The 63,808-nt window shown below is 44.8% G+C and overlaps 2 protein-coding genes across 6 annotated transcripts; one reads left to right on the plus strand and one right to left on the minus strand.

Moving 5' to 3' along the window:
* Positions 1–482: 482 nt before the first annotated feature.
* On the minus strand, positions 483–31,217 carry NCOA5 (nuclear receptor coactivator 5). Of its 2 annotated transcripts, none has more exons than XM_028121941.2 (8): positions 31,077–31,217; positions 18,862–18,928; positions 9,703–10,029; positions 8,161–8,297; positions 6,833–6,959; positions 4,586–4,785; positions 2,933–3,253; positions 483–2,447 (listed from the first exon to the last, which is right to left on the minus strand). In XM_028121941.2, the coding sequence occupies exons 2-8, from the start codon at positions 18,897–18,899 to the stop codon at positions 1,858–1,860; spliced, it is 1,740 nt and encodes a 579-aa protein (XP_027977742.1). In that variant the 5' UTR covers positions 18,900–18,928; positions 31,077–31,217; the 3' UTR covers positions 483–1,857. The 2 variants fall into 2 exon arrangements, with proteins under 2 accessions (XP_027977742.1, XP_027977745.1); XM_028121944.2 differs by having other exon boundaries at positions 2,318–2,447; positions 2,910–3,253.
* Positions 31,218–51,790: 20,573 nt separating this feature from the next.
* Positions 51,791–62,321, plus strand: CD40 (CD40 molecule). Of its 4 annotated transcripts, none has more exons than XM_028122037.2 (9): positions 51,791–51,930; positions 55,002–55,077; positions 55,411–55,536; positions 55,827–55,973; positions 56,304–56,397; positions 58,967–59,028; positions 60,929–61,027; positions 61,161–61,189; positions 61,756–62,321. In XM_028122037.2, the coding sequence occupies exons 1-9, from the start codon at positions 51,880–51,882 to the stop codon at positions 61,891–61,893; spliced, it is 822 nt and encodes a 273-aa protein (XP_027977838.1). In that variant the 5' UTR covers positions 51,791–51,879; the 3' UTR covers positions 61,894–62,321. The 4 variants fall into 4 exon arrangements, with proteins under 4 accessions (XP_027977838.1, XP_027977836.1, XP_027977839.1 ...); XM_028122035.2 differs by having other exon boundaries at positions 51,793–51,930; positions 61,744–62,321; XM_028122038.2 differs by having other exon boundaries at positions 51,800–51,930; positions 60,929–61,015.
* Positions 62,322–63,808: the final 1,487 nt, after the last annotated feature.

The raw sequence follows: 63,808 nt of genomic DNA on the forward strand, positions 1-63,808 counted from the left end.
TTTCCTGGTGGGGCTGGCTATTAAATGCTCTTCCAGGCTCCCACAGCTTCTGTGACTTTATGGTTCTGCCAACTCCTCACATAATGGGCAGAATAGAGGGTGGCAACTGAGACGAAATCAAACAGGAGAGTGCCCCACTCCACTGGCCAGCAATGGCCTCTTCAGGGTAGTTTTCCTTTCCTAGAGTTAAGAGGACCAGACTGCTGCCACACTGAAAGTCCACCACAAACAAGGATGTTTAACACAGCATCGTCATTAGCCAGGAGGCTTTAGCTCTGGACTGTTACTAAAGCTGCTAAGTAGGTGGGGTGCATGAGGAGAGCCGAGGGTCAGGTCTTCAGGCCTGACCACAGGAGGACAACAAGAGGGGGCAGACCTCACGGCAGACCGAAAGCAGTCAGGGCTCCATCAGGGACCCTCACCTTCTGACCTTGGGAGGGAATGCCCCTGCAGACAGAATGCCCCAAAAAGACAACAACAGGTTTTACTTTTTCATTTTAATTAAAAAGTAATCATCTCATCTTATTAACACAGAATTCCAAAGAGAAAAAAACACTCTATAACACAAACAGGTCAGAACACAAAATGCTGCCACCTGGGGACCTTGAATTTTTGAAATCATCGCTTGCTCAGCCACTGGCAGGGACTCAGCTGACACCCCTGCTCTCCCTCATCCCTGCCAGGGGCCCCCTGTGACTGTGCTCCACAGGGCTCTAATGAGCGCATCCCTGGGGAGAGGGCAGCTTCCTCGGACTCCATTTAGAGTGGCAGCCAGAAGTCTGCCCTCTCATTTCACTCTGGCTCAAAAGTTATGAACAGCCACCGGTATCAAGGACATGTCCAGCTACCCAAAGTCTGACATCAAAATGGTCCCTACCTCCTGCTGCTCAGAAAACAGAACAAGAATCCAGATGAAAAATAAGAACCTGATTTCTGAGCCAAAAGCTCAAAACAATCACTGAAAAAATGGGTGTTCCCTGCCGGAGTCTAGAGCTGCCTTCTCAGAGCCCCCGCAAAACTAGCACTGGAGAGGGACAGGCTGATAGAAATGTTAACGGGGGGGTGGAGAGTGGTCAGGGTCCAATTTCACAGTTCTTGTTGAACTGCTGGTGACTGGAACTGGTCAGCCCATTGGAGATTCTCCAATGAAATGAAGAAAAACAAAAAAGGAAAAAAGAAAACCCTAAACCAACAACCCTGGATGATGCAGAAGAATGCCTGCTTCTGTGGCTGCCATGGACACTTCCCAACTCCAGAGCAGCTGATCTACAAATCCTCAAGCAGACCCCATGCACATGCGATGGGGGGGGGGGGCGCGACGATGGCACCGTGCTGGCCAAGCCCAGGCTGGTCCTCTGCAACCCTATAGGCAGGAGCTGCAGACAGGAACTTGAGCTCTGGTCGGCCTGGGTGAAGCTGGAAAACCTTGGTAGATTCAAAATGAACAAAGGCGGTGGCGACTGACATGAAAGTGCCGTTCCAAACTCAGCCAATCGGGCTTGGCTTCCTCCTGCCCACCCTCCACCCCAAATCCAGCAGACAGAGACCAGAGAAACCCATGACATATAAACTGAGCCCAGACACCTATACTGCCCAAGTGACCCCAGATATATTTATTTTCTACAAAACAAAAAACAAAAACAACAAAAAAAGATACACCCCCAAATGCAGTATAAACTCTGACTCTGGAAGGAGTAAGCAACACAGCCTCGGGCAGAAGAGAGAGCAGGTGGTAGAAACATTCGATGTAGACCTGGAGAGGCGCAGAGAACATCCTCCAAATAACTCTATTTGAACGCAGTAGGTGGGAGGCCAGGGGATGAGGGGATGGGGGGGGGGGAGTTGAGAGACTGAGCCTCAGTAATGCCTCTGGTAAGATCCCATTGGGGCCTGGGGCCGCCCCACCTGTGCTGCGGTTTGGCTAACCAGGTGGGAGAGAGCAGGGCCACTCTGGATCAGGGTGTCCAGAGCCTTCTGTACACTTGGATTGTCAAAGTTGATACCCGTGGAAGACACGGGCCTCTGGCTAGCCATGTTGCTGGCAGGTGCCAGGCGACTGGAAGGTTGGCCAAAGAGCCCTTGGGAAGGAGCCCCAGGCCTGGGGCCCATGTTCCGAGCAGATCCCGCCTGTCCCAAAATGTTTGGAGGCTGATTGCCAGAGGCCTGTGATCTTTGCTGAGGCTGGCTGTTCGCTGCTGTGGAAAAATTCTGGTTCTGGGTGTTTCCGGCAACGACGGAGGGGGATGCAGAGCTGCTATTGGCCACAACCGTGCCACTATTGAAGAGGCTGAGGATTTTGGCCTGAAGCTCTTGCTGGGAGGTGGGGGGTGCAGCTGGACTGGGTGTAGCAGAGGGGAGCACTTGGCCGCTCTGGAGCGGTTGGGAGCTTGGCTGTGTCTTCAGCGAGGCACCCGAGGTCGCCCCGAGTGGTTGGCGGGAAATCGGGCCTAAAAGACAGAAGGAGGAGGTATCCAGTTGAAAGTACCCTCTGTGGGCAGGCGGCTTAGCAGCCAGGGAAGAACAACAATCACTGATCACATCAATCACATAATACACAGACTATAACATCAATTTCCCCAAGAGGCTACTTCATGGTATGTGCTGTCTCCAGGAAACAGCTTAGGTGCCCCAGTGGACTTAAGGACAAAAGGGCATCCATCTCGGTTACCAGGTGGCCAGCAATCCTAGCCCACCCACTGCCATGTTTGCTACAGGGACTGGAATTCAGTACCCAAATCTTAAGTTATCATTACATCAGCAAGGATGGCCCGTGGGAGAACCCAGGGCATGGGCTCATTCCCCTTACCCACCCCAAAGAGCCTGGGCCTGCTACCCTCCCAACAGAGCCTGGGCCTGCTACCCTCCCAACAGAGCCTGGGGGTTAGAGAAATGCAGAGTCAGAACTTCACCTCGGCCCTGCCACGTAGCTCACCAGGCAGAGAGTCGGTGCTGCTCCTCATAAGGCGCTCCTTCCTCTCTCGCAGGTAGTTGATAATCTTGTCAGTCTCCTCGGCAGTGAGGTACCTATTATCTGCCAGTAGGTTGAGGAGGCTTTGGATGGCCGGGGGGTGTCCCCCGCGCACTCCTTCTTCGGGGCCTCCACGCTCCCTTTCTTGCAGGATGGCTTCATCGGCCATCTTGGCTGCCTGTCTGGCAATCTCCTCACGTTCCTTCTCCCGACACTCATTCTTGTAACGCTCATAATTTCTGGCCACCAGCACCATGGCGTCTGCCTGGGGCATGTTGCGATGCTCTGTAGGACAGAATGACAGGAGTCATTTTCTCCCCTCACACACTTGAGTGCCCACCTGCTGGGCTCTACCAGACCTTTCCTAACCTCAAACCAGCAAGAAAACCATTTTGGTGACAAAAAGCCTTGGGATGGGGAGCAGGGAGGAGGGAAATGAAGGCTGGAAAGATAAGGGAATAGATTTCTTTGGTGGGGAACACATACCTTTCACAGAGCTGGTTCTTTGGGGGAATTCCTAGATCACAGACTTGTAGCAAAAATCAAAAGAAACACGACAGTCTCCCACAGATTCAAAAAGACCACATAAGGAATTACCATGGGAGGCAGGCCACAGGGGGCCAAAAAAGGCCTTCTGTAAAGCCTGGCTCTCCACTGCAATGCTCAGGATAGAGGTGGCCTACTGTTTTTGAATTCATCAGTTCAAAGGTCATGGATTAAGATCAGATGTAACCCTAAATAACCTCCTCTCCTCACCCGCGGGCAACACGACTTATAGGGCGGTGAGAAGTCTTAGAACTTTACATAAATGTCCTCACACATCTTGAGAACTATTCCTCAGAGAGACAAATGACCAAATGACTTAGTGGAAAGCCTTAATGTATTTTATAGTTATGGGTATAACCTGTCAGGCAAAGAGATTCCGTGTGTGGTGGGAAAAGGGAAAAGTCCGCACTGGAGGAGCAATGACCAGGGCATCAGGGCATTCTGAGTGTGAAGTACTGAAAGCAACTTCAGGGAAGGGCTTCAAGGACTTCCAGGGCCTCCTCCCTGCTCTCCTGCCCCTTCTACTTCTCCAGCACACTCGCAGATAGTATCCTCATCGCTTGTTGTGTTCTCTGTCCCTTATTACGAAGTCTGGTGAAAGCAAGGATTCTACTGCACTCAGTGCAGTGTGCGCCAGAGATGCGCCGGCACCTGCTCTCATGAGCGAGAGCCGACGGTGCGCCTCTCTTCTGAAGTGACTTCATGTTGGTGGCTTGAAACAGGACACAGTGGGAGCATTTACACCATGGAGATCAGCAAATGCTGTAAACCACACTGCCTCCTGCCCCCTCCCCAGAACTAGTTGTTAAACATTTGCCAGCATCCCACTGTCTCTACCTACGGGCTAAATAAATGTTTTCTAGATAGCAGGCCCAGAACTGTATCCACTGAGAGTATCAGATGAGAATGTGACCATGCAAATCTCCTCCAGTGTGTTTATAAAAGGGCCCTGCCACATTTGAGCTGACCTACAAGTCATTTGCTCAAAACCTGCTTCTTCTGAGTAAGACATGAAAGAATTAATGGACTAGTGACTACCTCTAGAAATCTGACCCACTTGGGTCTGCATACCTTGTGGGGTTCCAAACATGATGTTGACTGTGCAGGAGCGGTGAATCTGGTGTTGCTGGGTGATGACGATAGCAAAAGGAGACCCACCCCTGCTAACATCCTCCAAGGCTTGTGACAGTGACACCTCTGTGTTGAGGAAGATCAAGTCCACTACCATGCCTAGGTCTCGTACCTTCCGCCCCACAGATTCAGCATAATCTCTGTAGAAACAAACAGGATCCAGGTGAGTACTCCCTGACCAACTCCCAATCTGTACCTTGCGGCACTTCAGCCAGCAGTGTGGGCTCCTAAGGGGAGTTCAAATCTTTAGCATATCCGGTGTCTCCCTAGTGCCCTCTTCAGGCTCCAAGAATCTCGACCACTTCCTTCTCTTGTACTAGTCTAGTTCAGAATGGTCATGACTAGCTCAGAATGGTCACACGCAAGTGGCCAACAGCGCAGTACTTAGCACCCAGGTCCTTCTCTTGGTCCTGTAGTCCAGTGGTCCTTCCTTAAACACCATCCTGCTGCCTAAGACTTGTGGCATGTGTCTGTCTTTGGGGTGGCTGCATAACATAATGGAAAAAAAACATGGGCTTCAATGCTACAGAGGTAAGCTTGGATCCCAGCCTTACCATTTACTTACGAAGTTGTGAAGATTTAGGCAAATTCCTTAACCTCTTACAGACCTGTTTCTTTACCAATAAAACAGGAACAATATGGCTCGGTTCATGTTATTCCCTTGACCTTCTCTCCAATCTAAATGAGATCCTTGATGTATTTCTTCTCCTAGGGCTCATCACCAATACATCCATTTTTGTCATCTGCCTGACTAGGATGTGAGCTCCACAACAGGAAGGGGCCCTGTGTGTGTGCTCACCATTATAGCTCCACCATACATATAACAGATGAACTGAATGAATATCCATGTAACATGATGAGTGTGAAGATTAAAAATAATTTAAGTAAAGCGCCTAGCAAGGGGTGGTAGAGTAGGCGCTCAGAAAATGACAGCTATTATCATGTGTCAAGAAAAAAAAGCTATCTACAGTCAAAGCAGCATCTATCTCTAAACAAGGCAGCCCAGAGCCTGGGAACTCTGCCTGCTGCTTCGTGTCTCAACACCTATTTCCCTAGTCTGTGCCTTGAAATTAGCTCTTTAACCCCAAACTGCTGGAAAACACATGAAGTTATTTACTAACCACCTGGGGAAAGGGAACATAGCTAGTGCCAAAGCCTGCAAGCTGCTATGCTCCCTTCTGCCTCTCCGCTCAGTCTCTTCAGGAAAGAATGTGAAAAAGAGGCGTGCGAAAAGGTACTGTGAACTTTGGATTGGCCAGAATGGTCTCTTAACAGTTCTGCAAGATCACGGACCTTCACAAAGGTCCTTCACAAAGAAGGCTTGGCCGACAAATGCAGAGACATGCACCTCTCAAAGGATTGGGGATTCGGGGTTTTTCCATGAAGGGAGCATCTACCGCTTTGCATGACCAAAATATATTCCCTCTTCAATTTTCCTTTGGGAAAGCACACTTCTACTCAGTCCACATGATTCCACAGGCCCAATTCCACCTTTAGCTCTAGGAATGGGTATATAACCTAGCCCTAATCGATCAAGGCATCCCAGCACTGCTGGTTCAAGGATGGGAGAGTGAGCTAGGTCAGTACAGTGAGAAACAGTTCCAGGCCTTTAGGTAGAAGCACTGGGAAAGAAGTTTCTGCTAAGAAGATAAATGTCTAGGGACGCCTGGGTGGTTCAGTAGTTAAGTGCCTGCCTTTGGCTCAGGTCATGATCCCAGGGTCCTGGGATTGAGCCCCGCATCGGGCTCCCTGCTCTGTGGGAAGCCTGCTTCTCCCTCTCCCACTCCCTCTGCTTGTGTTCCCTCTCTCACTGTGTCTCTGTCAAATAAATTAAAAAAAAAAAAAAGAAGAAGAAGAAGATAAATGTCTAGGGTCAGTGCCCTTCTGCCTTTTCAAGCATGTCTGAGCATGAAGGTGACACAGAGACCAAGTCTTGATGACATGGTTTGACCGGATGTGGCCATACCCGAAGTTTCCAGCTAAGCAAACTAAAAATTTCCCTTTGGGGCCTAAGCCAGTTTGCAATGGCTTTTCTGTAAGCTACAACTGACAGAACTCTGGCTAAACACAGGAGAGCAATGCTAGAATACACAGCCCAAATTCAGTGGGCACAGCTGCCAAAAGAAGTCTTAATTTCTTTTCTGACCTTTCTCCTTACTCAGGACAAATAGCCCAAAGGATTCTTACTTAGTCTGCTTGTTGACCACAATCACAGAACAATCAACAGGCCTCTCGGCATCAAAACGTCTCTGGATTTCCTCAAAATATTGACGATAAAGTTCTTCTCTACGCCGTTCCTCACGTTTCAAACGCTCTGTAAGACACCAACAAGGAAAACCGAAATATGGACTGTGACTTTCTGTAAAAATAAGTCACAGGCCTTATTGTGAATCCCAAACTACTTGTAAGCCAAGGTCATAACATACACATTCTCTCTGAATTACTCTTGTGGACTACCTCCTAAAAATAGCCAGTACAATTGCTTACTATTATACATTCACTGAAACAGAATGTTGGATTAGAGGGCACGGTCACTTTAATGTGTCATCTGATACATACTACATCAAGGCTGCTACTCTAAAGAGGCTGTTACTAACTTATCCCTTCACAGGGGTGGATCACCTAGTGCTATTTCTCCACATTGTAGTCAATACTGGGTATTGTCATTTTTGAAAATTCCTGCCAACACGGTAAAAGATGGTATTCTGGGGCGCCTGGGTGGCTCAGCTGGTTGGGAGACTGCCTTTGGCTCAGGTCATGATCCCAGGGTCCTGGGACTGAGCCCCACATTGGGCTCCCTGCTCCTCAGGGAGCCTGCTTCTCTCTCTCCCTCTGCCTGCCACTCCCCCTGCTTGTGCTCTCTCCCTTTCTGTCAAATAAATAAATAAAAATCTTAACAACAAAAAAAAAAAGATGGTATTCTGTTATTATTCTAATTTGCATTTTGGGGACAACTATTTAAGACCCTTATTGACAGGTATTTGTAATTTGTTCTGGAAAAAAAAATCATGCAGTAAAGTTTTATTACAGATTAAAAATAAGGTTAATTCAACTATGAAATAATTAAAAAATCTTTAAAGATGTATTGAGAAAAATGAGGCTTTGAAAAAACATATTTGTCTTTACCTAAAAAAGAGATGCTATTAGATAAGAATTATATATAAAACAAAAAAAACCCACATGATGCACAGACAGTGCAAACAGTTGTAGTTATTTTGTTAATTGGCAAAAAGCAAGCACTTAACCCTCTTTAGCTCCAACTTTTTGTTCATTTCTTACTGCTGGAATCTCACATTCATTTCTTCTTGTTACATTACTAAACTGGATGATGGTACTAATTTGCATTTTATGAATTATTTTCAAGCTGAATGTTCCCCACATATTAGCAGGATATTTGTATTTCTTCTTTTTGTGGATTGCTTCACCAAGACATTAGTCCCTTTCTAGCTGGTTATTCGTTTCCTGTTTCATTGGTCGAGTGCTTCACCAGTACCAGAAATAAACTGCTGCTTTACCTTTTGCACGAGACTGACTTTCTGGGCCTGGAGGGCCTCGTCCGTCAAAGCTGTCTCTATAGCGGTCAAAGTAAGCGTCGTCCTTTCTCCTGCAATAGTCATCCATTCGCAGGTATCGGTCATAAGAGCTTTCTCTCCTGAAAAGTGGAAGAAATTTGCACAAAGTTAAAACTCACCTATGCTGCAAAACTCAGATATAGAGAATTCTTCAACACCCACTCCTCTGTGAGGAAGCAGCACAGTAAGGCAGGACTTTGGGATTAGACAAACGAGGTTTGTGTCTGAGATTCACCGCTTATCACTCTGTGGCCATGACTATGTTAACCTACTTTGCAAAATGACTGGGAGGATGTATAGAAAGCTCTCAGAATAGTCCCTGGCTTAAAGTAAATGCAAAATAATTGATAGTAACTACTGATATTAATTTTGATGCTTCCCCATTCTCCTTGCCTGTGTTTTCTAAAAACTATGGTTTAAAATCCATCCATCCATCCATATATATATTTCATATAAATACGCAGATACATTTCTCATCACCTTGAGGAGAACACCCAGAACAGAAACTCTGTATCCATTAAGCAGGAACTCTTCACTTCCCAACCCTGTAACCGTTAATCTATTTTCTGTCTCATAAGAATTTGCCTTCTCTAGATTATTCATGTCAGCGGAATCATACAGTATTTGTTCTTTTGTGTCGTCTGGATTATTTCATTTAGCATTATGTTTTCAAAGTCCATCCTTGTTGTGGCAGGTGTCAGAATTACTTTCCATTTTATGGCTGAATAATAGTTCACTGTATGGATATATCATTTTTTATTCATTCATCTTTTGATGGACATTTGGGTTTTGTCCACCTTTCAGCTACTGTGGAGAGTGCTGCTAGGCACATTTACATACAAGTATCTGTTTGAGTCCTTTTCAGTTCTCTTGGGTATGTACCCAGGAGTGGAATTGATGGGTCCGAGTAATTCTGCTGTATTTAATGTTTTGAGGAACTTCTGGCCAACCATTCTCCACAGCAGCCACCCTATTTTATATGCCCACCAACAATGCATGAGGGTTCTCTCTCTCCACACCCTGCCAATATTGTTACCTTCTTTTGTTGTTTTCCTTAATAAATGATATAGCCAACCTAGTAGGTATGAAGGGGTAGCCCATTGTGGCTTTGATTTGCATTTCCCTTTTGACTAATGATGCCGATTGTTTTTCCCCCAGACCTACTAGCCACGTGTACATTTTCCCTGTGTTTCTGCACTGCCAAAACAATTTGAGCTCCATCTTTTTTTTTTCCATTTGCACAATGCTGCCTTTCACAGGTCACATGGAGAGATCCAGATTCATTCGCTAAGCATAATTCATCAAACATTCACACATTCAGCAAGTATTTATTGAGTAGCACATCTGCCACTTGCTAGACATTGGAAATATAAGGCTGATAAAGTCACTGCCCTCACAGAGCTTTCAATTAGTTCGGCAGAATACCCATAAAAGACTTATAAAAAACAACAACAACAAAATCCAAGCAAATGGCTGTATATGTACCTGTACATGGGCTCTCGGGAGTCCCTCATATCTCTATATCTGTCGTACATGGGGTCCCGGTGATCTCGAAAATCCCTAGAGTCTCTTAGATCACGAAAGTCTCTAAGGTCTCTCATGTCCCGAGCATCACGCATACTTCTGCTGTCTCTGTGATCCCGAATGTCTCTGCTATCTCTGTGGTCCCGCAAGTCTCGGGGGTCTCGCATGGCTCTGCTATCACGAGCATCCCGGCCATTTCTGCCATCCCTGGGCTCTCTCCTTGGACTTCCTCGGATTGGGGATCTATCACGTCTTGTATCTCGACCGTCTCCAAAGCCATATGGATCTCTGTGGGAGGTAGCAAGGAGGAGCTAAGACAAAGAAATTGAAGGTAGCCAACCCTTCAGCTCTTTATTGGAGGAAGTCCCCACCCTCTCCAAGCATTTTTCTCTAAAACATGGCAGCCAAACAGTGAGAACATGACTAAAATTTTAAAGAGAGTCACCCATCTGGTCAGCAAATAAAGACTAGTAGGCTTCAGGATCCCAAAAGATTAGGACATCAAAAGAAGAATGTATGACCCAAAGCCAAAGATTTTGACTGGGGTCACAGTATTTGTCAGGGAGTAATTCGGTATTCTTTACACATGCCACGCTATCATTTTAATCTCCACAGGTTTTCAAAGTGGAAGCATCTTTCCCCTAGAACCTGTTTTCCCACCAGACATGTTTGAAAGAGATTTTAAAAGGGGGGAAAGTTGGAGGGACATAGTAAGGGGCAAGACTCATGAAGAAAAAAAGGAGCAATGCACAATCTCATACAAAGTAACTGTAATCAAAGTAGTTGTTCCTGAAGTACAGAAAACCTCACTTAAAATATCTAGCAGGATAATCAAATTAAGGGAAAAAGAGAAAAAGTACAATATGACACATACAGTAAAGTATAAGAACACTCAGCTTCTCTGTCTTCTCAACATAGTTATTGAGCAGTGGTCTCTCTCAATCTGAGTTCAAGGCAGAACCAGGTTCTTTATTTTTTTGAACAGTGTTTGAAGTCACAGATAAGTTTGGGCTGCTCTCATACAATATTTTTCATGAGACATTCCACCCCACTGTTTAAACTTGTTATTCAACCCACTTCTTAGTCCCATTCCCGAATTTTTCACTTCTGCCGAAAATCATCTTCCTAGTTGCCAAGGTTTAAGTTCTTGAAAGTTAACGATTCTTCCTTTCCTTTCCCCATTAAGTCACTTGAATCCTGTTCACTTTTCTTTTTCATTCCTACTGGATTCAAAGTTTAATCCAAACCCTTCTGCTTGATATCAACAAATTTCCAAAACAAAACAAACCAAACCAAAAACCAATCTTCCAGATTTCAATTCATTCAACACATAAACATCAGATTAACCATTCACATTTATACCTGTTACCAACCACAGCTTGACAATCACACTTCTAGGTACCCCTCCCAACTATTATTGCTCCCCCATTTCCTGATTCAACCTCATCCGTTCTGCTCTTATGACTTAACTCACACGATCCTATCTGCTTCAGGATTTCTGTTCACATGGTTTTTCAACCTGGAATATTTTTCCTGCACTAACGCAAGTATCACCCAATCCTCACAGGAAAGTTCATGTCCCAAATCTTCCAAGAGATCTTCTCTGATCTCCCTAATAACTGTTGATCTTTCCTGCTGCTCAACACTTAGAGCACCTACTATTTCTATTACTCATCTCTATCTGATATTTACCTTTTCACAACAGTTTCTTGTTTGACCTACTTTAAGGATTACCACCTCCATAAAATCTGCCCTGAACTCTTGAACTTCCCCAACAAATATGCTCCTCCTCCAGTCCTTTCCATCTCAATAATGGCACACCTACCTACTCAGTTACTCAAGCCAGGAAACTGAACGTCATCTTTTCCAAAGCCCCATCCGCTCTTCCAAACACATTTCCAAATTCTCTTCCTTCTCTGAAATTAGTATCAATTCTGTCCATGTTTATTTCCGTTAGTATTGCTGAAGGCCAACCCACAGTGACCTTTCCCTAAAACCAGAGCAAGAGACTTCTACCGTGGGGAAAGACTTTCCCATTTCTGCTCTTGCCTCTTTTCTAATCTTTCTCCATATTATTCTAGAGTGATTTTTCAAATATGTAAACACCTTTCACTGGCTTCCCACAGTATTCGGAATTCAATCCGAAATCTCCAGTAAGGTTAGCCAGGTGCTACGTGGCCTTGGCTATCTTCTCCAACCTTACCCACCCCCTCTGGAGGTCACCACTATCTTGCCACATGGGCCTTTCAGCTGTAACTAGCCAAGGTTTTTCCTGATGCCTCTCCTTGAGCAGCAAGAACAGATCCATACTCATTCTCTATGTCTCAGCATAATATGTGTCTCTTACCCCTGATTCTCATAGTCTAAAAGTTTATTTTCTGCCCTTAAGTCCTGGCCACATTTTCTCATAGCACTATTTTTACTTGTCATTTATCACAATTTGACATATCTATTTACTTATGTAACGTCTGTCTGCTCTACTAGACTGTGAGTCCATGAGAACAAGGATTGTCAGTTTGACTCTCCACTATAAACCCACTGTGTAGGTTTATAATGTCTGGCATGCAGCAGATGCTCAATGACTTATGTTGTATGTATTTCTATCACTGCACTTATCACACGGTTCTGTAATTATCTGTTTACATGGCTTTTCTACTGAAGAGTAAGCTCTCCTGAAGTCTTTGGATCCCTAGGACAACAGCATGGAGTTCAGTAAATGTTTAATGAATCTAATTATTTAACTCAACTGTAAGCCTCTTATGAGCAGGCGTCATGTTTTGTTTAAACTTTTGTCATCTACCATGATTAAACATATTAGGCAGCCATCACGATGCCATCAAGCCTGGTAAAAAGCCTCAATTTTACTTCATTCACATGGGCACAGCAAAAATAACTTAAATGTCACTTCTGTATCTATAAAAAGTCCTTGTCATATATTTTAAGGCTCACAAGTACTCTTGATTTATGGGAGCAAACATGGGAGACCAGGGAGTTTAAATGAGGAGGCGCTAAACATTTTTCCTATTAAAGTGCAGACTAACCAAGATTCTTACTTTGTTTTTTCTTATTATGTCATATAATCTTCCTCACACGTGTAACATCTGATAGAGTATATAACGTGGGAAAACACTCAGGATCCTATGGGAAGAGACAACTGTTAAGTATTTTTGGATTAATGATTAGCAGATAATCCTGCCTTGGGGGGGCAGTCAGAAGTAGTCATTAGAGGTAGAATCTGATTTCAAGTGTTCTTGGCAATTAGGGATGAGAGATACCTTTACCTGATAAACCACAGACCACACACAAAGCCTTCGGGTTGTGGAAATGAGGGGCGGGGATACGGCTAGGAACACCGAATCACAGCACATTATTCACAGCCTTAGGATAATTAAAAACGCCATATTGTTCTCATTCTTTTGAATCCACTGAAATATCTTACTTACCTGTCAGAGTCCATCCCTGGAGGCTGATCATAACCCTAGAATCCCAAAGTCTCGGTTCTTGCTTCCAGTGTGAGAAGGCAAGCACTCCCTTTCCCTCAATAAATCTAGAGTCCATATGCAACAAAACTACTAATTCCCTCAATTGCCTTCTGGGTAAAATGTAGAAAAGATGATATTCACAAGGGGGAAAGAACCAAACAGTGGAAGTAGGAACAGAGAAGATAATACTATGAAAGGGCAAAGCTTTTCTCCTTTCTCCAAAAGATGAGCAGTATGGCAGAAGCTGTTCTTCTGGAGACAAAAACAAAAAACCTTTGAGGGTTGCTTTAGGACCCTAACAAAGATCTCCCCAGAACAAAAGGGCTCCTGCTGCTGGCCCCAACATCTTTCTCAAAACAAGAACCAGCTAACAAAAGGGAGGTACAGGGTGCAGGAATTCAGAGTGCGCAAGGAGGAAGCCTCTGAATGAGATGCTTGACCTTAGATAACAAGTGGGTTAAAAGCAAGTTTCTGGAGCATAACAGGGTTCACAATCTCATCCCAAGGCACCAGAGGTGTTTTACTGGAGACCAAATGCAGCGTACCCTCAGGTACCACGTCACTAGAGGCTAAAAAGAAACTGAACCTTTTAAACTGAACCAGTTAAATAAATTTCAGCACTGGAGTCCACAAACTGAAGGCAGATGACAAACACTACTAAAATTGTTATAAATTTCTCATCTATTCAGCTGGGGAGAAAAGCCAAATGCTTTTTGCCTTGAGAGAAATATAGTCACATCATTAGAAACATTTGAGAGGTAAAAGAAGGGTGGGTGAAGGAAAAAGCCACAGCTCAGATGATAAGTGATGTGCTTCTGGTAGAAGAGCTTCTCTTCCAGGGACTAAAGAGGTGTGCAGAGCACTAGGCATTTGAGAGCCTACAGAGTAAGAACTGACAGATGATCATCTTGGAAGTCTGTGATGGACTTTGAGCTTCTCTTCCTCCAGAGAATGGAACCTCAAGCCCAGGATGGTGTTCTTTGGCCTTGCCACTACAGAATGTCAGGGAGGAAGGCCTCTGTCCTTTTTTGTCAGCATCTCCTTTCTGTTCACTGGAATTATTTTCCTTGGGAGGGCCAGCTTTTCTTTTTTCCCCCTGCTCCTGAAAAAAAAATCTTCAATAGTTGTTGGTACTTCTGTTCTGTCACAGGTACTGTCCACAAATATTATCTAAAACGGCTGGCTGCTGTGTGATGTTGATTCCCCACCATGATGGCTCCATGTTACCGTGAGAAACAGAGACAACAGACTTGTGCAGAATTTTGCCATTAGGTGCTGGTAGGATATGGGGTGCAATGAGGTATCACACCTCACAAATCCAAATTTTGTAAGTGTCCATGCTTCTCCCTAGGAAGCACGATGATTTTCTCAAGCACAGATATGACTTTTCTGTTGGTAGAGGTGGCACTTCCTGGGAACCGATGGCTGTTCTTCAAGTGTTAGTGCAGAGGTAATCACAGCCTGGAATCTTAACTTGCGAGGCCCACCAAGAGCTAGCACTGTCTCATACCCAAGGAGCAAGTGGTTATCAAAGGAAGTAGCACTGTAGATAGAAGTCATCTTGAGCCACATAAGAAACTTGTCTACAGCTAGGATATTTCTGATGAGCCGATCCCCGATGACTTTCACCGAAGAGGCACCAAGCCTAACATCCTTAACAAATACATTAGGGAAAATTCTCTGCAGAACTTTTGATGTAGACAAATTAGTTCTATTTGCTCTTTTTAATGTCAGACAGGAAGGTTTAGAAAATACAGAGTCTCACTTGGAGGCCACATCTGTGTAGGGGTATGCTCCAAGACCTGGATTGCCAGGGTGTTGAGCCGAAGATAGAAACTGAGAACATCTGAGGTACAACCAGAATCATGGTCTCTGAAGAAGGTAAGGGCCAGTGCCTAGCACCAATGCTAGACAACTTACATGGTAACTAAGCCATGTAGCCAAGAGTCCAATGAAGTGGTCCAAGGGTTAAATGATGAGAATTCAGGTCGATATTTGATCCAGAGCAGGGATCCCTGATGCAGAGTTCTGTGCTTGGCTGGACCAATATTGTCAGAATTACACGCTGACAGCTGGAGTCATTAGGGAGGCACATTACTGAACAGAGAGCAATGCCAGCAGAACTGTGGCTTACAGAGACATTTGAAGAGGTGATAATCCCGTGAAAACTCCCAAAGGTACTTAGGTGTTTTGACACTCAAGGTTAACGTCCAGCAAAACAAGGTGTTACAAAGGTCTTGCCAGCATGCTTAGAAACAATTTTATTAAAAGGAGCAGCACTGAAGACATAAAAGTACCACTTAAGGGAAATATCTGCCACAAATACACTTTTTCTCCCCTGTGAACAATGCATATCCTATGGCTGGGGACACATAACTTATTGGGGTTGCCAAATGAAGGCAGTTTGGCAGTTGTCAACAGACTGGTATATCTGGAATTACTTCAAGGCTCTGACTGGAAGTATGTACCCAAAGAGTGATATCCAGTGCTCACCCTTAGAGAAATGATTAGCCTCTTCCAGGCTGACTAGTCATCCATCTTGCCTACTTATTCCATTTTATTTCTGCCCTATTGGTATACCACAAGAGACAATACATGATCAGTGTGATGATCAAAATGTTAGTGTTCTGTTTTGAATACAATATTCAAATTTGCCTGGGATTAGAGTTTTTAAATTATTTATTTTTAAAGATTTTATTTGTCAGAGAGAGAGAGAGAGAGAGCCACGAGCAGGGGGAGGGGCAGACAGAAGGTGAAGCAGGCTCCCTGCTGATCAGGGAGCCCGATGCAGGACTTGATCCCAGGACCCTGAGATCATGACCTGAGCTGAAGGCAGACGCTTAACCGACTGAGCCACCCAGACGTCCCTTAAATTTTTATTCTTAAAGGTAAAAACTGGGACTCTCTGCTCAGGTTTTAGACAGGGCTCAGAACACATTCTACTAAATGTGAATATCCTTCTTCCCTGAACCTTATTAAGTATAACTGTATGATACTTCATCATGTTAAATAACATGCTGAGGAACCCAGTTAGGGACATAGCACCAAGGGGGAAGACTGATTCTGGATGGAAATTAAATTAGCCCAACTGTGCCTCCTATTGATTGTAAAAAAAAAAATAGGAAGCTACTGCCCTATCCACATCTCAAACAACCTCATTTTAGAAATTGTTTCTGAGGAAGGTGATATTTTATTTTTTTAAAAAAGATTTTATTTATTTGAGATAGAGCGAGCACCAGTGGGGTGGAGGGGCAGAGGGAGAGGGAAAAGCAAACTCCCTGCTGAGCAGGGAGCCCGACACGGGGGTCGATCCCAGGACCCTGGGATGATGACCTGAGCCAAAGGCAAGTGCTTAGCCGACTGAGTCACCCAGGCGCCCTGAGGAAGGTGATATTTTAGAAGGTATATAAAAGTGACATATTTGTACTCATGTCTCTGGTAGGGAGAACATTTTAAAAACCCCCTCCAATGTTGTTTGTATGCTTTTTTTTTTAGGGGATCTATGATTAGAAAAAAGAAGAAAAGCATACAGCTATTTCTTCCATTACAGATGAAATTATAGAGTTATTTTAAGTTGGGATGAAATTAATCTTTTTAATTTAATGTACTGGCAATAGCTGTATTGGATTCCAAGCAGGGGAGATGGTTATTTCCTCAACATTGCCAATGTCTGCTAAATACCTATAATCAGTTGGAAACATTAAAAGCATTTAGCTAAGTATCATTAATAAGATGACATAAATCAAGAGCACAAACAGGAACTACTCTGTATTCTTCAATGTGCCTTGTTTTTTGTTTTTTGGGGGCGGGGGTTGCCTGCAAAAACACATAGACATTATCCAGAGATTATAAGCATCCATGGGGACAAGAGAGGGGAGCGGATTTTACCAGCAGAGCCCGTGTCTTTACAGTTACCCATTCCATACTCCTTCTGGTAAGCTACCTAGTTCAAACACATGCATTATTGCTCCTTGGAAACTGGATACACACTGTATCTCTCTCTTTTCAAGCCGCTTGGCAGCCACAGCTTCTAATGGATGCCCCCTATTTCTGACCATTAGATGTAAACTCAGCCCTCTGTATTCCAGGTTTACTGGGGCAATGAGAAGCAACACAGATGGGACTTCCTAACATCTACAGCATGGTTTGATGCAGCATAATGGAAGCAGACATTATATGGAACTGCTAAAATTCTGCAGGATTCATTTAAGTTCTTTAGGATACTCAACACATACCCACAAAATCAATCAACACAGTATTTACCTGTAAGCTACAGGCATTCCTTACAGTGTTAGAGAGGACAGACAGAACAGCAACGTATATGCTCACTTCTGCAGTGAGACCAACGGACAGCCAGGGCATCCACCTGGCAGCTGTAGCGTAGCTGTAGTTGTGTCAGACTCAACTCCTTTGCACCGGCAGAGTGCTCAAAGCCGCCAAATTAAACCACCACCTTGCTGCTACAGTCTGCTTGAACTCTGCAGAGCAGTCACGTATAATCTATTCCTGGTAGCTTAGAAAATACCCACCCTTCACATCCAAGTGGGGGCAACATACACCAAACATACAGCAGCCATTCTTTCCTGTAAGTGGGGAACAAAATATAGGTGTTTTTGTCTCAAAGGACAGCTGTATGTTATGTGTAAGTTAGTTGGGTATATCCCAGGTGACCTGCAGAGCTACCAGTACAGACCAGGATTCATCGTACTCAGCAGTGTTCAGTTCACTGTAGGAAATGTAGTCTACCACAGTATGTAGTTTATTGTGGAAAACTGTATTTTTACTTAGAGGAAAAAGCAAAATCCATACTGAGTATCCATTTGGGCCATGAAGAGACACAAGATATGGAATAGATATCTGTCTGCATTCCACACAAAAGTGCACACACCACATCCACTTGTGTACTAGTAAGGGGCTAGTTTGGATACTGCACCTTTGGTGTAAATGGTAACATTAATAAGGCTCTTCTTTGAGAGAAGGGGCCAATTTAATGCATATCTCATGGGTATACATCAGGACTATCTCTTTTGTAGACAATGGAAGAAAGAATATATTAGGGAAATGCCTTTTATTTCTAGAAAAGCTAAGAAAAAGGGACACTTTTGAGAGCTGGAGTGTTTTCGCCCTTTTTATTTCCCCTCAAATGGTAACCCAAGCATGCGAGCAAACAGGGGATCTGCAGCACAGGCACGGCAGCAATCTCTCAAGCAGCACTTTCCATAAACCTGGTTAACATCTGGACCGGCAGCCATTTGGAATGAAGAGTCGAATCTCTGCTGCCCACTGCAGTGCAGCATGGCACACACCAACGACCCTGGGGCACTCCTCCTGCTGTGGAGGCTCCCAGTGACACGTGAGCTGGGGACAGACAGAGGTTTATCCTCTTCCAATCGCCTGCAACTCATGTTGCAAGCTGAACTTGCTGGGTTTGTCACCGAAAACGCAAAGCTTCTCTGCATCTCCTGATGTACGTTTAAAAAAAGCAGCAAGGCCCTTCACACAAGGTTCATGTTCTTATTGTTTGCTTGAGCGTTTCTGATTTGTTGGGGGGAAGAAAAGACCCTTGATGTACGAAGTTGGGCTTAACTCCCCAGAGCCCAACTCTCCCAAGGTAACTCACTGCTTCAGGGTACTTTACCTTCGTGTGGGGCTGGGTCTTGATGGAGCCGTATTCATATTTCTTCTTTCCGCTGCCTTATTAATATCTGAAAAGAATAATCAACCCATCTGTTCAATGCTACGGAATAAAAACAAAATCATCAGCACATTTCAAATGAAAGCAACAACAAAAAAACTACAATGACAACCAGATGGTGTAAGAAAATCCATTCAGCAGACACACCGTCACTTGGGCAATTTTTATTAAGTTACGGCAGTACATTGTCATGGTTTGATAAGGAATGTCCCTCAGTTTTCTAGCTAACATAATGCTTTAATGCTCTGCCAAGTCCCAAACCTAACAACTGCCCCCTCCAAAAGTAGAAAAGGTTGCCTGCTAAACTCTTGGAGTGCCAGCTCTAAGATTCTTTTTTGAGGGCAGAATAGTGGGAGAAAGACAGGAGACAGAGTTAAAAAAAAAAAAAAAAAAAAGAGCAAGGGCAAATAATTCCATTTTGTTACAAAGAAGAAACAGCTGGACTCTGTTGTCTTAAAACTTCCAATATACCATGAAGCAGGGCCTACTTTTAATGTGCCTTGTGTTGCATTCCACTGGATAGAATGTTCCAGAATGAGATGTAGGGAAGAAATTTTTTTTCCTAAACGAAGTATATTACATGTTAGCAACTGCAACCCTCACAGATAAGTACCTAAGAATAAAAATTGGCATTTGGTTAGGTAGTAAAACACTGCACATATGAAGTTTTCATTAGAGAAGCATGGCATTTACAACTAGGTAAGGGAGAACAGTGGAATCATACGAACTTACAGAAAAGCCAAGTTGTGCAGTTAAAGCCTGCTTGCTAAAAACAAAACAAATTTGCTTTGCAAAAACTGAAGTGAATAACAAACACACCATGTAAAAGAAAGAACTGATGAAATATCTAAAGAAATGTACCAATCTATATCCAAAGATAACACCAGGACAATTTTTATATGACTTAAAGATTAATAAATGCATTAAAAATTTTTGTTTTTGGTTGAATGAAGAAATGAAACTGTGTACTGCTGCAGTGTAGTTTTGTTTCCCGTGTTCCATATTAAGCAATTAGTAGTGTATCTAATGACATTAAATGGTATTAAGCACTCACATAATTAGAGTGCTTTAAAATAGTAATTATGTATTTAAAAAATTCCAAACGGAGTCCTATGGTGTGAGAGATCACAGTAATAACAAAAAACTTAAGAGGTCTGGCACAGACTTTACCCTGATATGTTGTCAACTTTTGAGTTCTTATTCAAGTGAGAATGATCTTCAGTTCCATTTTAAGTCAGAATTTCTACTGTATCTAGAAGAATGACTTTTGATAAACTGAAGGTAACATAAATCTAAACAGTAAGAGAAGCATATTTCACCCTAAGTTGCCTCTCATATTTTCAATTAAGTAGACACAATGCTATCATCCCTCTATTTAAAAAAAAAAAAATCGGAAAATAACATCTACACAGGACTTGGCCAGTAATATCTGACCATGGCTTTGGTATGGCAAGTAGCACTTTCACTTACAACTCTAAAAGTTCAGCAACATCTGAACTGCACATTATATAATGATAAGTCTAATAGGGAATACCTAATTCTTTTATATGTTATTGTGAAGAGTACCAGTTCAGGTTTAGAAGGGCCTACTGCTCTCTAATATGGGGTGAATATGATTCAGAAAGAAATGTCATCTCTTTGACTGTTTAAGTAGTTTTCAAAGTATCTCTGGAATACACTGAGGGTGGTAGGGGTGTGAAGATTTCTTTTAAATAAGCACCGTATCTCCCAGCAGGATTCCATATATTATTGAATGGTCTTGTGAAAAAAGAAAACTTCTCTAAACATTGACTTGACCTGAACATTTAGGTTAGAGTACAGAACATATGGTACCACTTTAGTTGGCAAGTTTCTATTAATGTTATATAATTTGCTCATATGATATGAAAAGGACTATTACACTATCTAATTATATCCATTTCCATGAGCACTTACATATAGGGCTGGGAACACCAAAGTAGTCATGCATTAAATACTTTTGGGGCAAAGCTGGTTCCAGTTAGAATGAAGAAGGTAAGTATTCTATTTGAAGTTAGTGAAATTTTTTTGCAATTATTTGAAAGATTATTTAAAATTCAAGATTATTTTATCTTTAAACCATTTTGATTATAATTTGCCTCCTAACATCTATTTTCATTAAATAGTCTAAAGCAATTATATTTGGATGGTGTGGCTTATGTTTCTTCTGTAAAAAAGAGAACTCTCAGACCATTTGAATTTTTTCCTTTTTTCTTTCTTTTTCCTTCAAGATTTTACTCATTTGTTTGACAGAGAGAGACAGTGAGAGAGGGAACACAAGCAGGAGGAGCAGCAGAGGGAGAGGGAGAAGCAGGCTCCCTGCTCGGCAGGGAACCTGATGTGGGACTCAATCCCAGGACTCCCAGGACTCCCAGGATGCTGGGATCATGACCCAAGCTGAAGGCAGATGCAAAACGACTGAGCCACCCAGGCGCCCCTGTAATTTTTTTCTTAAATGCCAAGTGTTTGTTTATTCACCTCTATTTAAGAGTTCCTTATGTCTCCACCTTGGGTGAGATATGGAGAAAATGAGATCTGGAAATTTTTGATAGTTTCATTGCTACCCAAGAGGGCTGCTCAGGTTGGAGGAAGGTTGCGGGGTGGGGTGGGTTTCAGTGAGAGTTATGAAAACAAAACTATCATCACCACCAATCCTGATACACAAAAACATCCTAACACATGGTCACACAGAACTTTTGGAAAACCTAGGAGTTCAGAAATACAGAAAAGAATAGAGAAGCTACCAAAAGTAAAATAACTTCAGGGAACTGATCACAAAGTATAATGAAGATCTAAAGAGTCAAGGGAAAAAAAACTCTTGCCCCATCCCAATTTTTTTTTGGGGGGGTCACATAATTCAATAACCCATCACCTGGGAGGTTGGAGGTTCATTTGAAAATGCAAATATTGGGACTGGTAAAGGGGGCTTTTGTATTAATCAGTTAACCAGATTTTTTCCTTCTTAAATCCTTACAGAGATATATAATCTAGGCCAAGGAAATAGAAACAACGTTAATGTAAAGGAAAAGAAAAAACAGATGGAAAGACAATCTGGGCACCTTTCTGGACATTAGGTAGGGAATCGTAATTGGAGAGAATTTAATCAACGAGAGGACAGTGGCAACTTTGATGTTTCTTTCCCCTCCTGCTCTATCTCATCCTGGCCAAATGCCCTTAAGACTTGAAGTCAGGGGGCGCCTGGGTGGCTCAGTCATTGAGCATCTGCCTTTGGCTCAGGTCATGATCCCAGGGTCCTGGGATGGAGCCCCAGTGGTCGGGCTCCCTGCTCCACGGGAAACCCGCTTCTCCCTCTCCCACGCCCCCTCATTATGTTCCCTCTCTTGCTCTCTGTCAAATAAATAAATCAAAATCTTAAAAAAAAAAAAAGACTTGAAGTCAGTCTCTCAGTGTCTCTTTCACCTCAACTTGGTTGGTACATCCATACTTTGTGAGCTATATTAGCAATGTGAATGCCATTCAAAATCACCATCACTACAAGGTACCTTGGCCTGAATATCTTCTAAGTGGTCTTCTGAAAATAGTTAAAAGGACTTTTCAGGTAAAGAATTTTAGACAAGAAAAACAACAGCAACTGAAGGGATCTACATAAGAGGAAAAAAAAAACCCCAGAAAATAATCTAGAAAACATGGTGTCACACAGGAAGTGGCAGAACTGTTTTAAGTCACAAAAGATTGGGGTAAAGAACTTTCAAAGAATGACACAATGCCTAACGTACAATTTTATTTTCAACTAATATGCGAGACAGGGTTCACACAATGGTCTTTGTATAATGCTATAAATAAAAATGCATGTTTCATTCATAGTACCAAGAACTGCTTTGCTCTATGTTTTAATTGCACCATCATAAAAACAACTCCTTTCACCTTAAAATCAATTATCACAAGCTATCACAATGGAAAACCATAAGGACTATTCTAAACAAAGTGCAGCATGAATCGCTGCACTTATTGACAGTACCACTCTTGGACTGTTGGCTGTTCAAAGAATGCAGAAGCCTATACAATTTCGATGTGATTATAAGTGAAATAAAATTCTCCAAAGGCTTAGTTGAAAGCCAACTAATAATCAGTAATTACTAAATTGAAAACATGTGATGATAAAGATAATGCCACTTGAAAAACCATACTGACAAGAAAGAGGTTATCACACATTAAACTCCCCAAACTGGGAGGGGAAAGGATTGGACTTCTCACTTAAACTTGATTTATGAAGATGACCTTGATGGTATACTGTAACATCAGGGATATGTAAGGAGTTATACTGTAATGAGCCAGGGATAAGAGATTGCTCTGCTTATGGTTTCTACATCAATCCTTTAAGCTTGCTTTAAAAACTATGCATTCCCTCATATTGGGTTATCTCTTTCATTCTCTAATTAAAATAATGGTTATATCTTTAACTATCAGATTATTATTCCTAGGTACAGGGATGGGAGAAACAATGACAACATATTTACAGAATGCTTACTCTGTCCCAGGGCCTGTACTAAGAACGCCATGTGCATTATCTCATTCAATCCTTTCTACAACTCTTGGAGTTAAGTACAATTATGATCTCTATTTTGCGAATGAGGAAATTTGAGATTTAGAGAAATTAAATGACTTATCTTAGGTCACATGATAGTCAAGAGGCAGAGCTAGGATTCAAATCCAGATCTGACACCAAAATGCTTACCTATTATGCTATACTGCTCCAACAGGGAACGGAAAAACATGGTTTCCATTATGAACGCTTGCTAAGACTCCCTGATCAAAATGATAGAACCTGGGAAAGGCCCAGTCTTTGCCAGTCACACCAATGTTTAAGTGCCCCAGACAGCCAGCAGAGCACAGCCTATTCAATTACCACTTCAATTTCTATCACCTCAAACTACATTTGACCCTTGAACAATGCAGGGGTTAGGAGTGCTGTCCCCACACAGCCGAAAAACTTGACTACCTAAAAACTTAACAGCCTACTGTGGACCGGAAGCCTTACTGATAACATGAACAGTTGATTAACAAATATTTTTGTATGTTATATGTATTATATACTGTATTCTTACAATAAGCTAGAGAAAAGAAAATGTTATTACGGAAATCATAAGGAAGAGAAAACACATTTACAGTACTGTAAAAAAAATTCGCATATAAGCAGACTTGCGCAGTTCAAACCCATGTTGTTCAAGGGTCAACTGTGTAGTGTTTCTGGCTTTGCTACCAATATTCTAATCACTTCAACACTTCAGACAAAAATTCTCTATCAACATTTAATTTTCTGCCCTTTTTCCTTCTTTCACGGAAAGAGCACTTGCCTCATCAGCATATCTGAGTTCTAGTCCTAATGGGGGTGGGGGATGGTTAGTCGTCATTTGATTTCTCTGAGCCTGATGAAATGGATGCTCTACCTGTGTTGGTTATGCTGATTCAAGGAGAACATGAGCTAAGAGAAAAAACTAATTTGGATTCACAAAGATGGAGCTAATCTAAACTAGTAAAACAGCCTGTGGTACAAAAAAATGTAAAATACAGGTTTATTTAACACAGGTAAAATTTCAACTGAACTGTAAAAGTAGAGATCCTTCCAGAACTAAATTAACACACCTGAAAGGACAGTTTATAATCAGCTCATCAGATGCCTCTAGGCCTACTATGTGTCACACTCTGTACTACACCTTAGAGATATGGAAATAACAAGGCTAAAGTCTCTGCTTTAAAGAAGTTCACTAATAAAGGAGAGCGGGACATATACACAGATAATCATAATCTAAAGTGGGTTTATGGTAGAGATCATGAAGCTCTGTGTTCGTGTGTGTGGCGGGGGAGAAACAGGACAGGGAGGAGACTGGAAAGAATAAGGGGTAGGAGGGACATGGTGGAGGCAGGGAGGCCTAAAAGAAACAGTCCTGAAGAATGAGTAGTTTACCAGAAAGAGAGAAGTCATTCCAGCACATGTAAAAAGTGAAGGAATGGCGTGAAGAACATAATTAGAAATACTGTAAGAACTTTAATGTAGGGAATAGGGGACAGGAGGAAGAAAAGAGAGGAATTATAGATGCAAGCCAGAGTAAGGAGGTCACAAAAAACTTTGCTACTGAAAAGGAAAAAATTGGTGGCAAAAGGGCCTATATAAACTGAGCTACCATAATAGAGTCTCAGTGAAGCTAAATTAATGAAGGCTTCCTGTAAGTGTATCACCCAAAAAAGGGAGGCAGGAGTATTAAACCTAAGACATTCAAAATGTTAACTAATAGTAATGTTTTTCAAGGATCACTGGTTTGACAATGAAGGGAACAGGAGTGAGGAAAGTATTTATTTATTTTTAAAGATTTTATTTATTTGAGAGAGAGAGAATGAGAGAGAGAGAGCACAAGAGGGAAGAGGGTCAGAGGGAGAAGCAGACTCCCTGCTGAGCAGGGAGCCCAATGCGGGACTCGATCCCGAGACTCCAGGATCATGACCTGAGCCGAAGGCAGTCACTTAACCAACTGAGCCACCCAGGCACCCGAGGAAAGTATTTAAAAGGTTATGATTTTACCTTCAGTAAAGGAATATAAAATAAACTTAGGGCCCGAGTCAGTAATTAATAGTGAACAATATTAGTCTCACCCACTATTCTGGAAGAAATAGACAACCAAGCACCCTTCCTTAGTTTTTCCTAATACCTTTTAAAAAAAACTTAGTGTGACAAAACAAAAACAAAAACACACAACATACAATTTATCATATTAACTATTATTTTTTTCAAGTAAGCTCTATACCTAACGTGGGGCTTGAACTTATGACCCAGAGATCAAGAGTAGCTTACTTTACCGACTGAACCAGCCAGGTGTCCCTCATATGAACTATTTTTAAGTGTACAGTTTAGTACATTGAGTATATTCACACTGTTGTACAACAGATCTTCAGAACTTTTTATCTTGCAAAATTAAAAACTCTTTATACCCATTAAATAGTTTCCCACGTCCCCTCTCCTCATTTATATATATACACATTTTTTCATTCTTCACGTCGCGTTCCTTTAATGAAGATATATCAGCACCACCCAGGAAGATGGTTAAACATTATTCTCAGACCCCATCTCAAACTTGGATGAAGCCTAGGAACCTGTATTTTAACAAGCTCCTCAGGTGATTCTTGGCAAGTATTTGGGAACTGTATTATCTATTTATTCCTTTAGCTTATGCGTAACATACACTTAGATCCTCCATTTAGAAACCTCTTTAAACTCCTCTATTCAAGGAGCAATAACCCATAAACATCATGTTACAAAGAAAACATCACGACAATGGCTAAAATCTGTCAAAGTATAACCCTTGAAAACAGTATAGAAAACATAATCACATAGCTACCTCCAAAGGAAATGGAATCATCAACCCAAGTTTCCACTGTACTAAAGTTAATAATAATATCCAATTATAGGTCAGTGCCCTTGCCCCCCAAGGAGGAGTGTGCACCAACAACTTTTCAATTTCATTTGATCATTTAAAAAGTATCCTGAAAATCTAAGCTTCTTTTCCCAATTACCTACTTATAAAATAGCAAGAAAAATAATAACCACTGAGCTTGCCGCTTTTTGAGTCCATATTATCCACTTCTTTGGTTAATAAATGGCAATCTGCCAACTCAAGTTCTCTCTAAATTCTGCCAACTAGACTTGTCAATACTGTTTTGCTGGCAGGGGCTAAAATTCCTGCTTCTTCTGAGGCATTTGGTTTTCTTATCTAAATGCATCTCTTTGCAAGAAGAGAAAAATGGTCACACATAGGATTTCACATCCACACCACTAAAAGCAAGGTGGAGGAAATCTAAATTTAATAAGCAGACCAAGGAATCTTGGTAGGTCTGCTTTCTTTGCTCTCAAGAAGGTAAAAGCATCTTACTGATGTGAGTGGAAGGAATTACAATATTGAAAACTCTACAGGTATTCTAACTATTGCTATTACCTCTAGTTCAAACTATGAAGCCAAAGAACATTTTATAGTTAAATTACAGTTTTGCTTAAAATGTATACCCAACCATAAACCAGAGTTGTCAATTCCTATTAGTAATCTGGGATATGAATAGATTAGTACTAGAATATGATTCAATCTTCTATTTCCAGTGAAAACTCATTTTCTAAAGCCTAAATCAGGGGGTTCTCAAAACTTTAATGTACATAAAAACTGCAGTGGTTGCTTCTGAAAGGCAGATTCCCCAGCCCTCACCTCCAGAGACTGGTCAGCTGGGGGGTTGGGGAGCAGTATACAGATTTGTACTTTCAACAAGCTGTTCCAGTGAGTGATGCTGTCCTAAAGTAAGTTTTCCAAAGAAAAGCTCAGTTCATAATCTTAAGTTTTTGCACTGAATGAAATCATGTTTTTCCTATTTTTTTTCTTTTGGGTATCAAGAATAATTCCTGAAGAAACATTTAAAAATAAATTTCTTGTATCATCTCTGATGGTAAATATGTTATTACTATCTCAATCTCCAGCTGCATAATTAAGTATACTCACTTAAAGTCAAATTATTCATAATTCAAAGTTCTCCAAAGCTTGCTCACCAACTGCAGGATCAACCTAATCTTCAGTAATTCAATCATTCTAGATCCAAACCAGGGGATCACTCAAGATATTTTATAGAGCTAAAGTTGTAAGACATTCTGCTTTATAAATGTCCTCCAATGCAACTTAAGTTGCCCTGATCCTTGCCTAAAGTTGTTGGTCTTTATATAGGTGAACAAAAATACTCTTCTGAACAGGAAATAAAGGGAAAAGAGTCTTATGGTCTGCAAAAGTTCTGACTCTTTGAGGGAAATTATTTTCTTAACATAAAAGTAATTGATAATGAGCACTGGGTGTTCTGTACAACTGATGAATCACTGAACTCTACCTCTGAAACTAATAATACACTATATGTTAATTAATTGAATTTAAATTAAAAAAAAGTAATTGGTCCAGTTGACCTATTATCTCTTGTTTTTTTTTTAGTGATAGGATAAAGAATGAAAATGACCATAAGTATTCATATCTGGTGGTAATAAAACCACCATTTAAAAAGCAGCAGGCATGCTGGTATTATATATTTAGCTGTCAGTATACTTCGTATTTCTCTAATGTGCTGCTGCTTCAGACAGTGGCCTTACCCTGACCCTTTCATTAACACTTCTCATTAATGAAAGTAGCATAAAGGGTAATTTTCTGTTGGTCACTGCCCTTTTAACTTCTTGATAGTTTAACTCTGCTTAAGCCAGATAGTCTAGACAAATGTGTATGCTGTTCACAGGACAAATCTTTTGGCACAAAAAAAAAGCTGACTGAGCTTTAAAAGCGCTTGTCTCAAGACACATGGTAATCATTAGTAAACCACAAGGTACAGAGATGAAACAGAGGGTGGCAGAAAGAATAGTCAGTTTGGGAAAACACTAGGACCTAAACATGTATATAGGAGGATAGCAAGAGAAAGGTACCAATGATATCTTCCTCTCTTGAACATCTACAGTGCATATGTTTAGCATATTAAAATTCTGGAATACGGACACCTCCTTACCTCATTATTTCCCAATTTTTCTTGACCACAAATCTTTTATCTTCAATAGTATCTTGAATATGTTCTACTAAGTATATGATTTGGGCAAAAAAAATCTAACTTCTCTGTGCCATTATTTCCTCATAAGCAAAAAATATTTAATATCAGCCTACCTATCTCACAAGATGATTGGCGGCAGCAAATGAGTTGGTACTTTAAAACCTGCTTTGTAAATCATACGCACCGATGGTTGTATGTTATCATTACCATTAAGAGGGATAGTGAGTTTAAGAACAGACATTTCATTCTTTGTGTGGGGAGTCAAAAACAACGAAACAATGATAGTTGAAGGGAATAAAATATTAAATACATTTCCTCCACAGGTTTCTCATTCTAAAAAGCACAACCGAATTCCAATACTTCTCACAGTAGTAACAAGCCATACAAAGGCACTGCCATCTGCAGGCCACAGGGATGGAATGCTTGCAACGGTTATCAAGAAAGAAGTTTCAAACCATGAGCCACTCTTTTTTATCACACTTCTTAAAACCTCTCCAAAGGACTTAGCTTTTGAGCACTGGTAGATTGAAGCTCCATTTGCTGAAGTTCTGAAATGGACCTGAGTAAAAAATTCTCATTTCTTCTCTAAACAGGACTGATGCTGAGAAATGTGAAGAAAACCACCTTAGCCTTATGTAAGTTCTACATTTTTCTCTTACCAAAGTAACCCCCAGGAATGTGGATTTTTTTTAACAGCCTTTGACGAAACAACACCTGAATGGCCTGAACAGACTTCTCTGAGTTTCCTTTCAATGAATTAAAGTAAATCTGCTCTCTTACACACAAAAAGTTTATGAACGGACTACAAACAGAACAGACTGTTTACATAAATAAATTAATCTGTCAGTGCCTCCCTTTCTTTGAAAAGACCTAATTAGCTTTATTCAACAATTCATCAATTGGCAGCATCTGATCTAGCAAGGAAACAGGAGCTCCTAATGCCTTCTTTAAATGTGCAGTATTCACCAGCAAGCGACATTGAACAACATGCACCTAGAAAAATTCCTTCCACTGGGCCTTGAAATACGGTTTCTCCAGCACATTCTACAAGGAAAACTAGTTTCTATGTTTTAGGTTAAAAGATCATGTCAGAGGTTTCAAAGAGTACCTGGAGGGTGACAGATGAGCTAAAAGAAAGGCAAAGAAACAAGAATATAGGAAGAAACAGATGTTAAATAGCCAAGTGATCTCCAATACCCATAATGCAAAAGCTTGGGATTTACTGGTTGGAAAAAGGCAACATGAAAGTTAGTTTTCATACCCAGACTGGCTCATACAAAAAACATTAAATCTAGAATTGTCAAAAACCAAAACTGCTCCATCTTCGTATGCAGAAATTGTCAGGTGGTTACCATACCACTGTGCTACAAGAAAACTGAAGAGGCACACCGGGTGCACTAGAGCTGACAGTTCCTGCAGTTCCCTGGGACTATCGCTTGCAAGTTAATAATAAGAACAGTTTACAACGAAAATGCCTTATAAATATCATCATCCCCGAAGATCCTGGGGCATTTCATGGAATCCGCTATGCCTCAGGGGAAAATTCTGTGCAGAGCGAAAGCCAGGACGACAATTAACCCCATAATCCTAGGGCAGCGTTTCCCAAAGCGTGGAACGCAGAATAACTTGAGGAGGAACAAGGACGCACTGTTTATTTTAATAGATAGGTATTTATTTTTTATGAGCATTAGAAAATGGCTTTCCATTTTGCGATTTACGTTTCCACCTTAAACAAATGTATTTAAGGAGAAAAAAAAGGAGTCAGCTTAAAGAAAAATATTAACATTTGGTAAATAAATAACAGTACAGAAGGTACACGGACAGAAAGGTGCAACGCGAGAGACTGAAATTTGGGAAACGCCGTCCTAAAAAAAAGGCCCCGGCGGGTCCTCGGGAGCGGAGAGTGCCCTGGTCCAGGAGACAGAAGAGCCAGCAGGTTGGGGCGCTGGCTCTGTCGCTAGTTTCCGCGGTAACCTCGGGCACAGTTTCTTCCCCATCCTTGGGGCCCGGGGTCCGCATTATGAAGTGAGTGGGGGTATCACGCGACAAGGAGACAGACGCCTTGAAGATGCTGTCAAGGGGCCGAGAGGCGGCGGCGACGGGGGCCAGCGTTCGGTTCGCCGCACGGCGCTGCACACCCGGTAGAACGCCCGGAGAGGCGAGCCGCCTCGGTCCGAGTTCGAATCCCGCCTGCGCCACCGACTCGCTGAGGACCCGCAGGCGAGCGACTTCACCATTTCGAGAAAGGGACGCGGGGTGTGCAGGCCTACCCTACAGACAAGCTTGGAGGACTATTGTCGGCGGTTCGCGCACAGACAGGCGGCCGCAGTGCGGCGCCGCCCGGACCCGAGCCCACCACGGCTGGCCGGGCCTGGGCTTGACGGGAGCGAGAGGCCGCGCCCCACACCGGGCATGCGCAGCTCCGCGCGCACCCGGAGGGGAGCCGAGGCCGCGACCGCGGCCGCGCGTCGAGCGGGCCCTCCCGCCTCAGCCTCCCCATCCGGCCCGAACCCCCTCAACCGCCTGCCGTGAGCCCCACCCTCGGCGGACGGCCACCGCTTCCCGGCACTCACCGCTACCAGCGCGGCGGGCTCCCGGCCTCTCCTTCGCCTCAGGCCCGCCCCTGCCGCCTCCACCTCAGCCCACCTGCGCGCCGTAGGACAAAGGCGCCACCAACCGACCGGCGCGGGCACGAGGCAATGGCGGCCGGGGCGGAGAGTGGGGGCAGAGGGCGCGCACGCAGCGGCAGGCGCGGCAATGTCGCAAGAGCGCGTGGGTTTACGGCAGGGCTGAGTTGGGCGTCCATCTCCTTAGCAATGAGGGCGGGGAAGTGGCTTCCCGGCGGCCGTTGAGAACGCTAGGGGTTGCCTAGTAACGGCATCCACGGCTAAGGATGGGGCCAGGCTTGGTCCCCCGACCCCAAAGTCTTCGCCTTTCTTCGGATTTTCGGAGCGCCTTCCTTCCATTCTAACTGTGGAAATAGATCATTTAAACCCTAAAATACTTCGATTTAGTTTTTCATAAAACGCAAGAGAAAACAAAACACCTTTGGATGTGTGTTGGAGAATAGTATATATATTCCTGTAACCTCCAGATCCCAAGGAACAAAGAGAGCAGAGAGGTAGAAAAAACGCTTTATTTAAATCTACATTTAAATAGGGTGTGTACCCTATTAGTTTCGCTGACAAGGGGCAAGACGCTTCTGGTGATATAGTCACAGGTTCTTTTTGAGTTACTTTCTGGAATATTTATTCAATGTCAGAAATAAATTTCTCAGAATGTAACTGTTGACTATGAAGCATGCAAAATGCTGTATTGTTCATTTAATCTCTAGAATAATTTGTCAGAGGGAAGGGAATTTGCTCACACAAGTAAATACATTTTATTAATCCCAGCTATGGCTATATGAATCAGGTAGGCTTTTTTATTAGTTAGGAAATGCCTCAGACCCCACGGGGGTCTAGTTTTTCTCCTTTGAATAGTGCATGCCAAGAAAAAATGGTGGCTGTGGAATTGGAATGCTATGGGGAGTCAGATTTCTTTGACAATCACTTATTTGCTCCTTCACTCATTTGCTCACTGAATGTTTTCTTTTTTTAGTATACTTTTTAAAAATTTTTTTATTTCATTATGTTATGTTAGTCACCGATATTACATCATTAGTTTTTGATGTAGTGTTCCATGATTCATTGTTTGCATATAACACCCAGTGCTCCATTCACTGAATGTTTTTTATACACCTACTAGGTGGCCCTATGGTTTATCAGACAGCTACTTTCAAAGCACTGTCATGAGCAAATGCAGACCCATCTCTGCTATCTTGGAGATTGCTTTCTAGTGGAGAGAGAGAATTAGGTGAATAATCACATTTGAGTATATAATTATACACAGGTAAATACTTGAAGGAAAGAAACAGAGACACACAGTATTGTCTAGTTTGTCTCACCTGTGGTGAGTGCAGGGTGTGCCTGATTCCTATGGACAGATATGCATGGTCTTCGGGTCCTTAATAATTCATAATTCATCATGGCACCTGGGAAAATGGAAGCTGGGTGGTTTTTCCCACCTTGGCTGAGAGCTCCCAGAGCCAGATAGGGACATCTGTGCCCAGGGATTTTTTTTTTCTTTACTTTTCCCCAGGTTGTTCACTCATTCTAGGTGAGAAGTCTCAGGATTTTGTGGATTCACCTGCTTCCCTTGTATCCTTTCATGCATGGGTTAAGAACCACACTTGACTCAGTTCAGAATCTTCTCTTTCCTGCCATTACCCCTTTTTGATGTTTATGCCATAAAATTGTATGCTTTTTCATTGTTTGGTTGAATTGATTGATTCTCTTGTTTTTCTGTTATCTTTTAACTTATTGTTATTATTTTTCTGGTTAGATATACAATGGCAGAGATTTTGTGGCCCAACTTCATCTTCCTCTCTTTTCCCACCCAGAAAGTTTCACATTATATCAGTTGTTATTCACACTCATCCATGGGATAGATGCTATATAATTTGAACTTCAATTCCTTAACATTTCAAACATGCATTAAAAGTACATAAAATAATACAATACATACCCTTCCACTCACTGCTAAGACTCTCTTCCCATTTCCTTCCTCTCCCTTCCCAGAGATAATCACTCTCCTGAAATACATTCCCACATATATTTTGTACTTTTATTATAAAAGTATATCTGTATCTCAATATCTCTCTAATTTGTATACTATTTTTTAATGTATCTAGCTATATATTTTATGTGTCCTTTCCCAACTTGCTTTTATCTTTTTAGCTCTGCTAGGTTTTCAAAATTTAACTGTGCTGAAACTCGTGACTACTTTTGTGGTCCCTGGACCAGCAAGCAGCATCGGTAACACCTGAGAACTTGTTAGAAATGCAGTATTTCAGCCCTACCTATGCAAGACTCATTGAATCAGAAACTCCAAGGGTAGGATCCAGCCATTTGTCCCTTTCCCAAGCCCTCCTTGGTGATTCTGATGCATCCTAAATTCTGAGAACCACTGCCCTAATGTATTCATTTTATTTGCTGTATAGTATTTTACTGCATGAATCGGCCACAGTTTGTGTATCTGTACTAAGGAATAGTTAGATTTTCTTTCTACTACAAAGTGTGCTGCACTGAACATATTAGTACACATCTCCTTGGGTGCACATCTAGGATACACACTTAAGAGTAGATTTGCTGACTTTGTAGTATATATCACATCTTGAACTTTAGGAGGTTTAGCCAGACTTCTCTCCAAAGAAGTATGTGTGATGTATTGATGTATACTCCTGCCTGCAATATATAAGTACCATTTCTAGATACCCTTATCAACTTTGGATATTTTCAGACTTTATTCATTTACTTATTTTTTGCTTATGACTATAGGTATGCAATGATATCTTTGTTGTTTTAGTTTAAATTCTCCTGAATTTAGGGATATTGAGCATCTTTTCTTACAAGCTATTCAAGTTTCTTCCTTTATGAACTGCCTGTTTATATTTCTTTTTTTCTTAAAGATTTTATTTATTTATTTGAGAGAGAGAGAGAGAGAAACAGCATGAGAGGGGAGAAGGTCAGAGGGAGAAGCAGGCTCCCCACTGAGCCGGGAGCCTGATGTGGGACTCGATCCCAGGACTCCGGGATCATGACCTGAGCCGAAGGCCGTCTCTTAACCAACTGAGCCACCCAGGCGCCCTGCCTGTTTATATTTCTAGACCACTTTTCCATTGAGGTATTTTTTTGTTTTTCTTATTGATCCATAGGGGTTGTTTACATATTCTGGATACTGATCTCATGTTAGGGTTAGGTCTTCTCGCTGCAGTTTATCGTTTTGTTAATGGTGTCTTGTCATTCACAAGTTTTACGGTTTAATGTAGTCAAATGTTTCAACCTTCCCTTTTATGATTTGTGGTGTTCTGTGTCTTGTTTAAGAATTCCTTCCCTTGGGGCACCTGGGTGGCTCAGTCAGTTAAGCATCTGTTTTGTACTCAGGTCATGAACCTGTTTCTCCCTCTCCCCTCTGCCTGCCGCTCCCCTTGCTTGTACGCACTCCCTCTGCCAAATAAATAAATACAATCTTAAAAAAAAAAGAATTCCTTCCCTTTCCTAATGTCACATAGATAGTCTTCTTCATAAATACTGTTATTATGTTGATTTTACAGGCAAGCCAGTCGACGCACAGAGAGCTTATATAGCTTGCCTAAGGTCCCAGAGCACTGGAGGTGAACAACTTGTGCTCTTGACCTCCCAGCTGCACTGCACTCCATGGTTTAGGAACTTCTTGCCATCTTGCTCTGCTAGTTGTCTCACGAGAACACTTCTCAGCCTTTTCTGTAGGTGCAGAGGGTGTGCAGAGCTGTCGGTTAAGGCAATTCTCATTCACTACATAATGAAGCACTGTGGCTCTAGACGTCAAGATCTCTAAAAATATTTTTTTAAATGTTCAGATAATTTCAGATTTACAGAAAAGTTGCAAAAAATAGTACAAAGAGTTCTTTCCCCAGATTCTCCAAATATTGAACGTTTTACCTTGTTTGCTCTCTGTCTGTTTCTCTTCCTCTCTGTTATCTCTGTGTCATCTAATCCACAGGCCTAATTTGAATTTCACCAGTTGTTCCACTAATGTTCTTGAGAGTGAAAGAAACAATTTGTTTTCTGGTCCTGGACCCAGTTTAGGGTTACATGTTGCTTTTGTTTTCATCTCTTGGGTTTCCTTTGATCTGTGACAGTTCTTCAGTCTGTCTTTGTCCTTCATGAACTTGACATTTCTGAAGAGTACAGGCCACTTATTTTATAGAACGGCCCTCACTGGGGCTTGTCTGATGTTTCTCCATTGTTAGATCCAGGTTCTACATTTTTGGCAGGAAGACACAGAAGTGATGCTGTGTCCTTCTCAGCCAGCGATTTTCTTTTGATTAGAACCCTCTGCAATACTATGTGCATATGCATTTTCTAGGCAAAGTGACTAATATCTCTTCTTTCCAATTCCCATGACCTAACAGAGGCCAAGAAATTCATTTCTCCATGCTAGTCTTGGAGGGATTCCTTGCCAATAGGAGGCAGGGGAGGAGACAGGCATTGAGAGTGGGAGTGACTGCCAGCCTGCCTGGGACCTGCCTGTGCAGCCCTGGGCATCTTTCTGGTGTGCCATGAACACAGACCTCCGACGCTCCAGCTTTCTTGGCTCAAACCTTTTGAGAGAATTTACCATTTATGAAGTCTCGGCAGATTAGAACATAGGCTGTAGAATCAGACCGGCCTACATTCACAACTCTACTCTACCACTTCCTAGCTGGCAGACTTGGGCCTGTTCTTTAATCCTCCATGACTCCTCTTCTTCATCTATAAAATGGGAATGAGAATAGTATGTGCCTCATAAGGTCAATATGAAGTAAGTTAAATGAGGTAGTACGTATCACGCATAAAGCTATTAGAATCATGCCTGGCTCATCATGCAGGCTCAATGGCTCATAGATGTCTTATGACACCATGGTTTATGTCCTTCTATAAATTTGTTTATGCTCACAATCTGTTAGACATCTCCTAGAAGACAGAGGCCCTTGGGTTTTCATGGGCTACTCTGTTCACAAGTGGAATAAATAGAATAAATGTCCCTGGGAGTTGGTCAATGAATCCTTGTTCCCCAGGACATTGGGGTGGGGGTAGAAGGGACCTTATTGTGATATTAAGTTCCTTGTGAACTCCAACTGAATTAATAGCTCCTCAGAGTAAGATTCTGCCAACAAAGTGGATCGGAATGGAACAGCCCCCACTTGGCAAGGTCTGTTGTATGTTGAAAGGAGTGGCTCAGGGAACTGCAGAATAGCCACCCTAAGATCCCTCCCCGCCATCAGGGAGACCAGCCTCTATGACATGCCCATCAGTGTCAGTATAGCTCTGTATAACTGTGGGAGTCAGAGTAATGACCTCCTAAAGATATCCATATCCTAATCTCTGGAACCTGTGAATATATCACCTTACATGGCAATGGAGGCTTTGCAAATGTCATTAGGTTAAGGATCTCGAGATGGGAAGATAATCCTGGATTGTCCAGGTGGGCCCAATATAATGTAATCACAAGGATCCTTATAAGAGTGGGGGTGGGAGGGTCAGAGTCAGAGAAGGAGATGTGATGATAGAAGTGGAGGTTGGGGGGAGGGTGGGGAAGTGGGGAGGAGAGGGAGAGGGAGATAGTGGAAGATGTTACTACACTGCTGGCTTTGACAGTGGAGGATGGGGCGGTGAGCCAAGGAACACGGGAGGCCCCTAGATGCTGGAAAAAGCAGGAAAACAGATTCCCTCCAGAGCCTCTAGAAGGAACACAGATTTGTTGACTCATTTTTAACTTTTGACTTTCCACCCTCCAGAAAACTTAATAAATACATATTTTCCTTTTCTAATGTTACCATGGTTTACTTTTCCCCTTTTAATAATTGATTATTTAATCCAATTAATATTGATTTTGATGTATGATGTCAAAGGTAGGTACAATTAGATTCTCTCTTCCTCTAAGCCATTTCAACACCAAATAACACCCCAAACCATTTTTGTATCTCTTCTTTATATATAATATTCTTTTTTATAGGAGGATTAAATTTAGGGCTTTTCATTAATTCTGTACCATTTCCTATTTTTTGAAAGTTTGTTTATTTTTTTGGAAAATAAAAACCCAATGTGGGGCTTGGACTCATGACCCTCAGGTCAAGAGTTACACACTCCTCTGACTGAGCCAGCCAGGTGCCCTACTCTTTATTGATTCCATAATATTTCTTTCTTTTTGGGGCAATTCACATTGTTTTAATTATTATTACTCTAGATGGCACATATTTAGTTGTTTTATTTCCAGAGCCATGTGAAACATACTTATGAAAATGTTTAAAGAGAATTATCTTTGATGCAGGTAAGTAAATCTTGTTTGTGCTACTCAGATCACCAAGGCAATCTGATCAATGCCTCCCTTCACTTTAAATTCTCAAAGGATCCATCTCCAAATTTGCCTACATATGTTGGAGTATAGAAATAGAATATAAGTATAATAATCATAAAAATGTTTAAGGATAATGTCAGAGAGCAGGACAGGTGAGCCAAGTCCTGGGTCACTGTTTCCTGGTGATTCTGATTCCTCAAGTCTAGGGTAGAACTTGAGAATTTTTTTTTTTTTAAACTCTCCTCCCAGGTTGACAAACCGCTGTGCTTGGTGATTACAGAGATAACATACCTAAAAGCCATTTACCATGTTTCAGGGTCTCTCACAAATTTCTCAAACTGAGAATGTTAAATCTCTTGTATGAGGGTTGGAACTGGATAACTGGCCAAGGCAGTAGAGACAGAATCTGAAGGATGAATGTTCCAGATTCAAAACTTAGTGATATGAAGCAAGCATTTTATTCTTCATGGTTTCTGGGAACTAGGAATTCAGGAAGGGCTTGATTGGGCAGGTCTGGCTCTGGGTTGGGCAGACAGTGGAACAGCAAGGGGGCTGGAACAGCTGGAGGCCGGCTGGACAGCTTTTTGTCCTCACATGGCCTCCTTGCATGGGCTAGTCTGGGCTTCCTCACAGCATGGTGGCTTCAGAGCAGTTGAGCTGCTTACATGGAGCTCAGTGCCCTGGGAGAGCGGAGAGCGGCTGAAAGAACCAGGCAGGAGATTTATTGCCCTCTCTGACATAGCCACAGGAGTCATATGCCTCCTAAGCCTGACCAGATTCAAGGCCCTCTCTCAACAGGAGGAATGGCAAGGGCTTGCTGTGAGCAGAGACTGTGGATGGGAGACAAAGCCGTGGCCACCTTTGGGGAATAGAGTCGGCCACAGAGTTCTCCCTTATCCCCATATCCAGTGCACGAGATCCTTCCCCCTAATGTTTCTCAAACTGGTCCTCCCTGACCACCACCTAGTCCAAGCTATCAGCACCTCTAGCTTGCGCTGCTTTGCTTGTCTCCAAACTAGGCTCCTTGCTTTCACCTTTTCTTCTCCCCTGTTCTTTCTCTTCTATAGAATGATGTTTTTCTATAACAGCTCTGATTGTCACTCCCCACGGTCCTTGGGATAATGATAAAGTTGCCTTCAAGGCCCTGTGAGATCTGGATCTTTGCCATCCAGACTTAACATTTTGCCACTGTCCCCCTTGCTTTCCAACTTGCAGCCCCATTGGTATCATTTCGGGCCCTACATTCACCACATTCTTTCCGCCTCAGGGCCTTTATACCTCCTGTTCCCTCTGCTTAAGTACTTTCCTAACCCTTTTCCTACATCTCCATCCTCCCTCCTCCTTTCTCTGCCACATCTTTAGTTAATTCCTATTCATCCTTAAGGTTGTGAAAGTTAGTAAAGGGAAACCTCACTTAGAGTGGAGTCGGGAAGCCCTGAAGGGGAAGTTCTCACCCACAAACTTTCCAGTGCATCTTGTTTCACATTCCTAGGCAGGAAGAAGTACACTTGACTACCCAGCAGGAGGAAGGAAGACTTTTTCCTTGCCCAGCAACAGCCCAGCCCCTGAGAAACTGCCACAACTCAGTCAGTGAGGAGCCATCACCACCCTGAGCTCCTGCTTTCCTCCAAGGGACTTTTGTTCAGAGCGGCCCCTTCCAACTTCCTCCTTTTTCTCCATAGAGTAATGTTCCTCTGCTTTGTGCTCCAGACTTGCCACAGCAAGTTTGCCATAGCCTGCATGTCTCAGATCGCAATTTTTCCGCAATTCCCAAATAAACTCATTTTGCTGGTAAAATACCTGGGTATTTTATATTTAAGGTCAAACAAGATGTTCTTTTAAATCTGACTCCCCATCCCCACTCAGAACAGAAAGATAGTGTAGCCTGGTAGCTAGGAGCACAGACCATGGATTCAGACTACTTGAGTACAAATTCTGGCTCCAGTATTTACTCACAGTGTGACTTCGGGCATGTCACCTAACTTCTCTGTGTCTCGGTTTTCTCTTCTGTAAAACAGGAAGGGTAATAGGATCTCTCTGAAAGGATTATTGTGAATGTTGCTGAGTTATCATCTATAAAACACTTAGTGCCTGGTGTGTGCAGCACAGTAAGCATTAGCTAGCTGGTAGTGGTTTGTCAGCCTGGTGCATGCTCTTGTAGGACCATACTCCCCTGTCCTGAAATTACTCTTCCAATCAGAGGCCATTTAATGGGATGTGAGGGGAATCTTGGGGGTACCTCCTAATCTGTGGCTTTGGACCCATAGCTGAGGATAAAGGGGTGCTAAATATTTTCTTAAGCAGGAGGCTTTAACTCGGGGTTCATGAACTTGGATGGGAAAAACCGACTTCCTTACTCTGATTTACCACTAACTGAGATTAAGCATTTCTTTCCATTATGATCGTAAGCAACAGTGGTATTAACAGAGCCTGCTACATTGTCTCCAGTAGAAATCACAGATATTTCATATCACGTTACAGTTATTGCAGATGTCTTGAATTATCATTTGCACTCATCGTTACTTTGAAATGATGGAAATCTTAGACTTGCCACTAGATCTTATTATGTAATCCATTAATGAAGAAGCACATACAGTGCTACAGCACACATTTGTCTTTTTACCATTTTGATGACTGTATTTCAATGTAATTGGTTTTCTTTGTACCTCTATCATATTTTATGCATTCACAAATGTTTTTCTAAGAAGGGTCCAAAGGCTTCTATGTATGGTCAGAGGACTTCGAAACACACACACACACACACACACACACACACACACACACACACACACAAGAATCCTGCTCTAAAGAAAGTAGTTAATGCCTGGGATGAGAGGCTCTCCTTAGGGCAAACTAAAAGGTGAATGCTTTCTTTGAGTCAGTCACTCTCCGAGGACTTTATATATACATCCTTTTTTTTCCCTTAAGATTTTATTTATTTATTTGAGAGAGAGGGAGAGTGAGAGGGAGAAGCAGACTCCCCACTGAGCAGAGAGCCCGATGTGGGACTTGATCCCAGGACTCTGGGATCATGACCTGAGCTGAAGGCAGACGCTTAACCGACTGAGCCACCCAGGCGCCCTATATATACATCCTTATTTAATCCTCCCAACACCCTAAGAGGTAGGAATTATTACTGTCCCCAGTATGTAGGCAAGAAAATTGAAGCTCAGAGAGGTTGGGTAATTACCCAAGGTCACAGGGCAGTATTCTAGTGGTAGAGTTCGTGCTTTTATTTATTTTTTTAAGATTCTTTTTTTTAAAGATTTAATTTATTGAGAGAGAGAGAGTGGTAGAGAGAGAGAGCATGAGAGGGGGGAGGGTCAGAGGGAGAAGCAGACTCTCCACTGAGCAGGGATCCTGATGCGGGACTCGATCCTGGGATTCCAGGATCATGACCTGAGCCGAAGGCAGTAGCTTAACCAACTGAGCCACCCAGGTGCCCTAGAATTTGTGCTTTTAATGCCAACATCTTGCTTTCCATATAAATCTGGTCATTCCACTATCCTGCAAAGTAATTATCCCATTCCTCCATTTTGCAGATGTGGAAACTGAGTCTCAAAGAGGCTACATTATTTTCCCTCACAGTTAAGCAACGTAGTCAGGATTCAAACCCACATCTGTCAGGCTCCAGAGCCCCCGTGTCCCACTGTGCCCTGCAGAGTTAACTAAAGGTGCCGTGGAAATGTTGCCTGGGCAAGTTCACTGTTTATCAGATATATGTCTCAGGTGGACCTTTCCATGTCATCCGTCAGGTTAGATGGTTTGGAAAGAAATGACTGCTTTTACTGATCTTGCTGTGGGGTTACAGAGCAGTGTGGGGCACATCTTCGTGGATATGAAATACACATTGTCATTTGGAAAACTCCATTAGCCGCTATTGTCTAGACAGAGAGTTAAAGGGGGAAGCAGGAGATGTAAGAATACATGAGTAGGAAGTTCTGTATCGGGCTCACACTAAAGCAGAAAGAACCATTATTTTGAAACCATTAAAGATGAAGTTGGTAAGGATCAGTGTGGTCTTGTGACCTGTAAATCTAATGAAATTAAAATGAGGTAATGATATGTTTTATAACAATTGAGGGTCTGAGAAGCTGGAAATTATCTCAGCGTGAATACTATAAGGGAACAGGGAACAATGGAAGCCATCTAGAAAAGGATCTTTATTCAGCTTTATTTATAGCAGGTATTCATCTTCTCTTTCAACACTGGGACCACAAAGGAGCTTGTTTCACCTTGCTGGATGTATGAAAATACAACCGTTGTCACAGTCCCTGTGCTTCCTGCCATAGAACCCAGCATGTTCAAAGGAGGGAAAGTTGGAGGGTGCCATGAAGTGGTGCCGACTAGTTGGCGCTGGGAGACGGGGCAGGAGGCAAGGGAGGAGAAGAGGGGAGAAGAAAAGAACTTAAGAGAGTCTTCTCATCGTTGCCCAACTCCAATTCTCTAGACCTGAGCTGTGTGACTAACTGTGTGTGACTATTTACATGTATTAAGAGTAAATGAAATAAAAAACCCACTTCCTTGGTTGCACTGGCCATATTCCAAGTGCTTAATTGGCCCATGTAGTTTAGCTAGTGGTCCTCACATTGGATGCAGATACAGAGTGTTTCCATCAGCGCAGAAATTTCTGTTGGACAGCATTGGTAAATACCCATTTCCTCCTGTAAGTCTAGGGATATTCAAAGTCCAGGACAAGTGGAACCTGATGACTGTTAACATTTCTGGCCCACGGGAAGACAGAGGATTAGGGTCTTCTGAAATGGCACAGGAGTCCCACGTTCCTGTGAGCTACTTGTACTCTCTAGGATGCAGTTTTCTTATATTTCTAATATTAATGATTAATATCATTTTCTACTGGATAATATGAGGAAATGACATAATTAATTTAATACTTATAGTAACCATGTGAGCTATTAGGCCCATTTTACAGAGGAGGAACGAGAGATTAAGAATGTACTCAAGGGGGCGCCTGGGTGGCTCAGTTGGTTAAGCGGCTGCCTTCAGCTCAGGTCATGATCCTGGAGTCCCGGGATCGAGTCCCACATCGGGCTCCCTGCTCAGCAGGGAGTCTGCTTCTCCCTCTGACCCTCTCCCTTCTCATGCTCTCTCTCTATCTCATTCCCTCTCTCAAATAAATAAATAAATAAAATCTTAAAAAAAAAAAAAAAAAGAATGTACTCAAGGCCGCAATTGGAGCAGAACCAGGCTTTGGACCCAAACCTCTGACTTCAGAGGCCACATTCTTATCCATCAAGCTATACCACCTCTGCTGCTAGTTCCTCATCGGCAAACCAAGGGGGCTTAGTGGAAGTCTCACAGAAACAGAAACTGAGACAAGGATTTGAGTACAAGTAGTTAATTTGGAAGGTGACCCTATGAAGCACCAGTGGAGAAGTGAAACAGCGAGGGAAGGAAGCCATTGCAGGGTGGAGTCATATGCTGGTTACATCGTGGACAACTGAGGCTTCCTCTTGATGGGGGAGATAGTGTAGAACACACACCTCTGAGTTATCCTCCCTAAGAGAGGAGGGAACTGGGGTATTCACTCACCAGCTCTTTGTCATTGGTAGAAGAATGCTCCAGGGACATTCCCCCAGGCACTTCTGTCCTGCACCCCCTCAAGGGCTAAATATGCTCTTGTGGCCATAAAAGGCCCTTCAGGAGAAGGCCACAGGTGCTTGAAGTGAATATAGAGGGTGTAAAAGTGGGGTACCAGCAAGGTGCTCTTTCTGTTCTAAGAAACTAATGGCTAGTGGTGCTTGGTATTAGGTATCTTACATCATGAAATCTGAAACTATAAAGATTAGCAGTCTTCTAGAGCATGGGTATGGGGAGAACCTGGAGGTATGATTAGACATCTGAGCTGATTTTCAAGATGGGTGACATAGTAAAGGGTTAATATTGAAACCATACAAAGAGCACTTCATTAGGGTTGGGACTTGTCTGGTTCAATACTATAGCCCTATATGTGACATATAGTGAAATGCTTGATGAATATTTGCTGAATGAATACATGGATGAATAAAATTGATAGGAAAAAGACATTTGGTAAAACAATGGGCAAAAGATATATATAGTTCGTTCATGGGTGTGAAGGATGGGGTAGCTGGGTGATAGACATTGGGGAGGGTATGTGCTATGGTGAGCCCTGTGAATTGTGCAAGACTGTTGAATCACAGATCTGTACCTCTGAAACAAATAATATGATATATGTTAAAAAAAAAAAAGAAGAAGAAGAAGACAGCAGGAGGGGAAGAATGAAGGGGGGGATATCGGAGGGGGAGACGAACCATGAGAGACGATGGACTCTGAAAAACAAACTGAGGGTTCTAGAGGGGAGGGGGGTGGGGGGATGGGTTAGCCTGGTGATGGGTATTGAGGAGGGCACGTTCTGCGTGGAGCACTGGGTGTTATACACAAACAATGGATCATGGAACACTACATCAAAGACTAATGATGTAATGTATGATGATGAACATAACAATAAAAAATTAAGAAATTTTTTTAAAAATTCTATATAGTTAGTTCATGAAAGAGGAAATCCAAATGGTTAATAAACATTTGAGAGGATGCTCAATTAATTGGGACATAATTGGGAAAATATAAATTAAAGCAATGAGCTCTCTCTCTTCACCTATTAACTGTCAGATATCAAAATGGATGATAACATCTCATGATAGAATGCAAAGTAAAGATCCCTTCATACATGTGAATTTCCCAAGTGTTTTGTAAATACTGTTCCCATTTACAATATACAGACCTACAAATTCCACTTCTAGAAATCTACTCCACAGGAATAGAAGCACAAATGCCTGAGTATATGGGTACAAGTACGTGTTGTCACAGCACGTTGTGCAGTGGTAAAACCTGGATGTAGCCTGAATGTATATCAACAGAAGAACCATTGAATCAGTTGTGACAAGCCCACATCATGGAATATTATGCAGTTACTGAAAAAGGAATGTGTCAGATCTGTGTTTGCTAACCTGGAATGATTTCCACGATAGAGTTAAATAAGAAAAGGGCAGAAAAATGGCAAAGATTCCTTTTCTTATGAAATGAACAAACATATTCTTTTTTTAAAAAGATTTTATTTATTTGAGAGAGAGAGAGATAGCACGAGTGGGGGGAGGGGTAGAGGGAGGGGAGAAGCAGACTCCCTGCTGAGCAGGGAGCCCTGGCAAGACACAGGGCTCAATCCCAGGACCCTGGGATCGTGACCTGAGCCGAAGGCAGACGTTTAATAACTGAGACACCCAGGTGTCCCTGAGCAAACATATTCTTAAATATGTAGAAGGATCCTGACCAAGCTGTGATTGGGAGGGGAGTGTAAACAGGAAGGAAAAAAATGAATATTTACAGGAGTGGAAATAATACATATGATCTAATGTTACAGCAAAACATAAAACAGGAAATCTATCTAGGATATCCTCAGGAAAGAAAAATCTGAAAGTACACACGGGTAAGGTCAACAAGGGGACACATACACATAAAACATTGATTTAATTTTGGGATGGGACCATGGCTAAATTTTTGGTCTGTTTTAATTGAAGTATCTGTTTCATACATATATCTTGAGTGGGAAAGGTTTGATTATTCACTGGGCTTTGGCTATACGCAAAGATGCAGAACTGCATCTTTGGGTCCTGACACCCAAATTTTCTTCTCTTTTTCCCCATCAATCCACTGAGAGGAGATTGCCCTGAGGTTTCTTCAGGATTTGGCATTCTTAAGGCACTCAGACTTTTGACTTTTGAAGATATTCCCCTATACTACTGGGCCAAGAGAGTACCTGCTTTCTTTAGTTCTGGGGCCTTGCCATGTGCCCAAAATCAGGAGGAGGAGGGGAAAGGAGGGAAAGGCCATCCTGTGCAGAGAACTATAACTAGTGGTAATGTGATGGAACATTGCAGTACAAACGGATTGCTTTGGCCATTTAGCATATGAGTACCCCTCCTACTTGATGGGAATGGTGGGGGGGGGGCAGGACCCACCAGGGGCGAGGAAGGCACAGATAGTTCTTCCTACCCCCTGGCAGCCAGAATATGGGGTGTGAGCCAAGCATGGCCACTCTGAGGTCTCTTCCCAAGATGTGGAACCTGGAGGGAATGATGCTCAAGTTCAGGGTCACCTACTGATTGTATTAGTCATCTTTTGCTGTGTAAGAAATTACCCTAAAACTTAGTGACTTGAAATAACAAAACATTTATGAGCTCACAAGACTGCAGTCAAGGTGTTAGTTGGGCTTCACTTAGCTGAGTCTTGACTGGAGCTGGAGGGTCCATTCCTCTTACATGGCCGATGGCCAGAAGCTTCAGATCCTCACCAGGTGGGCTTCTCTATAGACTGCCTAAGTGTTCTCCTGACAGGACAGATGGCTTCCCCAGTGGGCTTGACAAGAGAAGGAAGAAGGGGGGTAGGGGAAGGGAAGCAAGAAAGGGGGAAGGCGAGGGAGAGAGAGAATATTCTACAGAGCACATAGGCCTGAAATCTCAGTTTTATGACCTGATCTTGGAAGTGACATGCCATCACTTCTCCTGGACTCTATTGGTTACATAGACCAACACTGGCACAGTGAGTGGGGAGAGGGGGACCACAGGAAGGTATAAAGACCAGGAGGTGGGGTCACTAGGGGACATCCTAGGGGTTGGCTAACACAGAGCTGGTTTGTAAGACCTGTTCTGTAGCAGAGTCTTGACTATGTCCTGCCTCCTGTGGTTGCTGCTGGAGTTGGGTCCATCAGCCTTCCTATCAGTTCTATGAGCCACCTGACAACCTCCAACAATGTTCTCTTCTTAAGTTCACCAGCTCTGTCTTCTCTTGCTTGCAATGATGACCCTGACTAAGAACAGGTGCGGTGAGAGAGGACAGCAGTGGGGAAGGTGGATTGCAGCAGAGGAACTCACTTTAGATAAGATTATCAGAGAAGGCCTCACTGAGGAGGTGCCATTTGCCCAGAGACCTGAATGGTGAGGAAGAGTCAGCAGAGGAAGAGTGGGAGGAGGGGCCTCTCAGGCAGAGGGAGCAGCACAAAGGCTCTGAGGTGGGAACTGAGAGGCCTGGATGACTGGGGTGTAGCCAGCAAGCAGGTGAATGGAAGGAGCAGTCAGCAGAAGCCAGATCATGCAAAATCTTGAGGCCATGGTAAAGAATTTGGATCCCCTCCCCCAACCAAAGCCATCTCATTTTCTAGACAATAGAGCCTGAGAAGGCTGAGGACCAGACCTGAGGTCTAAGAATAGGGATCAGGCAAGTCAGTAAGTGGCTTTGATCAGATCGTGATAAAGAATGTCTATACTTTGTTAACTCACCCATCTGTTTTGTTGGCTCTTGGGTTTTCTTAATTTATGGTTGGGTTCTTTTCTGAGTTTCTTAGTTCCCTTTGGTAAATCCCAGCCCAAATATGCTGAGCTGAAAGGAGAGATTTTTATTTACAGTTGGGCCTGGGAATCCTAGCTAGAGAGCCTGGTCATCTGGTGGAGTTGAGCAACTCCCCAGACAGTGTGAGAATAAGCAAGTAGATCCTGATGGATCCCTACAGTCTCATTACTTTATAGTCCCACATTCACTCAACAAACACTTGCTCAGCATCCAGCATATGCCTGGGCTCTGTGTGGGCATCGGGCTACAAAGATCTTCCTCTCCAAGAATCAAATTAGGTATGAAGGATGGCCCAGTCCAAAGGTTATTGAGTGGGAACTCCTCGTTACTTGGAAATTGGTACTATGTCCCACAGCCAAAGCAAACAGGGCCTGTGTACCCTGCATTCTAAATGGTGCCAGATGCACTGCCTGCAAGGTTTACTAAAGGGGGCAGGACTAGCCTTACATCCCCTAGCTAAAAGCTCACTTTCCTCTTCCTTGCCCAATAATAATACCGGCAAGGGAGGAGTTCTTTGGTTTTATTGAGAAGTATAGTGTTTACGGTGAAAGATAGTTCTCTTCTCTCCCCTCTTCAACTGGGAGTCCCTTCTGGAGATCGAGGGGTGACTGCAAGAAGGGGGTACCAGGATGCTGTTCCCCAATGGGGGTCTACTTGGCAGTGGACTTGCTGATGTCCCCCTGTGCCTATCTGAGCAGGGGAAAGGAGAGGTGGAGAGAGGAGTCACTGTGGAGTAGCTGACCAGGATGTGTGAGTTTTTTGGAGTCAAGTCGACCCTGCGGTAGTTAGCTAAGCTCTTTGGCAACCCCACCCAACTGGGCTGATTGCTGAGCAACAGGGTCCCACCAGAGGCAGAAGCCTAGGTGGTGGGACAAGGTAGGGAAGCTCAAGCCTGAGCTGGATGGCCACTGCCAGAAAACTGTGCAGTGGAGAAGCCCACAAGAAATATACTCATGTGGCCCATGAGAAACCATTTATGGGCACCTTCCACTCCAGGTTAGCCAGGGAAGCAGGGTCAACCAACAGGGAGGGGGCTATTGCAGAGCTATTCCCATTCCCTCCTCCCAATTTCAGTAAGGGGGAGGGGGCTGGGGCATGTTTCCCAACGAGGCTATGCTCCCTCTCCCCCACCTTTTATTTAAGCAGGCTGGATCCTGGCTCAATTCAACCCTTGGATGAATAAGGGGGAAGACAAAATGAGATTTAAATTGAGTTTGAGAATAAAGCTTTCAAGAATGGAGGTTTAACAACAGAAAGTGATCCAAAAGTAATGCAATCTGCCCAAGATGTCATTAAGGGATGGAAAAGGGAAATTCAACACAGCATGGCTGAAGGTAGAGATTAGGGGGAAAAGCTTCATTATTATGCCCCATCAAGTTGAGTCGCCTCAGTACAGTGGTTCCATGAGTAAACAGAATAATTGAAATACAGTGTGGTGGGGCTGGAGGCTTGCTTAGGTAAGCAGCCATAGGATTCTGAGAGAGCACAGGGAGGTAGGTGTAGGTGTGCACATTCCAGGTGGCTGTTCCAGAAGGGTTTCCAGAGAAGGGGCACCTGAGTTGAAAGATGAGAAGGGGTTGATCTGAAGAAAGGAGAGCAAAGAAGGGCTTTCTGGCAGAGGTCACAGCACAGCCTGGAGCAGAAAGTTGAAGGCAGGAGGACAGAGATGCAGCTCAGTGAACCCATGAGCTTAAGGAGCGAGGGCTCTGGGGAGTTGCTTCAAATCTAAGAGCAACAGCTACTGGGTATTTACCCCAAAGATACAAATGTACAAATGTAGGGATCCGAAGGGGTATGTGCACCCCGATGTTTATAGCAGCAATGTCCACAATAGCCAAACTATGGAAAGAGCCAAGATGTCCATCGACAGATGAATGGATAAAGAGGATGTGGTATATATACACAATGGAATATTATGCAGCCATCAAAAGGAATGAGATCTTGCCATTTGCAACGACGTGGGTGGAACTGGAGGGTCTTATGCTGAGCAAAATAAGTCAATCAGAGAAAGACATGTATCATATAACCTCACTGATATGAGGAATTCCTAATCTCAGGAAACAAACTGAGGGTTGCTGGAGTGGTGGGGGGTGGGAGGGATGGGGTGGCTGGGTGATAGACACTGGGGAGGGTATGTGCTATGGTGAGCGCTGTGAATTGTGTAAGACTGTTGAATCACAGACCTGTACTCTGAAACAAATAATACATTATATGTTAAAAAAAAAAAAAAGAAGATAGCAAGAAGGGAAGAATGAAGGGGAAATCGGAGGGGGAAATGAACCATGAGAGACTATGGACTCTGAGAAACAAACTGAGGGTTCTAGAGGGGAGGGGGGTGAGGGGATGGGATGGGTATTAAAGAGGGCACATACTGCATGGAGTACTGGGTGTTATATGCAAACAATGAATCATGGAACACTACATCAAAAACTAATGATGTATGGTGATTAACAATAATAATAAAAACAAACAAACAAAAATCTAAGTGCAACACAATGGGGTTTGTGTATTAGAATCTTCTGCTTACCAGATTCCGACTGTGCTGTGGACTTGACCTCCAGGCCTACTTCTTACCCATCCACATGGCTCTGGAACCCCTACTCCCCTGCAAAGACCATTTTCTGTTATTCAAAATCCTGGGTCCCCACTCTTTGGAATGTCCTTTGCCCTACTCCTATCATTGAACCCACCCTCCCCATAAATCATCTTTTCTCTTTCCTCTTCCAGCGTACTCTGCTCAGCACAGGAAGATTCTATGCCTTCTCTTGGCCTGTCCCCGCCAGCACACATCTCCTTTGGATATGCGTATACTAAAATATCTTCCCTTTATCTTATCTGGTCTTCGCCCCATGGGGCAACCCGAAGGCTACTATTTATTCTTTCACACATTAATTTAAGCTGCTTTAATTGTGGCTATGATATGTTTTATAAAATATAATTAATGTTTTAATTCTGTGTACTGGCTTTCCAAGGCAGTTTTGTGAAGGGTCCAATTTTGGAATCAAGCAAATAAGGAATAAGTAATGGCTGAAGTTATTATAGCAACACCCTCCCCCCCCAAAGGAATTAAAACTGTACTTGCTTTTTGAAGTGGATTAAAAAAGGGAAAAGACAGTTTAATGTTTTCTTCATCCCAGGCATGTTTGGATGGGTTTTGTGAAGTCCTCTGGACTTGATTTCAAGTGTTCCTGGCTTATTGGTATCTGACCACCAGCTTGAGGTGTGTTGGACTACCAACCAGCTTTGCACCTCCTGTCCCCACATCCTTTTTGATGGAGGGTGTGCTGGGAATGAGAAGCTACTGAACCCACTTACTCATTTATTTGTTCAGCAAGTGTGTATTGGTGTCCTATTACATGCCCAGGACTGGGATGAATTCAGTCCTGCCCTCAAGATGCTCCCAGTCCAGTGGGGCCAGAGAGATGGAGTTCTAGTCCAGCACACTAATGCTGCAGGGGGAGCTAAGGTGGGATGGAGCGACTACCTCTGTCTCAGGGAGTTAAGCGGAGGCTTAACTGAAGAGGAAGCGAAATTTAAACTGGTTCCAGGAAGGAGAGGGGAAAGAAGGAAACAGCAAGACACAGTAAAAAGAAAAGTTTGAAAATGGGGAGAAGGAGAGCATGGTGGAAACCGGTGTGCATGGGAGGACATGGCAGGCAGTGAACATGGGCAGACAGGTGGGGGTGGAGTGCAGAAGGCTTTTTGTGTCATGAGAAGGAGTTTGGACCATCCTGAGGATGGGAGCCCAAAGAAGTTTTTCAGCAGAGAAGTGTCCTGATCAGATCAGATCTGGGATTTGCAAAGAAAACTGCAATAGGATGAACAATGTCGGGGGGTGTGTTGGTTGGGAGTTGCCTGCTGGCCCATAGTAGGGGCTCAACAGGCACCTAGTGAATGAGTGAGGCCATTGAGACAGCCCACGCGAGAGATGATGAGCTTCTGAATTAGTGGTACGTGTTGGAAAGGAGGGTGCCCTTTGCAGCAGAAGCCAGGGAAATGGGGTTAGCAGCCCCTTCCTCTCCCATCCTCCCTGATCTATGCAGGCAGGACTTTTGGCCTGAAATGCAGAACTTGGCCCAGAATACAGAACTTGGAGGGTCATCACCCCAACAACTGTCTAGTTCAAGCTCCTCAGATTCCACTGGGGACAACAGAGGCTCAACCGAACGCAACCCATCAGAGTCAGAGCCTAGAACAGAATTCAGGAGTTCCATGCTGTGGAGTAGAGAGTGTTAACATTGGTTGAAGAATGGCTTGGAGGGCCAGAACCCGGGAAATGTAGGCACAAGGGTGTGGGGGTTTCTGCAGAACGAGAGGGTCCCGAGTCCCCTGAGATACTCGTGGGGTTCCACGATCCCACGGAAGGCTGATGTACTACTCTAATTGCCTATCTCCAGCCGCCGGACGGGAACCGCGATGGAATAGACTCTGGCGGGGACGCATGGATGCATGGATGGATGGATGGGGAGGCTGGGACGCTGCGCCCACTCGAGGGAATTTCCTTTGAAAGAGAGCGAAACTTTAAGCCGGTAAACTCCTTTCCTTCAAATGCCCTCCATTTCCCCACACCCCAGCTGTGGCCTTCCCGTTTTCAGGGATGGGGGGAACTTCCTCAGGCCTCTCCATCCGCGATGGGGACACTTTCGCTTCTGTCGGAATTCCCGAAGGCTGCGGGGGAGAACCGTGGCGGGGGGGCTCCCTGGGACGTCTCCACAGCACATGGGTGTTTCCTCTCCTTTAGCTTTCCGGGAAGACTGCTAGCGCCCCGCCCTCTTCAGCTTGGCCTCTGAGCCCCAGGGACGAGGAGGAAGTACTCTTCTTGGGGCCACGCGCCATCTCCCGCGCCAAAAGCGCGTCCCTAAACTCCCAGGAGAATTAGACTCCGAGGAACTTCCAGGGGAAATCCGGGTGCGAAGAGTAGTCAGGAGCTCCGCCCCGCCCAAGGAAGCTGACCGCGATTGGTCCCCGAAGACCCCGCCCATGTCCTGGGCGGGGCGAAGGGGCACGGGCTGGGGGAGTTACTAGAGGCCCAGTCTCCGCGCCCTTACTCCGCCGCCTGGTATTCACCTCGCCATGGTCCTTCTGCCTCTGCGCTGTCTCTTCTGGGGCTCCTTGTTGACCGCCGTGAGTTGAGTTTCTGCTCCGACCCGACAGGGGATTTGGGGATTTGAGAGTGGGGAATGGGAAGAGAAGAAATATTTCGGGGAAGGGCCTTCCTAGCTGATTTTGGGAGGACAGACAAGTGGGTAGAGAAGCTGGGTAAGGTACCCCGGGTCCTAGTTGTACGAGGTAGGCTGCCTCTGTCTCCTTCCAGGTTGGGGTCCCAGGTAGCCCACAGAGGGCGCGTAGTGGGGGCACTGCAAAAAACGTGCACCTATGGCGTGGATGGCGTTGGGATTTGGGGAGCCTCAAGCTTTTATTTGGTCAAAAGGCTGCAGTCTGGGTTTGCTTCAGAGGCTGGCCGCACGGAGCCTGGTGAGGGGTTTCAGAGGCGAGGAGGGAGGCCGGGCAAGGGAAGAGGCGGGTCTGGCTGGTTTCCTGTCCCTTTTCCATTGCGGACAGATGCCAGCCTCTGGGAGTGGTTATCATATCCTGGCCACCTGGGGATGCCTTCTTCCAGGGCATCTTGTGGGAACAAGGGTGGGTGCAGGGCCCCAGGTACTTCTTTGAGAAGGCAAGGAGCTTTTAACTCTCCCACCCCCACCCCCAAATCCTGAGTGATCCAACCTAGGAGGAATACCCAAGACTGTGTCTCTGCCTCTCGAATTTAAGATGATATAGGAGACCTCTGGGGGGAGATGAATAGTTCATGGGACCCAAGAAAGGGTTAGGAGACCAGCCGGGGTTTCTCCAGGCACCAGAAAGTCTCAGTTATGCCCAACCAAGCGTGTCTCCGGGATTTTCAGAAGCCCACACTTGACTCACTTTTTGTTTAAATGTATTTTTGTAGTTCCTCATTCTGGAGGCTGGGAATCCCCCAAGTGCCTGACCCTCTCATCCCAACCCCTCCGGCCTCCCCCTACTTTCAAAGGCTGTAGTTTCTGGCATGAAGTCTGAGTAGGAAAGACCCATGGAGGGGTTGGGGAGGGGAGTCAGCAGCAGGGGAAGAGTCAGTGGGGAAGCTGCTTTGGTCCCAGAACTTTCATTTTCACTCTAAGGGATGGTTCTTAGGAAGAAGGGAGGCAGGAAGAAGGTGGAGCTGGAGGGAGGAGGAGGAGAAGGAGGACTCTTGTAGGAGGGATTGGAGGAAGAGCCAGGGGAGGTAGCGTGAAGGGTGATCTGGGCTTCTCAAGAGCACACTGCCAGTTTTGGCTCCAGGTAGAGACTGGGTAGTGGCAAAAATAGCAGGGGCTATTTATGAGAGCTTCCCATGTGTCGGGCTCTGAGTGAAATGCTTTACAGGCATTCTTGGTCTGATTTTTTTCAACTGCCCCATTATACAGATAAGCAAACTGAGGCTCAGAGAGAGGAAATAGCTTGCCAGAGTTCTCTTAGCTAGGTGGAACCTGGATATAAATCCACATCTGCCTGATTCCAGAGCCGGCCTCTCCGAGCCTTGGTCCTGAGCTTCTTTGTGTCAGAAGGACTGGAGCTATGGAGTGGGAGCTGGGGATTGACAAACTTTCAGAGAAGGAGCTGTATTTCTCGTGGGTTTGAAAATGGCACAAGGGACATTCGTTGCTCTGGGAGTCTGGTGGGAAGGTCCACAGGGTTGCAGGAAGAACATTCACAGGATGTGGTAGTGGAAGCGACAGACCTTTGTATTTCCTTCCCCATTTGGAATAAGATGCTTCTCTGTAAGTAATTTTCTCACCCAAGCTGAATGAGAGCCACCAATTAGGCAGAATCCAGGGTGTTAGTCATCCCAGCAGATAGTCACATATATATGATAATCAAAACTGCCATTTAAATGAGCCCTACTATGTGCTAGCTACTGGGCCAGGCTGTATACGTATATTCATTCTGATTTTCACAACCTTATCTGTGGAGTGGGCACTACTCCCATTTTAGAGATGTGGAAACTGAGGCTAAGAGAAAAAATAACTAGTGAGCGATACAAAGGCAAGGTTGGAGCCTTAAGCTGTTTGACTCTCAAGCCTGTGCTCTTTTCACTGGCTGTTCCCAAAGTGTGGCATGATTTTAGGGAACACACTGATATAGAACTAAACAACAGAAATTCACTTTACACTTCTATTAAAATACTTCCCTTTTTTTTTTTCAAGGAGCAAGTCTCTGGAGCTAGAATAAAGTTAAAACCTCTCCAGCACTTGCTAATCCTTCTTTTTAAACAAAAACCAAGAGCAGGCTTGGAGCGGAGGACTATCAGCAAGCGGAGCAACCAGCTGGGTTTTTAATAACATTGCTGCACTTCTGTTGAATTTATTTTTAGGGTTACCTTTTATTTATGAGAAGCGATACTGGCTCTTCTCTCATGGCAGTGATATAAGGTTTATATTTAAAAATCAATGTATTTAAATTAATGAGAAGTAATTAATAGCATGGGTGGTACCTGGATGGAGTAAAAATAGCGCAGGCAAGACCTATGTTGATGGAGAGGGGGCAGTATTGAGACCTGAGTTCTCATCAGATTCTATCGCTATGTGACCCTGGGCAAGTGCCCCATCTCCCTGGTCCTTAGGCTAACCATTTGTAAAGCAAATGCATTGGATTTTAGTCCTTCCAGCTTCACAGTCCAGGCATTTCATGAGGGAGGGGTTGGGTGATCAGAGGATCGGATGATGAGGGTTTGGAGAGGGAAAGGGGTGGGGAACAGAAGAATAGAAGGAAGCCACCAAGTGCTAAATGTAGCCCCAGCCAGAACTAGGACCAGCTGAAGCCAGCCAGCCTCAGGACTCCAGGGGAGGTACTGGAGCCCTCATGTGCTTCTACGTCTTTGGGAAGAGGAAGAACTCAAGAGTCAAGCCAAAAGCAGATCTGTTTAGTTCAGAGAATATTGTGATGTTCCAGCGCAATCACTTTGTGAAATGCCAGGCCGATCCTCTGGGTCCTTTTATAATCACATCAGTTGGCAGTTTAGTTAAAAACAAACACACCAAATGATATGCAGGCTCCATTTTTCTGCTCTGGACTTCACTTCAGTACTAACCTCTGTCCTGGCTGATTTCCACCTCCCTGCCATAGAGGCTGCAGCAGAGATTTCAAGATACCCTCAAATCATCCCATTCTGTTTTTAGGTCCACCCAGAACACACTGCATGCAGAGAAAAGCAATACCTAATAAACAGTCAGTGCTGTAATTTGTGTCCGCCAGGTGAGCCGCCAACCCCCTGGCCCCATAGTGGGACTCTTCTTGGTTTGCTGGCAGATGCAGACCCTATGTGTCAGCTGTCAACTTGAGTCTTAAATGACCCCTGGGATTCTTCCCATCCCTGCCCTGCTCTCAGAATGTTCTGGGCTCCCTCTCTGCACTACCCAGCACTAGGGTTCCGGTCTCTCCCAAGGCCCCCACCAGATTATGAAGTCTGGAAGGCTCCGAGACAGTCATCTTTGAACCCCCCCGCCTAAACCCCAACCTGCTCAGTTTTTGATAAGCGTCTGACTCATTGAGCTGGCTGGAGCCATCTCATTTCCCGATGTTTTCCAGGAGAGAAACTGGTGAATGACTGCACAGAGACCATCAACACAGAATGCACTCGCTGCAAAACAGGCGAATTCCTAGGCACTTGGAACTCAGAGAGACACTGTCACCAGCACAAATACTGCGATCCCAGTGCGTGGGCTCCTGGGGAAGGGGTGCGCGGGAGCTAGGCTGATAGTCTAGCTCATTCCTGACAATGCAGCCATTGGGTTTTTTGTTTTGTTTTGTTTTGTTTTTTGGTATAGCCCGGGTCTGTTCTGATTGGTTGCAGTCTGGGTTGTATGGGTTGTTAAATAATTTGATCCCCATCCCTCCTTGGAAGAGGGTCTCAGAAAATAAAAGCAGGACATGTGAGAAGCAGATCCCCCGAGCATGGCTGCTAAGGGGTCCCCATCCCCATCCTTCCTGCCATCTCTGTTCAGACCTAGGGCTCCGGGTCCAGAGGCAGGGCACCTCAGAAACAGACACCACTTGCACCTGCCATGAAGGTCTCCACTGTACCAGCAATGCCTGTGAGAGCTGCACCCTACACACCCTGTGCCCCCCTGGACTGGGAGTCAAGTGGATTGGTACGTGGCCTGTCTGGGAGTCAGCTCTGCAGGCAGGAGGGAGGAGCTGAGGCTCCGGATGAGGGGCTGGGCAGTGGGCACTCAGCCTTGACCCGCCTGCATTGGGATCTCTGCTTGGTGAGCAGGAAACGGACCCTTTCTCATCTGGCCTCCAGCCCTGGGTATCTGCCTTGGGAGGGCAATGGGGGAGGAGGCTTCCACCGGGGAAGCTCTGTGCTGAGGGACAACCCTTGAAACAGGCAGTTCTTCCCGCCCTGCCTGTCCGCCAGTTCCCTTGGGAGCCGGACAGGTGGTCCACTGTGATGATGAATGCCGTCTCCTCCCTTCCAGCTACAGGGGTTTCTGATACCATTTGCGATCCCTGCCCTGTCGGCTTCTTCTCCAATGTGTCATCTGCTTTGGAAAAGTGTCACCCTTGGACAAGGTACAAGGATCCATCTCTGTGTTTCCTGCCCTAAGAGGGGCATGGGACTGCTTCATTCTATCCGGCCCCCTGTCCCTCAGCCCCTGCTCCCCATGTCCACGCACTTGTGCACTTAGAGAACTTCTAGAGTGTCCTCGTGGCTGACCAAAAAGGCCACTTCTCAGCATTTTTTTGCCTGCTCTGTCTCAGTGGTAAAAGACGCTGCTGATCTCTCAGTCTTCACCAAACTCCCCTCTTGGGGGCACTGTGACACCTCTCTTGCTTTCCTTCTACCCCGCCTCTGCTCCTCCTACCAGGTTTCCTTGGCCTTAGTTCTAGGCTCTACTCCCCAATCACTTTGCCCACCTCCCCTGAGCATCTCATCTGTATCCATGGTTCCCAAACAACATCTCCTGTCTAGATCTGTCTCCTGGGTCCCAGACAGTCATATACCACCACTGGGGGTCCACCTCCATGCAGGTGACCCACAGGCGACAAATGGGCTCACTTGCCTGCCCCCCTCACCCTCTGGGAAGACCACTCCCATGGGTCTGGGCACTTGTCCCATGGTCGCTCCCAAATCAGTCACCAGGTCCTGTCCATCTGGCCTTCCAGATGTTTCGGGATTCCTTCTCAGTATCTTCACAGTCATCACTGTGGTCTGGATGGTGCCTTCACCTCCTTACTGGACTCCCTGCCTCTGCTCTCTCCCCCCACCCTCTTGCCACAGTGAGCTTTCTACAGTGTATTTCGGATCATGATGCTCCCTATTTAAAATGTTTCATGGCTCTCTGTGCCTTTAGGACGAAACCCAGACTCCTTCACATGGGCCCCCAACCTTCCAGCTCCATTTCTTCCCCATGCTACTTGCAATCCCCTCAACACACTGTTCGTTCTCTTGTATCCAACCCTCCTGCTTGGAATACCCTTCAACATGTGCCCGATTAACTTTCTACATTTAATTTTAAAAAATGGATGAGACAGGCTCGTGGGACACAAGGCACAATGAGGCCTATGGTGATAAGTTTCCTTTTACCCACTCCCTGGATGTAGCTCCTGTTCCTTGTGTGTCCTCCCAGAGATTCTTCGTACAAACAAATAAAAGCACGCACATGCAAACACACGTATTTTCCACACAGATACTAGCATTCCCCACAATACTTTGTTATTTGGTTCCTATCTGCCTTGCTCCAGTAGACTGCAAATTCCTTTAGTGTAGAGACTTGGCTTTTGTTTTTTTTTCTTCCAACGATGCATTCCTTATGCCTAGAACAATGCCCGGTGCACAGTAGGTGCTCAATAAATCTTTACTGATAAATGTTGAATGATACCCAGGGGAGCTGGGTTAGTAGAATCAGACCACTGGGTTCTGGCCTCAGTGCAGCTTAGAAAAGATATGATCCCACCTAAGTGTGTGACCCTCCTCTGAGCCCCAGTGCCCTCACTGGGAAAATGGGAATGCCCTTCATCTCACAAGGCATGAGGAAAAGAAACGTAGGAGTGACTTATAGATGCTTAAGCACTCATATATGTGCTTTCCTTGTAGCTTCTCACCTTTTTCCCCCACTTTAGATGTATTTTTCCTGGCGATGTTCTCTTCTGTCCACTCCTCCCCCCTCCTCCTGGAACCACGTCTTCATCATCCCATATTGAGGATGCACGGGCCTCCTGGCTGTCCACTTGTCCGTAATTTCTCCTCCTGTGAGCTCTCTGGCCCCCTGAGTCCTGTCACTGTGTGGTCATCTGGATGGATGCTGATGCAACTTACCATCTGCATCCGGTTGAAACCTTCATGGCTGATTACCAGCGATCTGGTCCTAAAGCCCAATTTTCCTTAGTTCCCTCACACCATCTGGCATGCCCCCCACTGAATCCCTCAAATCATGTTGTCCTGCTTCAGCTAGAATGTATTGCTGCTCAAAATTTACATCCTTCAAGGCCACTCAGATCTCCCTTCCCTACGACAGTCTTTCTGGACGACCCTTAACCAGAGGTTCTCAACTTGAGCAATTTTTCTCCCCAGGGGACATCTGGCAATGTTTGGAGACATTTTGGTTGTCACAACTGGGGAGGGGCTGCTACTGGGATCTAGTGGGTGGAAGCCAGGGGTGATGCTTAGCATCCGACGGTGCACAGAACAGCCCTGCAACAGAGTTATGTGGCCCAAATGTCAGTAGTGCTGAGGCTGAGAAGCCCTACCTTAGACTGACTCATCACCCGTCTCTTCCAGCCATTGTAGGCTTTGTCTCCCCTTCTCTGAATGATTCCCAGTTCACTTCAGCCTATGTGACAAAGCATGGCGCTCTGTAGAGACTCTCTGATTATTCCTCCTTCAAGACGTGCAACGATTTTTTCTCTGAACTCATGAGTTCCGTAAGAACAGAGTCTGTGTCATTCCCATAATAACCGGCATAGGATGTTGCCCACAATACGTGCTCGGTGAACCTGAACTTGTTCGTTTTGATGGTCTCCCTCTGGGGTTGGAAATCTTATGGTTGGGGAAATTTCATGTCTTTTTTCTGTCTCTGTGTCGTGTGTGTGTGTGTGTGTGTGTGTGTGCGTGCGCACATGCACATCTGTCTGTGCACAGCTGCGAGACCAAAGGCCTGATGGAGATTCAGGCGGGGACTAACAAGACGGATGCTGTCTGTGGTGAGTCTTGGAGAATGGGCCCTGGCAGCAGGCTCAGGAGGCAGGGAGCTCAAAGGGAACACAGGGGCACACAGAGACAACTGGGCTGGGGGCAGGGGGGAAGAGGGAGAGCGGGTGAAGTGAGAGGAGAGGGCAGTTTTGGGGGCTGAGGCATTCCAGCTTTGCCACTTACCTGCGGAGCCTGAGCAAGTCACTTCCCTACTCTGAGCCTCAGTTTCTTCATCTGTGAAATGGGATGATGACAGCAGCTCCCTTAGCAGCTTGAGGGAAGTGCCTTGCACGGGTTCTTGCACAGTTTCTTGCACTTTCGAGGTGTTCCAGCAATGCTGTTCTGCCACCCTGCCTTTCAAGCACCAGCATGGTGGGACACTGTTCCTCTCAGGGCCTCGGTTTTGATTTTGGAATGAGGGGTTGGCCTACAGCACAGATCACAGACTCAAATAACTGCAGGGACCATGCAGGTCATGTTGAGGAGTTGAAAAGTTAACGGTTAAGACAAAGACACTCTCTCTGTTTTTTCTTTCTTTTTTTTTTTTTAAGATTTTACTTATTTTTTGACAGAGAGAGACAGTGTAGAGGGAACACAAGCAGGGGAAGTGGGAGAGGGAGAAGCAGGCTTCCTGCTGAGCAGGGATCCCAATGCAGGGCTCGATCCCAGGACCCTGGGATCATGACCTGAGCCGAAGGCAGACACCTAACGACTGAGCCACTCAGGCGCCCCTCTCTCTGTTTTTTAAGACCCACTTTCCTCTTGGCAGGGCTGGGACTGGAGTGAGGAGAGTGAGACACTTGCCTTGGATGCAGTATTAAAGGGGGTGAGAGAAAAACGCAGTCATCAAGATAAATAACATTGGATACATTTAAAAAAAATCAAAGCTAATGTATAAAAAAGCCCATAATGAACAAAATATCAAAATTGACATAAAAACGTGATCCAGCCCTGCCTCACTTGCCTCAGTCTAATCCCAACCCTGGTTCCAATAAAACTTTAAAAAAACAGACAGCCAGGGGTACCTGGGTGGCTCAGGCGGTTAAGCGTCTGACTCCTGATTTTGGCTCAAAGTCATGATCTCAATTTCGGCTCAGGTCATAATCTCAGGGTCGTGAGATCAAGTCCTGTGTCAGGCTCCCCATTCAGTGGGGAGTCTGCTTGAGATTCTCTTCATTTCCCTATGCCCCTTCCCCCACTCGTGTGCTCTCTCTCTCTCTCAAATAAATAAATAAATCTCAAAAAAAAAGAAAGAAAAAAGAAAAGGCAGCCAGCCTGTAAGCTATAGTTTATTAATATGATTTTTCAAAACATGACATGAAAATATTACTTTTCTTGATTACTGAGTTTTTTTGGTGTCCCCTTAGATTTTGTCCCAAGGTGAATGCTTCATTTGCCTTCCCCTAGTCCCTGCCATGCATCTTTCATTTTCCCATTTAGGATAGAGACTTAGGTCCAAGAATTACTTTACTTTTCCCTCCATGCTTCTTTAACAAAGGCCACAGTGCAGACATAAATGCTGATGGACCTCAGCACTGGGCAGAGAGTGGGGAGGGATGGGGCATGTGGGCAGCTGGTGGAGACTGCTACCACTCCTCAGTTCTAGTAAGGGGTGGCAGGTGGGGCTGGATCTTCCAAACTTCTAAGAGAAGCCAGCTATCCTGACTCTAAATATGTCATCTCCCAATTTTAAAAAGTTGGCAAATATTTCAAGAATTCTTTTTTAATGTGCTGGTCACACTAAACACATCCGGCCACATTCTCCCAGGGCCATCTGTTTGAACCGTCGGATTTTAGATGAGCTCAGCCACTGAAAGATTTTAGAGTCCAGCAAAAGTGTGGCAGCCTTAGGCATGGGGGTAGGGGGTTGCCGCTGGTGGGGAGCCATCATTGAAGTCTTGATTTCTCTAGGTCCCCCACCTCGGATAAGAGCCTTGGTGGTGATCCCCATCACGATGGGGATCCTGCTTGCTGTCCTGTTGGTGTCTGCCTGTGTCAGTGAGTCCCCAGGTGGGGAGGTGATGAGGGAAGGAGGGAGGGAGGAGAAGGTACAGAAGTGGCCACCTGTTCCTGATCTGGCTTCAGCAACTCCCCATCCCATCTCTCTCGCTCTCTCTCTCCCTCTCTCTCTCTCTCTGTCTAGGAAAAGTGGCCAAGGAGCCAGAGAATAAGGTAGGTCAGCCCTGAGCACCCGTCAGGGTTTTGGCAAACTGGAAAGAAAGCCTGACTCATTGTTGCCTCTGTGGCAGGAAAACTGATTCAGGGTCTGCCCCTGTGGTCCCCGGGGAAGGCAGCAGGAGCTACTCTCACCGCCAGTGCTGGGCTGCAGGGAGGGTTCTTCCCATTCCCTCCCTGCTACCACCAACCTCTATCATCTCCAGAGCTCACCCCCCGCCCCAGAACAGCCCCGGCACCATTGGCAAGATCTGATGTTTCCTGGCATTTTAATACGTGGGGAACCATGTCTCTGGGGCCTTGGTGCCAGGTCATTGGGTGGGGGCTGGAGGGGCAGCTCCTTGGATCCGCAGGCTCCCACTCTGGAAGCTTCTTGACACTCTCTGTGTGGCCTGCAGGGGGCAGGAGGCACCCATTGAATCAGCACTGACCCTCCCTTTGGGAAAGGGGAAGGGGCTTGTGTTTGCGGGAGGGGTCTCCTTCTGAGGGAAGGGCTACTGGAGGCGTTGCGGGTTGGGGGGGGTGTAACCTCATGCCTCGGCTCCCCTAAGTTTATGTGGCAGGACCCCGTGGAGGACCTGGAGGATCTTCCTGTGCCCGCCCAGTCCATTGCTCCGGTACAGGAGACCTTACACGGCTGCCAGCCGGTGACCCAGGAGGACGGCAAAGAGAGCCGCATCTCGGTGCAGGAGAGAGTATGAGGCAGCGCGTGCCCAGGAGTGTGGCAGCAGGAGAAGACGGGCGCGCGGCCGCAGAGCCTGGGGAGCCTGGAGCTGCCGCTGGGGCTGCTGCGCTGGGCGTCAGGGGGCGGGGCACCCCCCCCCCCCGCGCACCCCTGTGGTGCAGAGACCGAGAACCTTCCACCCCCGCCCCGGAGCCCAGGCCATCTCCCAACTTGCTTTTAAAGATGGAGGCGAAACTTTTTGGCGGCCATGTAGTAATACCCACCAAACCCTCCAACTCAGCAGTTCAGTGCCCAGAGAGATGATCGTGGTGGTTTCTAGGAGCCCAGGAAGACATATACGCGAATATCCGTTGCGGCGTTGTTTGTGATAGTGGACGACTAGAAGCCACTTAACTGTCCATCAGCAGGGGACTGGCTAAATAAAATTGTAATATATTTATACAACAGGATCTCAAAAACTGTCGTGGAAAAAAAAAAAAGCAGGTTGCAGAATGATGGGTCTGGAAACTTTTTTTTTTTAAAGCGCATACCCCCGAACAATAGGATATATCATCCACGGATACGTGTATAAACATAACATACCAATGTATATGTAGGTATGACAAGTGTTCTGGAAGGATACACAGAAAACGCACAGCTTCAAGAGTTGTGATGTCTGGGTTGGGGAAGAAGGGTTGGGGAAGGGTTAAACGAAGATTTGACTTTTTTCCCCCAAAAAGAGAGTGAGTTCATATAATCCTTATGTAATTAAAGTCATCAGGGGCGCCTGGGTGGCTCAGTCGTTAAGCGTCTGCCTTCGGCTCAGGTTATGATCCCGGGGTCCTGGGATCCAGCCCGGCGTTGGGTTCCCTGCTGGGGGGAAGCCTGCTTCTCCCTCTCCCACTCCCCCTGCTTGTGTTCCCTCTCTCGCTGTGTCTCTCTCTGTCAAATAAATAAAAAAAAAAAAAATTTAAAAAGTCATCAAACATGTATAAAGGAAAACGGGGGTGGAAATGCTGGGTGACATGAGCTGTTTAACTTGCTGCCAGGCTCACAGAATTGGGGCACTTTCTGAGGATAAGAAGAACATCCCCAGGCTGCTGCCCTTCCCTGGGCGGTTTCCATGTGTGCTCACATTTGGCATTGTGTTTGCAAAGCAATCTCCCCATTGTGTTCATGTTCATAAAAAACAGCCTTGAGGGCATTCAGGGTCCAGATCCCTTCCTCTTTAACAGAGGTGAAAATGGGAGCCCAGGGAGGTGAAGGGACTTGCCTGTGGTCACACAGCAATTAGTGGCGCCGCTCAGAGCTCGCCACTCTTGGTCCTATGCTCCTCCTTCCAGATCTTCCTGCTCCCTGGAGCCTACATCTGTAGCTCCTTCCCGGGGAGATCCTGGGCCTCCCACTTCCTTCTGACCTCCCAACTGCTACAGGAGCTGCTGCTTCTTGGTCAGATGGTGCCCCCCCCCCCCCCGCAGTATCTTAGGATAAAAATAAACCATCCTGTTCTCTTTTCCTGCTGTGCCAACTGAGGGGGAGCCTAGCCAGGAGGAGTAGCAGATGGAGTGGGAGCAGAGGGGAAGGGAGGGGAGGGGAGTGGAGGGGAGGGGAGGAAGGTTGTAGGACAAGGAGAGGGAAGAGTCACACATAGGCCCTGCACAAAGATTCATGGTGAGGATGAGACCATGCTGGCTCAACCCAGGGATCTCAACCTTTCCCCCAGCAAGAAGCAGCTTTGGATTTCCTCGGTGTGTCCTGCTGGCTGGAGGGTGGGGGTGGAGAGGGCTTGTCCTGGATGGAGACTGAGGGCAGCTGCGAGCCAAGAGAAGGGCACCTGGCTTGGCAGGCTTCCCAGAAGAGCTTTAAGAACCATTTGGATGCACCAGGTGGAGACGTTTGGTTTAGAAAGCAGAACAAAGTGGTGGTTGTGGAGTGGGGGGAGGGGAGCTTTG

The sequence above is a fragment of the Eumetopias jubatus genome, unplaced genomic scaffold (assembly GCF_037043125.1).
Source record: "Eumetopias jubatus isolate StellerSeaLion01/CBP00866 unplaced genomic scaffold, mEumJub1_p1.0 scaffold_9, whole genome shotgun sequence".
In the NCBI taxonomy this organism is placed as follows: Eukaryota; Metazoa; Chordata; class Mammalia; order Carnivora; family Otariidae; genus Eumetopias; species Eumetopias jubatus.

Bases quoted from the DNA above. Each gene is read 5' to 3' on its own strand.
- NCOA5 (XM_028121941.2), bottom strand. From the start codon at position 18,899: ATGAATACGGCTCCATCAAGACCCAGCCCCACACGAAG. The intron at 8,298-9,702 runs GTACATATACAG...TCCACTTTTCAG, and splicing joins TCCCGAGAGCCCATGTACAG to GAGAGAAAGCTCTTATGACC. The intron at 6,960-8,160 runs GTAAAGCAGCAG...GGTGTCTTACAG, and splicing joins AAGTCAGTCTCGTGCAAAAG to AGCGTTTGAAACGTGAGGAA.
- CD40 (XM_028122035.2), top strand. From the start codon at position 51,880: ATGGTCCTTCTGCCTCTGCGCTGTCTCTTCTGGGGCTCCTTGTTGACC. The intron at 61,028-61,160 runs GTGGGGAGGTGA...CTCTCTGTCTAG, and splicing joins CTGTGTCAGTGAGTCCCCAG to GAAAAGTGGCCAAGGAGCCA. The intron at 61,190-61,743 runs GTAGGTCAGCCC...GGCTCCCCTAAG, and splicing joins CCAAGGAGCCAGAGAATAAG to TTTATGTGGCAGGACCCCGT.